This window comes from Ahaetulla prasina, chromosome 7, assembly GCF_028640845.1.
Source record: "Ahaetulla prasina isolate Xishuangbanna chromosome 7, ASM2864084v1, whole genome shotgun sequence".
Classification (NCBI taxonomy): Eukaryota; Metazoa; Chordata; class Lepidosauria; order Squamata; family Colubridae; genus Ahaetulla; species Ahaetulla prasina.
Window position 1 is genome coordinate 90069390 of NC_080545.1, and position 60783 is coordinate 90130172.

General features: G+C 42.5%; 1 protein-coding gene and 1 long non-coding RNA gene across 3 annotated transcripts; one reads left to right on the top strand and one right to left on the bottom strand.

Moving 5' to 3' along the window:
- Positions 1 to 3105: 3105 nt before the first annotated feature.
- LOC131202410 (solute carrier organic anion transporter family member 1A2-like) lies at positions 3106 to 42589 on the bottom strand. The gene is made up of 15 exons (XM_058191358.1): positions 42384 to 42589; positions 35816 to 35929; positions 27636 to 27777; positions 26801 to 26933; positions 24987 to 25096; positions 23129 to 23275; positions 21087 to 21185; positions 19092 to 19325; positions 17193 to 17357; positions 16868 to 17063; positions 15481 to 15646; positions 13256 to 13440; positions 11685 to 11749; positions 8188 to 8305; positions 3106 to 4547 (listed from the first exon to the last, which is right to left on the bottom strand). The coding sequence occupies exons 1-15, from the start codon at positions 42396 to 42398 to the stop codon at positions 4298 to 4300; spliced, it is 2139 nt and encodes a 712-aa protein (XP_058047341.1). The 5' UTR covers positions 42399 to 42589; the 3' UTR covers positions 3106 to 4297.
- Positions 10163 to 48419, top strand: LOC131202411 (uncharacterized). Of its 2 annotated transcripts, XR_009156146.1 has the most exons (4): positions 10163 to 10312; positions 11160 to 11248; positions 42229 to 42284; positions 47577 to 48419. It is a non-coding gene; the product is annotated as an uncharacterized LOC131202411 (long non-coding RNA). The 2 variants fall into 2 exon arrangements; XR_009156147.1 differs by lacking the exon at positions 11160 to 11248.
- Positions 48420 to 60783: the final 12364 nt, after the last annotated feature.

Below are 60783 nucleotides of genomic sequence, written 5' to 3' on the forward strand. Positions count from 1 at the left end.
ATTTTATTTTTAAATTAATATTTTTATTGCATTTTTGCAAATAAACAAATCTTACTCATCTTATGCAGAACTGCGACCATTTACATACCGTAACATTCCAATTCAAAATACACTCTATACATTTTCACTATACAGTTTAATTCTATTTTGTCAATTGCTTTTCTTTTTTTCTGTTCTCAATCCAATTACCGTATTTTTTGGAGTATAAGACGCACCTTTCCCTCCCAAAAAAGAGGGTGAAAATCGGGGTCCGTTTTATACTCCGAATGTAGCCCCACCCAGCTTCTCAAAAGGAGGTTTCGGAGGCTGAAAGAAGCTTCAGAAAAAAAGCCCCCAAATGGAGCTTCAGAGGCTTTTTTTCTGAAGTTCTGTTTTGGAGGCTTTCAGAGGCAGAAAAAACTTTTTTCTGAAACAGAGTTTCAGAGGCAGGAAAAAAAGCAAAAAAAAAAAAAAAAAGCAAGGCACAGAGCTCACAACCAAGGAACCTGTTGCTAAAATTCACCTCGGGGAACAGCTGATTGGGGATATTCCGGGAGGCCAATCCACCAGCCAATCAGCTTTTTTCTTATTTTCCTCCCCAAAAACTAAGGTGCGTCTTATACTCTGAAAAATACGGTATATCACTTCTCCCATGTTGCGTAGTATTCCAAATCTATTTGTCCTTTCAGTTTAATTGTTAATTTATACATTTCAGCACAGTCAAATATTTTTTTAATTACTAAACCTTCAGAAGGTATGTTTGTATTTCTCCAACATTGCGCGAAAGCTAACTTTGCTGCGGTTATTACATTTAAAATGAAATATATTATTCTTTTATCGTGTTTCCTTTTATCTATCCTTAGGAGAAATAGTTCCGGGATATATTCTATCTGATGTCCTGTTAGTTCCTGTAACCATCTATTTTCTTCCAGTACTTCTTCGTTTCAGGGCACAACCACCATGTATGATATAAGGTACCTTGTTTTTGACCACATTTCCAGCAGTTCGGGCTTAAATCTGGATATATCTTCGCTAGCCTAGAAGGTGCCAAATGCCAGCAATAGAACATTTTATATTGGTTCTCTTTCCATTTTGGCGATTTAGTTGTCTTATAATTTCTATTCCAAATTTTCTCCAATCCTCCAATTCAATACTATGCCCAACATTTTTTGCCCATGCTATCGTAAGTCCCTTCACTCTATCTTCAGCTCTCTCAAATTATAAATTTTTGTTATCAATTTTTCAGCTGGGTCAATCAATAATTTGTCCAAATGTTGCGGCACCATCTCAATTCCATATTCATATCTGCTGCGGGAAATTTTTTTATTTATTTTTTTTTGGATGGGAGAAATCAGAGTTTCTAGCAAAGAACCAAGTTTCAGTTCATGTTAATTCACAGGATTAAATTGCCATTCCACTACCAGATCTTGTGTTGCAGGAGAAGAATGAAATGTCTTGTAGTTGATTAGAATGTTCTCTTCCCAGCATGGCAGGCTTTGCCCACGTGGAGTATAAAAATAAGGTAAATTATCATTTAAAAATAAGACCTTGTTCTCTGCCCCCAAGTATTAATCAACTACTTCCATGAAACTTGCACCACAGGGTATTAAATTAATTGCACAATAATGCCACAATAAATCTATCCAAGTTATGAACTAGGTTCTAGATGCTGCATCAGAATAACAAAGTTGGAAGGGACCTTGGAGGCCGTCTAGTCCAACCCCCTGCTTAGGCAGGAAACCTTATACCTGTAGTAGTCAACCTGGTCCCTACTGCCCACTAGTGGGCATTCCAGCTGTCATGGTGGACGGTAGGGGTTTTGTCTGATACTGAAGCAGTTTCCTTTTTTTTAATTTAATTGACTTTTTAAAAAAAATTCATAGCATTATTTAAAAACATTTTCATTAGGTTTTCATAAAATTCCCCGTGTCAATTTAAATTTCTGAAAATACACTATTTGTATCGCCCATGCATAAGTTTAGTTCATGTTATGTAAGTGAAACGAAATGGCGCTATAGTGCGACCGCAAACAAAAGAGCCTCATCCCAGAATAGCTCGCGCATCTCCCCCCACACCACCCAGCTGTAACAGACAAGCAGAGCGGGTAGCCGGCGCCCCCCCCCCAGATCCAATCCATGATGTGCGAGAGGCATGCGCAGACGACGATACATGGCACATTACTGTGGAACTGGTGGGCAGTTAGAAAATTTTACTACTAACAGAGATACAAAAGTGGGCGGTAGGTATAAAAAGGTTGACTACCCCTGCCCTATACCATTTCAGACAAATGGTTGTCCAATCTCTTCTTAAAAACTTCCAGTGTTGTTTTTATTTTGCCTGTTCACCGCCCTGAGTCCTTCGGGAGAAGGGCGGTATAAAAATTTAAATATTATTATTATTATTATTATTATTATTATTATTATTATTATTATTATTATTATTATTATTATTATTATTATTATTATTATTATTATTATAGGATTATTATAGGATTATTATAGGATGAAACATGTAACAGTAACAGTGATAGATATCAAAATTTGATAAATAAATAAATAGCCACTGTCATTGGGGCACTTGGAACCATGTCCAAGAATTTTATAAGATACATCAACAAATTGCAGCTTCCTGCTATAACACCAGCAGAACTGCAAAAAACTGCGCTACTTAGAACATCGTACATCTTAAGAAGGTACTTGGTTGATACCTAGGATGCTGGCAGCAGCCCAAATCAACCATTAGCACCAGTCAATGGTATTTGGGATGCATTTTTTAATGTTCAGTTGACTGAGTTTCATTTTTAATGAATAAAGTAAATAATTTATTATAAAAAGTTATTATTACAAAAATAATAATAATAACTAATGCCATGGAAGCAAAGATACAAAAAGTCACTGACAATCCAAACTGCCGACTTTGCAATGAGAAAGTTGAAACAGTTTTACACTTAATATGTGAGTGCAGCAAAATCGTGCAAACTGATACAAAGCTAGACATGATTGAGTTGCTAAATTAGCCCACTGGCCATTATGTAAAAAATACACCCTACCTGAATCCAAAAAGTCATGGGGACATAAAGTGGAAAAGGTTGTTGAAACTGAGATGGTGAAGATCTTGTGGGACTTTCAAATACAGACAGATTGTTATTTGGAACACAACACACCAGATATCACGGTTGTTGAGGGCCGAAGTGTACAGTTTATTGACATCGCTGTATCAGGAGACGCCAGAGTCGAAGAAAAAGAACTGGAAAAAATCATGAAATATCGCGACTTGTCCATGGAAGCTACGCGGTTATGGATGAAACATGTGACAGTGATACCCATTGTCATCGGGGCACTTGGTACCATGTCCAAGAATTTTATAAAACACATCAAGAAATTGCAGCTTCCTGCAATAACACCAGAGGCACTGCAAAAAATTGTGCTACTCAGAACATCGTACATCTTAAGAAAGTACTTGGTTGATACCTAGGAGGCTGGCAGCAACCTGTATCAACCATTAGCACCAGTCAATGGTATTTGTGATACATTTTTAAATGTTCAGTTGAAAGAGTTTCATGTTTAATGAATAAAAGAATAATAATAATAATAATTGAATTGCACATATACACACAGAACACCAGCAGATCAGAACCTGGTATTAGAAGTTAAAAACAATTGCTACCAACCTGTCTTCCATTGAGGACCTGTATACTGCAGGAGTCAAAAAGAGGGCTGTGAAAATATCCTGGACATAAACTGTTTCAACTCCTAGCCTCAAAACGATGCTATAGAGCACTGCACACCAGAATAACTAGACACAAGAACAGTTTTTTCCTGAATGCCATCACTCTGCTGAACAAATAATTCCCTCAACACTGTCAAACTAGTTACTAAGTCTGCACTACTATTAATCTTCTCAGCGTTCCCATCACCCATTTCCTTCCACTTATGACTGTATGACTGTAACTTTGTTGCTTGTATTCTTACAATTTATATTGATATTGATTGTTTCCTGATTGCTTATTTGTACCCTATGACTATCATTAAGTATTGTACCTTATAATTCTTGATGAACGTATCTTTTCTTTTATATACACTGAGAGCCTATGCACCAAGACAAATTCCTTGTGTGTCCAATCGCACTTGACTAATAAAAAATTCTATTCTATTCTAATGTATTTCTTACAACCTTAACAGTAGAAATGTACCTATTTTAATTGCCCGCTATTTTCTGGAGTACTAAATGTGTGTATTCCTCAAATATTGTTATGAGGAACACAAAGGCATTAAGGCAGCCTACCCCTCATTGCTTTGGGATACAGTTTTTTTTCCCCTCATAAGTCTTTTGGGGGGTCTGAGTTTTCATTCGCTGTTGTTTCTGCTGTCTCTTGCTGAAAATCTGTACATTTCTGAAAAGCGGCCATATCCTTCTGCATGCTTTCTTCGCTTTCTTCTTCTTTGGCCTCCAATTCTAGGTCCTGCCTTTTCTGATCCTTGGCCTGTTTCCTTAAAATGAGGAGTATAAACACACATGGGATGTAGGACAACCCACGGAGAGCTGATGGCAATCCAAGGTATAACAATCTAGGAAGACAAATTGAACCGCATTAATACAAGGCAATCTCGAGTCACTAAATCCACAACACTATTTCACAGCCAACTGTTGTGGCTGGCCAGCAGCCCGCAGAACTGGCAGCAGATTTGGACAGTGAGGAGGTTAGGGAGGAACATCGGGCAGTCCTGGAGTCTGGGGAAGGCTCTGATGAGGGCTCTGCGTCAGAGGCAGAGATAGGGCCAGGGCTGTATGCCAGTTATCAGCTGCCTTCAGTCAGTGAGGCAGACAAACAGCTGGAGCCTGTTCCCAGTGTGCACATGCGCAGAATTGCCAGATGAAGGGAACAGCTAAAGAACAAGAGTCGACTTGGGAGTAAGGCCACGGGTGGACGATGAATCGCCCTTCCCAGAGGGAATAAAAGAGGACCAAAAGGGGAGTAGAGTTTGCAGGAGACAATTAGTTCACCTAATTGGTTTGTGACTCTCCGAGGCTCCTTGCAAAGTTTTGAAGATATCAGTCCGGCAGCTCTCCAAATCAGATAAGGTCTGTGACTATAAATTCTCCCTTGAAAGACTTTTCTGAAGGTGAATGAGAGGAATTCATTGTTTGTTTAATAAAAGGGGTTTTATCGGGACAAGGAGTCTGCTTCGTGGTTTTTGGGGAAGCCTAGGTCAGAACTCCAACAGATTCCACTTCATTTAAAGACTTTCAGTTTTACTGGCATTCTGTTTCTGTTTTTTCATAGGTGCTACCACTCATTTTTTTTACTTCAGAATTTTCTTTTTTTTTTATTAGTTCACAATATAAAATACAAAAATACGAAAGCAAATAATAGGAAAAATAGGGGAGGGAAAAGAGAAAAGTGTAGAAAAAATAGGGGAAAAAAGGCATTGACTTCCGACTCCGTCTGGTGCAGTAGAATAAAATAGTAACATCAAACCTCAACTTTTTATTTTTACATAATAGTGTAAACCAGCGGTTTCCTATAACAACAGAACTGTTTAATCATTGTGGGGATTGAAGCGTCTTTCCATTTCTGTGCATAAAGTAATCTTGCTGCCATCAACATACCATATTTCCCCAAAAATGAGACCCTGTCTTATAGTTTTTTTGATCCCTGAAATAAGCGCTTGGCCTTATTTTCAGGGAGGTCTTATTATTTTGGGGCGCATGGAGCAAGATGGGGCTCCTCTTGCCATCTTACCTGATTTCCAGCTCTGTCTCCTAACCCTAACCAGAGGAAGTGGGAATCAGCTGTGCATGAAGTTTAATATTTTCGGGGAGGTCTTATTTTCGGGGAGGGCTTATTTTCGGGGAGGGCTTATTTTAGCACATGCGTTCAAAAGCCCGATTAGGCTTATTATCTGGGGAGGTCTTATTTTATGATTCCTCCTAAAGTAGAATAAGGTACAAATTGTCCTTGACCTATGACCACAATTGAACCCAAAATTTCCATTGCTGACCTAGACAGTTGTTGAGTTTTTTCCCCAACAACTTGGGACCTTTCTTTCCACTGTTGTTAAGGAAATCACTGGAGTTGTTAAGTCGGTAACATGGTTGTTAAGTGAATCTGGCTTCCCCATTGATGTTGTTTGTCAGAGTATCACAAAAGACGATCATATGACCCCAGGACAGTGAAACCATCATAAATGCATGCTAGTTGCCAAGCATCTCAATTTTGATCATGTGAACATGGGCTGGCTGCAACGGTCGTAAGTTCAAAAACGGTCATAAATCACTTTTTTTTCAGTATCGTTCTAACTTTGGTCACTAAACAAGTGGTTGTAAGTTGAGGGCTACCTGTACTACAAAGTTCAATCCTGGGCCTTGAACTACTCAATGTATTTATGGATGATTTGTGTAAGAAAAGGTGGAGATACAGTAGTGGCCAAAATTGTGGAAACCTTTTGGGAAAAGTGTATTTTCTAAAACTAGCTAATAACACCACTTTTTTTTGGGGGGGGGGAGTAGTACCATAAAATTACATATCAATGGAAAGATAATTTAATCAAGAATGTAATGCAATAACTTTTATGAAGGATTTGCTATTAGAATAGCAGTTACAGGATAAAGAAGAAAAGTGAAACACATAGAAAAAATGAGATATGCAAAAATTATCACCATGTCAGTTAATCCTTAGTTGGGAAACCTTTAGCATGAATTATGGCCTTACAACGTCTTCCCATGGAGTGAGCCAACTCTTTTAGTTCTGCAGCTGTTCTATTGTGAAACCAAGATTGAATGATGGCTTCTATTGACTGGGTTTTATTGCTGGGTCATTTCTGACTAACAAGTTTCTTTAGTCGGCTCCATAGATTTTTAATTGAGTTAAGGTCTGGACTATTCCAAGGCCATTCTGGCAATGGAATAGGATTATCCTGAAACTCCAAAAAAAGTGGTGTTATTAGCCATTAAACCTCAAAAATACACTTTTCCCAAAATGTTGCCATAATTTTGGCCACTACTGTAATATATTTACCTAGTATTCAGATGATATAAAACTAGAATAATAGAATAGAATAGAATAGAATAGAATAGAATAGAATAGAATAGAATAGAATAGAATAGAATAGAATAGAATAGAATAGAATTCTTTATTGGTCAAGTGTGATTGGATACACAAGGAATTTGTTTTTGGTGCATATGCTCTCAGTGTATATAAAAAGACAAGATACATTCATCAAGAATCATAAGGTACTATATGGAATAACTACATAGAATGCAGTACTATGTAGTACATAGTATTTAGTAATTACATAGTAAAAGAATGTATCTTTTCTTTTATGTACACTGAGAGCTTATGTCCCAAGACAAATCCCTTATGTCCCAAGACAATCACACTTGGCCAATAAAGAATTCTTTCTTTCTGTCTGTCTGTCTGTCTGTCTGTCTGTCTGTCTGTCTGTCTGTCTGTCTGTCTGTCTGTCTGTCTATCTATCTATCTATCTATCTAGAAAAACTATCCAAGAAGACAGAAATAAAATTCAAAATTTTCCTCATGGGTTAGAGAGATGGGCTGAAAGGAGGGACTCATTGAGAGTGCTTTATACAGAAAAAGGAAATCAATAATTTCCTTTTGATATGATGTGGCATGTTGTGATATATGATATGATTACAATAGGAATAGTTTGCTTGGTAACAATATTTGGAAAAACATTCTAGAATAGTAGTTGACTGCAAGCTAAGTAATACGTTTGAGCAGGCCTTGAGGAACTGCTTTGTCTTCATATCACACGAAGAATTGAATGGAATTCTCTGAATTTGGAAAGGAAAAGGGATGTTTCCAAAATATTGTAGAATGGACATCTTTTTTGTTACATCAAATGAGCAACAGACATCTTGTTAAATTAATGTTTCACCTGAAAGAATAAAGACAGTAAGGAATGCTCACCTTAAAGCCTTCCCTAATATATTTGTTTGTCTGTTTTATTAAATTTACATAAATGAGAACCAAAGTACAAATTGGGCCTCTCTCCAAGATTCTGCAGTGTAATCCCTTACAGTGTGAATCTGCAAGAATCTTGCTTTCTAGGTAGCAAGCCTCTGTGGAGGGACTTGACAGAATGATTCAACCAGATTAGACTAGATTCAACAAAGAAAGGAAAGCTTAGATGCAGAAGTAGAGGTGGATTATATGAAAAAACAGTGACAATAATCCAATAGCTGTACCTGTATTTGTCAGTATCGTACATCCGACATGCCCCTATTCCACCACATGTCTTTGTTCCCCATTTCAAACATGCGCTGTCAATCATAGCTCCAAAATAAATTGGTGATGGGATTCCAGCTACAGGGGATATGACATAAAGACAAGAAAAGTCTTTTTCAATTACCAAAATATTTTGCTGTTTGTGATATAAAACTGCTTTCTTGTAGACTATTCTCCTTTTAGATAGGATCTATTAGCATTAGCATTAGGATGCGGTGGCTTAGTGGGTAAGACACTGAGCTTATCGATCAAAAGGTCGGCAGTTCAGCGGTTCGAATCCCTAGTGCCGCGTAATGGGGTGAGCTCCCGTTACTTGACCCAGCTTCTGCCAACCTAGCAGTTCGAAAGCACATAAAAAATGCAAGTAGAAAAATAGGGACCACCTTTGGTGGGAAGGTAACAGTGTTCCATGCGCCTTTGGCATTGAGTCATGCTGGCCACATGACCACAGAGATGTCTTCAGACAGCTCTTTGGCTTTGAAATGGAGATGAGCACCGCCCCCTAGAGTTGGAAATGACTAGCATGTATGTGCGAGGGGAACCTTTACCTTTATTAGTATTAAGAACTAGTTAAGCGTAGTACTTAAGGCACTAGGCTAAAAACCAGGATACTGTGAGTTCTAGTTTTGCCTCAGGCACAAAGCGAACTGGGTGACCTCAGGCCAGAAACTGACTTATTCCTTTCTGTCAAAAACTGACATGCAGACGCTCCAAATCAAGACATCGCAAATTCAGAGCAGATATGCCAAGCGTTATGAACGTAAATAAAACAGTTGGAATTTGGAAGAATTTGAATTTGGAAGAAAGAAGGTGCATTGTTTATTACATTGTTTTAAGTTTTCAGAGAACAATGAGTACTTAAAGCAAATCCTTGCTCTTTCGTTTTCATTCAGGGACAGAAAAAAGTAGATGAGGTGGTAATCTGTGCTGTATACTATCTACTGTCCAATCTTCAAAAAAATTAAAAAATTAAAAATTAAAGAGGATGCTTTTCATTGTATATTAATGAAAGCAGGGGTAGGATTCAGCTGGTTCAGACCGGTTTGGATGAACCGGTAGTTCTAATGATCAGTTGGCTCCATCCACCCGTCCACGCCCTATCCTGCCCTAAATTTCCTTCTTTCTGGCTTAGCTGATTCGTGCAGCACAGCTGATTTCCGCCCCTCCGCTGTTCTACTTACCGGGACTGCCTTAGAAGGTAAGCAACTGAGCGTCAAATTGCTGTAGGATGTTAAACTACAGCAATTTGTTGTTAAACCGGTTGCATCCTACCACTAAATGAAAGTAATACCTACTTTAAATCTCCTTGTCCAAAGGCCATGTATTTTGGAATCACAATCTACTATCATTTCAGAATGAAGCAAGCCTTACTGGATGAAAAGGCAGTAACATGGAAACATGGCTCCGAAATGACAGTAGCATGTAACAAATGCTATTGAATATAAGATTAGCAGTACTCTGAACGTTTCAGAGCATGTGGGACCTTTACAGCACCTGTTTGCAACTCCCCAAAACAGCTGCATCTTTTTTCAGATATCATATAACATAATCTGTTGTGCCTCATCCGCCCCCCTCTCCGCAGCCGGGCCCCTCCCATCTCCTGCTATCTCAGCCAGAGACTGATAGTGCAGACGAATGGCCTGGCATGCCTCCAGCCCCCAGTCCTGGCACCATGCCCGGACAGACTGAGCAAATAAACCTCCCCCACACAGCGTGTGAGCATGATGAGCATGAAGCCAGTCACGAGCTAGAATTGCCGGCAGCTGGGCAGGCAGACGAAGGGTGGAGAGATCCCCGCTTCCGGAGAATGGAGAGGCGACGTCAGCAAAAGGAAGGGAGGGGCAGGCCTGGATAAGTGCTGAGTCATGGAGCCACACCCCATGGCCTATATAAAGGATCTGCTTTCTGGCATTCCGTGAGGCAGGCAAAGTCTAATCTGGTTGCTGAAGTCACACCTTGGATTCCTGCCTGCCCTGAGAACTCTGACAGGACTTTGGCAAAGCTGCAGAGGCTTCGTGGCCACGCTTGATACAGACTTTACAGACCCAGCCGTCAGAGGAGGAGTGGGACACGACATAATCCCAGGTAAGGTACTGTATTTTTTGGAGTATAAGACACACCTTCTTCCCCCCAAAAAGAGGGGGGAAATCTGGGGGCATCTTATACTCCGAATGTAGCCCCACCCAGCTTCTCAAATAGAGGTTTCAGAGGCTGAAAGATGATTCAGAAAAGAAGCTCCAAAACAGAGCTTCAGAAAAGAAGCTCCAAACAGAGCTTCAGTGGCTTTTTTTCTGAAGTTCTGTTTTGGAGGCTTTCAGAGGCAGAAAAAAACTTTTTTCTGAAACAGAGTTTCAGAGGCAGAAAAAAAAAAAAGCAAGGCACAGAGCTCACAACCAAGGAACCTGTTGCTAAAATTCACCTCTGGGAACAGCTGATTGGGGGTATTCCGGGAGGCCAATCTACCTGCCAATCAGCTTTTTTCTTATTTTCCTCCCCAAAAACTAAGGTGTGTCTTATACTCCGAAAAATACGGTATGTTTTTGGTTTGCCCATAATACTATTTAAATGCTTTCATGTGCTCCAAAAAAAACCCTTCTTTCCTTTGAATCCAAAGTTCTACCCAGTCCTTTTGGGTAGCATAATTCAATCCTCACATTTCTGGAAGACCAGAAGCTTTGTCCATCTTACCTTTTCTAATGGACAATTTAGGTTAGCTAAACTGTGAGATGTGATTTGGCTTGTTCGGTTAAATGACACTGAGCCTGTCAGCTGAAGTGTTGACAGTCTGGGTTTGAGACCCGAGCTCGGATGAGCTCCCATTATTTGCTCCAGCTCCTGTCCACATAGTAGTTTGAAAGCATGCAATTGCAAGTAGATTAATAGGTACCACTTTGTTGGGAAGGTAACAGTGTTCTGTGTGCCTTTGATGTAGAGTCATGCAGGCCACATGACCATGGAAATTGTCTTCAGACAACGAGCAATCGTGAACACGACTGACAGGAAAACCTTTACCTTTTAATAGTAAGTACAGAGTACAGAAAAAAAAGAGATGGAAGGGACCATGGAGGTCTTCTAGTCCTTTCCCTCCTCCAGACTGCTGATCCACTGTCCCTATTGAAGCATGATCTCAAAAGACATTTTCGTAGGGTTGCTTCACAAGTTAGTCCCAAGGGTTATGATTTCCTCTTACCTACTCCCTCTGTGGAGTGCCAGCTTAGCACTTAGACTTATATACCACTTCACAGTGCTTTTACAGCCCCCTCTAAGCAGTTTACAGAGCCAGCCTATTGCCCCCAACAATCTGGCTCCTCATTTTACCCAACTCGAAAGGCTGGAAGGCTGAGTCAACCTTAAGTCTGGTGAGATTCGAACTGCCAAATTGCAGGCAGCTGGCAGTCAGCAGAAGTAGCCTGCAGTACTGCACTCTAACCACTGCGCCACTGTGGCTCTCTCTTACCAAAAAGTCTTTCTGTCAGGGAGTGGAGACCAACACCAAATGACTTCTCCTCAGGTTTTAGGGATCTGGAGAACAAGAGCAGTTTTGAGAAATGAATCAGAATATCAATAGCAATAGCACATAGACATATATACCACTTCACAATGCTTTGCAGCCAGGGATGAAATGCTTCCAGTTCGGACCGGATCGTCCAGTTCGGACCGGATCGTCCAATCCGGTAGTGATGCAGTGGGTGATTTGGAGAACCGGTAGCAAAAATCCCTGCTCCCCCTACCCCAGCTGAGCCGCGTGATCATCAGAGGGTTTGTTTTTTTTTACTTTTAAAAGCATTTTTTCTTCCGCCGAAAAAATGCTTTTAAAAGAAAAAAGAAACCTCTGATGATCATGCGGATCAGCTGGGATCACCAGAACTCTTTAAAAGCTTTTTTCCCACTAGTGATCCTAGCTGAGTTGCCTGATCATCAGAACCCTTTAAAAGCATGTTTTGTACAAGCTCTTTGGCCGAAGAGGTTGTAGAAAAAATGCTTTTAAAAGTTTGGAAAAAAAAAAGTTGGCCACGCCCACCCAGTCACATTACCCCTCTCACCAAGCCACGCCCACAGAACCGGTAGTAACAAATTTTACATTTCACCCCTGTTTAAAGCCCTCTCTAAGCTGTTTACAGAGTCAGCCTATTGCCCTCCCAACAATCTGGGTCCTCATTTTTTACTGGCCTCGGAAGGATGGAAGGCTGAGACAATCTTGAGCCAGTCAGGATCGAACGCCTCGCTCTGTGGGCAGAGTTAGCCTGCAACACTGCGCCACCACTGCTCATATATTGGTTGGAAAAAACCAGAGTTGCCTGCACAATTAAGCTCCACTTTTTGTGGATAAGCCACAATAGAGATTGGAAGAATGAACAACACACATCCTTGAGCTTGCATAGTTTTTTTTTTTCTCCCTGTGCCCCATTTTTCTACTGCTGGCCAGAAAAGCCCACTGACCAACCAGGAACATGCAAAATCTCCACTGCTTGCATAAACCATTTTTTCTCCTAAACTGGCAGATTCTTTCACTGACCTGCCAAAAGATGCCCTAAACCAGGGGTCTCCAACCTTGGCAACTTTAAGCCTGGTGGACTTCAACTCGCAGAATTCCCCAGCCAGCAAAACTGGCTGGGGAATTCTGGGAGTTGAAGTCCGCCAGGCTTAAAGTTGCCAAGGTTGGAGACCCCTGCCCTAAACTGTACCTTTCATCCATGGGCTAAAACGTTAGATTCATTTTTCTAACCCAAACACAGAGCAGAATACAGAATAAACACTGAATACAGCATACAAAATAAAGAATATCTGAGTTGGAAAGGACCCTGGAGGTCTTCTAGTCCAACCCTCTGCTCAAGCAGAAAACCCTACACCCTTCCGGACAAAGGGTTGTCCAATCTCTTCTTAGAAATCGCCCGTGTTGGAGCACCCACAGCTTCTGGAGGCAAGCTGTTCCACTGATTGATTGCTCTCACTCAGAGAAAATATTCCCCTTAATTCTAGCAATTTGAGACTAGATTTTTAAACAGGCTTTGCCCTTCCTCTTCTTACCTTATGAGAACCATGTAACCTGGCATGGCTCCAAATGAATAAATCAAACAGCAGATTAAGGATAAAATTAAGAAATAATGCAGCATTGTGTCACATGTCTTCCCTCTGTTGCATTGTCCTGGCAGCGCCGAACCATTTCCCAATAGAAATCCTGGTGCTGAAATGCAGGAACAGTTTGTAAGGACCTGTCAAAATATCAGCAGAAACAATTTAAGGTTGCTTTGTGAGTAGCTTGCTCTTAATCCCCAGTGGAGATTGTTGCTGGCATTATAGTCTCAACTATACCAACACTCTCCAATTTTTTTTACTACCGGTTCTGTGGGTTTGGCTTGGTGGGCGTGGCAGGGGAAGGATACTGCAAAATCCCCATTCCATCCCCACTCCTGGGGGAAGGATATTGCAAAATCTTCATTCCCACCCCACTCTGGGGCCAGCCAGAGGTGGCATTTGCCGGTTCTCCGAACTACTGAAAATTTCCGCTACCGGTTCTCCAGAACCTGTCAGAACCTGCTGGGTTTCACCCCTGCTCTCACATCACTGGCAGGGCAGAGCCCCACATTCCTGTTGCTAAGCAAGACAGTTGTTAAGTGAGTGTCGCCCCATTTTACAGCCATCCTTGACAGTTGTTAAGTGAATCTGACTTCCCCATTGACTTGGTTGTAAGAATGTCATAAAAAGTGATCGCATGATCCCAGGACATTGCAACTGTCATAAACATGAGTCAGTTGCCGAGTGCCTGAATTTTAATCGTGTGACCATGAGGATGCTGCAACAGTCGTGTGAAAAATGGTCGTAAGTCACTATTTTCAATGCTCTTGTAACTTCAAATGGTCACTAAATGAATACCCTGTTCCCCCCAAAATAAGACATCCCCTGATAATAAGCCCCATCGGGCTTTTGAGTGCATGGCAAAAAGACCAAGCGCTTATTTCAGGGTTCAAAAAAATATAAGTCAGGATCTTATTTTTGGGAAAACATGGTAGTTGTAAGTCGGGGACTACTTCAAATGGTCACTAAATGAATAACAAAATGATAACAAAAAAGAAGGAAAAATGGGAAGAATGCAAGGAAGGAAAAAGAAGGAAAGAGGGGAAGGAGAAAGAAAGGAGAATGAAGAGGGAAGGAAAAAGAAGGAAAGAAGGAAGGAAGGAAGGAAGGAAGGAAGGAAGGAAGGAAGGAAGGAAGGAAGGAAGGAAGGAGTGAGGGAGGGTCTAAGGGAAGTCCTGCCTTAGCGCTTGGCCACCAAAGGTGGCCCCAACACGAGTGATTTGAGCTGGCCATGCCCACCCTGGCCACACCCTGGATGGCCATGCCTACCCCCACACCAGCACCCCGAGGTCAAACACAACCCTGATGCGGCCCTTAAGGAAATTGAGTTTGACACCCCTACTATAGGAGAAGAGCAGATCATCCCAAAGATAGCAAGGGTTCAATCCATACAGAACTTTGGAGGTCACTATCAACATCTTGAATTGGGTCTGGATGTCTACCAGCAACCAGTACTGCTTCTTCAGCACAAGTGTTATTCTATTCAGCTGGCACTTTCTTAATTTCTCACAGAATACGTCCACTCTCTTTGAGAATCCCCTGTTACTGCTCTTCATCAGACCTTTGCCCCAGGGAATCTTAAGAATATTCTAAAGGCTGCTCACCCAAGCTCTCACTAACAGAAACTGCGCCAAACACCTTGTATGCAGGGATGGGCTGCTGGGGGTTCTCAGGGGTTTGGGAGAACCTCTAACTAAGATTCTGTGCAGTTTGGAGAACTCCCAAATCCCACTCCTGACCGGCCTCGCCCACCCCGCCCTGCCCATTCCAGGAGCCCCCATGCTGCCTATTTTGGATGCAGGTAAGTGCAGGACGTATGCGGAGGCTCGGGGAGGGCAAAAAACAGGCCTACCGGAAGTTCAGGAAGGCTGGAAATGGGCCCATTTCTGGCCTCCAGAGGGCCTCCGGAGCCTGGGGAGGCCATTTCCTCCCTCCCAGAGGCTCGAGAAAAGCCTCTGGAGCCTGGGGAGGGCAAAAATGCCCCCTTCCCCCACCGTGGTGCAGGAGGCCCACTAGGCCACGCCCACCATGGCCACACCCACCCAGCAACCAGGTAGAGGACCCCTTGCTAAAAAATTTTGCGTTGTATACATATTGTATCCAAAGTAAGGGCATTACTGGTAAGCTACAGCCATTTGTGTTGGTTGAGGCTGCCTGAAATCCATTGTATGCCTTACTGTGTTTTTCCCAGTTCCATTGTATACGCCACACCCAGCAAGGCATGATGAAACATAAGTAATGCCGTTCTCCCCGCAAACAGGGTCCCAAGTCTTTGTAGAGCAATTGCAGTGACGGTTACAGTCAGCATACAAGTATGCATCTGTGTAGGACAGTTCTTCTATCCTGAAAAACATGCACAAAGTTGAACCGGAACGCAACGTGCAATCAAAGAGAAGAACCTCTTGGCAATGACAAGCTTGGTGGCTTTGCTCAGTGCCAGCTTCACAGATCTGTTTTGATGACGATTTAACGAATTGTAATATGAAATTAAGCAAATCCATATCAGATTGGATGATCCACTTTGTGGAAGACTTATCTTTCAACTTGAATAGGGTAATTCAGCCGACTGGTCGACATTCAATAATTCATCTTGATTGTTTGAATTAGAACGTCAAATCAGTCAGAGGTGGTATTCACTTATTTTCCCTACTGGTTTGCAAATGGACCTTGGAGTACTCATTTCTAAAGATCTAAGCGCCAGAGCCCTCTGTAACAACATTGCCAAAAAGGCACTAAGAGTTATTAATCTAATCTTGCGTAGCTTCTTCTCTGGTAATATTGTACTACTAACTAGAGCATACAAAACATTTGCTAGACCAATCCTTGAATACAGCTCATCTGTCTGGAACCCACACTGTATATCGGACATAAATACAATTGAGAGAGTCCAGAGATATTTCACAAGAAGAGTCCTCCATTCGTCTGCTCACAATAAAATGCCTTATGCCACCAGACTCCAAATTTTGGGTTTAGACAACTTAGAACTATGCAGACCTCAATCTGACTTAAGCATAGTACATAAAATTATCTACCACAATGTCCTACCTGTAAATGACTACTTCAGCTTCAACCACAAGAATACACGAGCAAATAAAAGATATAAACTCAAGGTAAACTGCTCCAAACTCGATTGCAGAAAATATGACTTCAGTAATAGAGTGGTCAATGCCTGGAATGCACTACCTGACTCTGTAGTTTCTTCCCCAAACCCCCAAAACTTTAAGCTTAAACTGTCTACTGTTGACCTCACCCCGTTCCTAAGGGGTCTGTAAGGGGCGTGCATAAGCGCACCAGCATGCCTACCATCCCTGTCCTAATATTCCTTTTTACTTACTCTTTTCATGTATCCAGATTATGTTTATACTTTCACTTGTTATTTTATATACGATTGACAAATAAAAAATAATTTTTTTTAAAAAAATCCTCTAGTGCTTGAAGAAGACACGGTTTGTTCCTTTTCAAATTCACGAATGAAACAAATTGTTATTGACCAATAACTCCAAATTCTCAACATTATTGGCTCCTGTGAAGCAACCTTGAATAAAAGTTGGATTAGCTACGTACCCTTCATAAGAGACACTTAAACCAGCAACAGAACTGTTCTTGCAGAACATAGCAAAAGCGGAGAAATAGATGAGATATTCAATCAAGGAACTCCAAAACCCTATGTGGGCAGCTTGATATGTGTTTATCTTGAACTTCTTCATCATCAGGCCTCCAAAAAAATATCCAGCACATATGATTGGTAAATTGTAGACACCTAGAATAAGAGACAGCGGAAACCAGGTTTTTGGATTCCCTCAAGACCTTCTCGCCCGTTTTTTTTGACTCCCTTGTTGACATTCACACTCAGCCACCCGCATTGCCACACACATCTATTCGGTTTTACCTATGTAGAAAATGGCGTCCGATGCAGAGATTCCATACTGCTGTTCCAAGTATTTGGGCATAAAAGTAATCATCCCGATCCAAGCGCTGAATTGAAATACGGTAATGCAAAGGAAAAGCATGTAAACCCGATTGTGAGCTAGACTCTTCAGGTAAGGAACAAAATCTGGAAACCAAACCAAAGAAAAGGATCTCAGCTTCTTTGCGGTCTTTGGTTCCAATGGAATTTTTGCTTCCTACACCTTCTATATATATATATATATAGGAATCAGTTTGGTCTAGTGCAGTGGTGGGATTCAAGTAATTTAACAACCGGTTCTCTGCCCTAATGATTTTTTCCAACAACCAGTTTCCCCAACTGCTCAGAAAGTTAACAACCGGTTCTCCCGAAGTGATGTGAACAGGCTGAATCCCACCACTGGTCTAGTGGTTAAAGCAACAGGCTAGAAACCAGGAGACCATTAGTTCACATCAGAGGTGAAATCTAAATTTTGTTTGCTACCGGTTCTATGGGCGTGGCTTGGTGGTGGGGTCATGTGACTGAGTGGGCATGGCTACGTAACCATGTGACTGGGAGAATCAAAAGACAGAAACTCACTAACCATGTCCTGCTGGAGCAGGGTTGGACTAGACGACCTCCAGGTTCCTTCCAGCCCTGGATTATCCTCTGAAGCTGTGTCTAGTGCCAGGTTAGTTGTCCTTCCTTCCTCTCCTTTTTCTTTCTTTCCTTCCTTCCTTCCTTCCTTCCTTCCCTCCCTCCCTCTTTTTCCTTCTTTCTCTTTCTTTCTTTCTTTCTTTCTTTCTTTCTTTCTTTCTTTCTTTCTTTCTTTCTTTCTCTTTCTCACTCTCTCAAAAACGAAAAAAACCCCACACCCTCTTTTTGCCTAGCATGCTTCAGGGAAGCCTGCTGGGAGCAAAAACAGACTCCCCCACCCCCGTAAAAAATAGGCTCCAACGAACGAGTGCCACAGCTGTGATCCTTGGAGCCTTTTTTTACCTTTTAAAAGCATTTTTTTAACAACCTATTCAGGCAATAGGTTGTAAAAAATGCTTTTAAAAGGTAAAAAAAGGCTCCAAGGATCACAGCTGTGGTGCGCGGTTGTCAAAACCTTTTTTTTAACCTTTTAAAAACAGGAAGTAATGACACCCAGGTGGGTGGGCGGAGCCTCACGCTACCATTGCTATCGGTTCTCCAAACCACCTGCCATAATCGCTACCGGATCGCCCAAACTGGTCCGAACCGGGAGGATTTCACCCCTGGTTCACATCAATTTATTATTAAATTATTTAAAGTGTTTCGGTCAAGAAAAGCCCATCATCCATGTGGAAATAAAAGTATTTATGTTTCTCCCCGCCCACACACACTTAATTCCACTTCTGAATTTCGTGCTTGATATGGAAAAGAATATAACTTTAACTTTGGGTTTCCTAAATTAAATTGCTAGAACTTCATAAGAATGACTTGTTCTTATTATTATTATGGGAAAGCAAAAAGCTGTGATTTGATATTAATGCCCTATTCTACTACAACAGAGAGAGTCGGAAGTCAGTGCTTTTTCTTTTCTTTTCTTTTCTTTTCTTTTCTTTTCTTTTCTTTTCTTTTTTTTTCTTTACTTTACTTTACTTTTCTTTTCCCTACATTTCTTCATTTCTCTATCGCCCTTCCCCTCCCCTTTGACTGCTCTTTTATTTACTTTTGTATTTTGCATTTTATAATATTTCATAATCTAATAAAAATGTTTGGGGGAAAAAGAAAAGGAAAGGCCATCATCTTCAGTTGTTTTTTTTAAAAACCAAAAACTTTGATCCACTGTTGTATATTTGTTATTGACTGGGATTTGAAGGATTATGTGTTTGGGGGGTTTGTTTGTTTGTTTGTTTGTTTGTTTGTTTTGCTCACCCTTGGAAAGTTCGCGTAGTTTTATTTTAGCCTGGCTGGTGTTTTCTGCTTGTAGGAGGGATTTGTTTCTCTTGGCTGTTACATCCGCATTGTTTTCTTCCCCTTCTTTGATCAGAGTCTTGGGCAAGAAGCAGAAAGGGATTGCAACAAGGAAATTTGCAAAGGCACATACTAGAACTCCCAGCCACCAAGCACCAACCCAACGGGCATCCATGAGGTTTATCATCACCTCCTCTGGTGAAAAAGAAAGATTAAGAGTCATTTGTTAGGCTTAGGGGTTGTGTGGGGTACATTTATAGGGAGAGGGAAGGTAGAGGCAATGGAGAGAGAGCGGTTACCAATGTCTTCATTCTTTATGAATTTTTATCTTCAGCAAAGAGCTCCCACTTTTTAAATATTTACTCAGCTTTCTTTTTGCTTTTAAGCCATTTTTGTGAGTACTGCTTCTCTGCAAATGTGTTAGAGCAGGGATGTCCAAACTTGGCCCCTTGAAGAGTGGTGGACTTCAACTCCCAGAATTCTCCAGCCAGCAACTTGCTCATATTTATAGCTCATGCTGGCTGGGGAATTCTGGGAGTTGAAGTCCACCACTCTTCAAGCAGCCAAGTTTGGACACCCCTGTGTTAGAGGAAAGGTGGCCCCTGGAATATGGGAAAGCTAGCACCAGGCTGGGAAACTTCCAGTTGTGTGAACTTCAGCTTCCAGAATTCTCAGCAAAGGCCAAACTGGTTGGGGAGTTCTGGGAGTTGAAGTCCATCCATCTGGAAGTTGCTAAGAATGAGAAACTTGGCTCTGTGTTTCCCAGTTCTGTGTTTGGCTCTATACTTAACTTGGTTAACGTGATCATGGCATCAGAGGAAATAAATTGTTTCTTGCAGAAATTTATGCCGTTCAATAAAATCTGGTCAGAAAAAGTGCTACTGGCATTGACTAATACTGATTCCCTTCTGCAATAGCTCTGTACTATGAGAGACACAGAGAGACAGACAGAGAGAGAGACAGAGAGAGACATGGACAGATGACTGGACAAATGGATCGATAGATAGATAGATAATAGATAGATGATTAGATAGATAGATAGATAGATAGATAGATAGATAGATAGATAGATAGATAGATAGATAGATAGAAAGATAGATAGATAATAGATAGATAGATAGATAGATAGATAGATAGATAGATAGATAGATAGATAGATAGATAATAGATAGATAGATAGAAAGATAGATAATAGATAGATAGATAGATAGATAGATAGATAGATAGATAATAGATGATTAGATGGATAGATAGATAGATAGATAGATAGATAGATAGATAGATAGATAGATAATAGATAGATAGATAGATAGATAGATAGATAGATAGATAGAAAGATAGATAATAGATAGATAGATAGATAGATAGATAGATAGATAGATAGATAGATAGATAGATAGATAGATAGATAGATAGATAGATAGATAGATAGATGATTAGATAGATAGATAGATAGATAGATAGATAGATAGATAGGTAGGTAGGTAGGTAGGTAGGTAGGTAGGTAGGTAGGTAGGTAGGTAGATAGACAGACAGACAGACAGACAGACAGACAGACACAATATATGTAGTTATGTAGCTTTTTCATATATCAGAGTGATGCTGCTCTCCAGATGTTTAGGAGAACATCAACTCTTATCATTTCTAGCCAACATGGAATAAATTAGGTTTGGGGTTCAAAATATCAGTAAAGCCAATGTGGAAGGTCAAAATCAACCATTTACAGTATCATGACATCACTGTCCAAGGTCAGTGATGGATCCAGGATGACTCATGTTGACCCTAATAATCAGGCCGCTACATTTCCATTCACGACAAAGCAAAGTGAAAATAGTCACTGTTAACAACTGGTTTTAAAGACACTAACCCTCCCAAATTGGACATGTCAGAATGGCATGCATGGAATTCGTTTTTCTGGGATTGACGCTTACAGATTTTGCTGACCAATTGTCTTACCCAGGTTTATGAATCCAATATCCACGTACAACTGGGCACAATAGGAGCCAATCATTAAACCAAGTAAAGGCCCTAAGACAGTTGCTATTTGTAGACAGCCTAAAGGAGTGGAAAAGATTCAGACATGTTAAAAGAGTTAATTGCATTCATCTACATAAGCAGCCAAGCTGGCACTGCAATGTCAGAACACATTTTTCTGCGTTCTAACAAAGTATCTCGGTGGCGCAGTGGTTAGAGTGCAGTACTGCAGGCCACTTCTGCTGACTGCTGGTTGCCTGCAATTTGGCAGTTCAAATCCCATCAGGCTCAAGGCTGACTCAGCCTTCCATCCTTCTGAGGTCGGTAAAATGAGGACCCAGATTGTTGGAGGCAATAGGCTGACTCTGTAAAACCGCTTAGAGAGGGCTCTAAAAGCACTATAAAGCGGTATATAAGTCTAAGTGCTATTGCTATCTAGATACCACAGCTACTCAGATAATGTTGTGACTCGTCCTCCCTCCTCTCCTCAGCGGGGCTCCTCCCGTCTCCAACCGGGCCTTTTATCAGACTCCGAGTCTGATAATGAAGATGAACGGCCTGTCATGCCTCCAGCCCCCGGCCCTGGCCCCATGCCCGGAGAGGATTCCAGGAGTGGGAGGACAAACCCAATAAACCTCACTCGTACAGCGTGTGTTCCTTTGGCTCAGCCGTCAGAGCAGGAAGGCAGCCAGGTGCTGGAATTACTCGGCCTTACTCCCTCTGACCCCTCCCTTTCCCAGAAGCTGCCAGCAGATCCAGCTGAAGACAATTCAGATTGGGAGGACCCTTGCTTCTGGAGATCTGAGAGGCGACGCCAGCAGAAGGAGGGGTGGGGCAGGCCTGGATAAATGCTGAGTCATGGAGCTACACCCCACAGCCTATATAAAGGACCTGCTTTTGGCATTCCAACCTTGAGTCAAGCAAAGTCTTATCGAGTTTGCTGATACCGGACCCTATCGCTGAAGTCACAACTTGGACTCCTGCCTGCCCTGATTAACCTCAAAGGAACTTGGCAAGCTGCAGAGGCTTCATTGGCAAGTTTGTCACGGACTTCCTTGACTCGTTCGTCGGAGTGTGGGGGGTGGGTGGGACATGACAGGTAATTGTGTGCTGCTCGAAGGAACAGCAGACATTTAACTAGGTTAGTGGCTGACTGGATTATATATGATACTGAATTCTGTAAATTCATTAATGTAATTGCACATAGTCCTTGAGTTATGTCCATTCATTTAGTGACTGTACAGATAGCCCTTCTACTTAAAACAGTTCCTTTACTGATAGTTCAAAGTTACAGTGGCACTGAAAAAAAGTGACTTATGACCATTTTTCACACTTATGACTTTTGCAGCCTCCCTATGGTCACATGATTTACATTCGGATGTTTGACAACTGGTTCATATTTATGATGGCTGCAATGTCCCGGGGTCACGTGATCCCCTCTTGCGATCTTCTGACAAGCAAAGTCAGCTCCATTCACTCTTCTCCCTTGGAGCTCTCAGGTTGCCTTAATGGTGACACTGACTCCCATGCTTCCCCCTCTGATTCAGCTGCTGGAGGAGACGGCGGCTAACAGGCTACAACAGTGTTGCCATGACTGAGACTTACAATTTCCTTCCAGCTTCCCCATTTGACGTTGCTTATTGGGAGCGGCAGGAAGTCAAATTCAGAATCCCGTGAGGTCCTGCTTAATGACCCACAATTATTGCTTAACAACGGCAATGGGGATTATTGGGGTTGTTGTCGCTAAGACGTCGTGGGTTATGACTGCATCACTTAACAATGGAAATTCCAACTCCAACTGCCATCATAACTCAAGGGCTATCTGTATAAATAAATTGTATTTCCTTCTGAGCACTGTGATGGCACTGGAAATCTACTACTTAGCTAAAGTGAAAAATCCCAGCATCCTTTGTTGGCTGAGACAGCTGGGAGTTATGATACATTTCTTCCTCCTCGGTTATAAAAGCCTTTTTTTTAAAAAAAGGTTTTTAAAAAATATGATATGTGGACACTTGCAGGCTTACCTATGTAGAATGGAGAATTTTCTGATCTTGCAAAATCTTCTACGTAGGAGATGCCTAAAGGCGTGATGGGAGTTTCACCTATTCCTCGTATTATGTTTCCTATCAGCACAGATACCCACATCAAAGATCCTTCTTGTTCCTCACATTCTAAAAAGGGCAAGAATAAGCGGAAACAATAAATCGAAAACTCCGTGAGGAGGATGTTCATAGAAGTAAAGCTGTTGATGCTTTTCATTGATCAGTGAGGAAATAGATATGCATCAGCCACAAAAATTATCTGTGAATATTGTTTGCACAGTATATTCTACTTTCCTTCTTCGGTGTACAAGGGAACAGAGATAGTCCTTGATTTACAACAATTTGTTTACCGGCTGTTCAAAATTACCACAGCAATGAAAAAAGCAATGCATGATTGTTTTTCACACTTATGACTGTTGTGGCATCCCCATGATCAAAATTCAGATACTTAGCAACTGATCCATCTTTATGACGGTTCTAGTATCCCGACATCATGCCGTTGTCTTTTGTGACCTTCTGACAAGCAAAATCAATGGGGAAACCATATTCATTTAAAAACCGCGTTACTAACTTAACAACTGCAGTGATTCACTTTACAACGGTGACAAGAAAGGTCATAAAATGGGGCAAAATTCACTTAACATATGCCTCACTTAGCAACAGAAATTTTGGGCTCCATTGTGGTCGTAAGTTGAAGACTACCTGCTACTATTGGCTTCCTTGCTAACGATGGCATGAATGGCCATTCTGGCTACTATTGTCAGGCACAAAGAATGAGGACCATATGTTAAGTTTCAGTTAAGAAGATTTATTGATCAAGCCTACACACAAGAATCTAGTCAACTAACGGTCAGCACTAAAATGGCACTAGTGTTAACTAAGTTCAAGAGGGGCTGGACTTGGAACATTTGTGGACACGCAATGATTTTAGGCTGAGCTCTCTCTTGACTCTGCCCCCGGGCTCTGCTTTACTTCTCCTACAGTTATTGGCTGACTTGCTATGATGTCACAAAGGATCCAAGAAACCTAATGATAACAACTGTCAAACTCAACTGGACTAATGTTAATTAATGCTATAAAGCATTAAACACTATCTGAACATTATATAAAACACTATAAAAAAGATGTTGAGACTCTAGAAAGAGTGCAGAGAAGAGCAACCAAGACGATTAGGGGACTGGAGGCTAAAATATACAATGAACGGTTGCAGGAACTGGGCATGGCTAGTCTAGTGAAGAGAAGGACCAGGGGAGACATGATAGCAGTCTTCCAATATTTGAGGGGCTGCCACAGAGAGGAGAGGGTCAAGCTATCTTACAAAGCACCTGAAGGCCAGACAAGGAATAACGGATGGAAAGTGAATAAGGAGAGATTCAACCTGGAAATAAGGAGAAATTTTCTGACAGGGAGAGCAATCCACCCATGGAATAGAAGTTTCCTTCAGAAGTTGTGGGAGCTTCATCACTGGAAGCTTTCAAAAAGAGACTGGGCTGCCATCTGTCAGAAATGGCGTAGGGTCTGCTTGGGCAGTAGGTTTTTTTTTTAATTTGCATTTATATCCCACCCTTCTCAGAAGATTCAGGGTGGCTTACACTATGTTAGCAATAGTCTTCATCCTATTTGTATATTTATATACAAAGTCAACTTATTGCCCCCAACAATCTGGGTCCTCAACAATCTGGGTTGGACTAGATCATCTACAAGGTCTCTTCCAACTCTCTTAATCTGTAATTATCAGTCAAAGAGGCTTGTTTACGCTTTAGTTGCTCTGATCTCCTTCTACCACTGAGACAGGGAAGTAATGTCGAGGAAGCTAAACGGACCAAAAGGGGAACTTTACCTTTTGAAGGTAACAAGGGAGATTGGGACACGTCACTTTGATTTGCAAGGCAAACTGCCATACTTGAAGAAGCATTTTCAGAAGAGGAAGCAGTGGTTTCATACTGGTACCTGTCAATCAAAATAAATTGTTTTAAAAAATAGCACTAGGGTATGTTCATTTTTCTGCGTGGGTAGGGGAGTCCATGGGCAAGTTTTAGTAGTGAAATTCAGGGTATCATCTATTCATCCATCTATTCAACAGAATCACACTTAAAATCCATGAAGATTGATTTAGCGGTGGTCCTGCAAGAGACTTAAGATTTTTTAAGGGAGCACAGATGTCCACAGAGAACAAATACGAAGTACTCAACATATATCATTCTGCATTTTTTGCATACAGTGATATTAAGTTGAGTTATAACATCATCACTTGCATTGGATACTTTTGGGTGAATGTGTTATCAGTCTGTAAAAGGAAATATTGATACTTAACTGCTTGGATATATTTGACTTTCTGATCCTATCTCCTGTGAAATATTTACTGAATTATTTATTCCTCCAAAGGTTTTATTTACAAAATTAGCAACCCAGAACAAGAATGAATGGAGATCATCAGTTTTGGGGATGTGAGAGAAAGAGGAGGAGACGAGAAACAATGCATTTCAATGACATGACACAGACCACATAGCTGACATACATGCAACTCAGTGGTAGGTTTCAAATTTTTTTACTACCGGTTCTGTGGGTGTGGCTTGGTGGGTGTGGCATGGCTTGGTGGGCGTGGCTTGGTGGGCGTGGCAGAGGAAGGATACCGTAAAATCTTCATTCCCTCCCCACTCCAGGGGAAGGATACTAGAAAATCTCCATTCCCAACCCATTCCAGGGAAAAGATATTGTAAAATCTCCATTCCGTCCCCAATCCAGGGGAAGGATACTGGAAAATCCCCATTTCCTCCTGATCAGCTGGGATTTAGGAGGCAGAGAATAGATGTGGTGCGGGGCCAGTCAGAATTTTTACTACGGGTTCTCCGAACGACTCAAAATTTCCGCTACTGGTTTTCCAGAACTGGTCAGAACCTGCTGAAACCCACCTCTGATGCAACAGATATCTACTGTTAAATATAGCTAAATAGCTAAATATAATAATATGCAAGTATGAAAGGCAAGTATGAGGGTCGTGGTGGCTCAGTGGCTAAGACGTGTCAATTGAAAGATCAGCAGTTTGAATCCCTAGTGCTGCGTAACAGGGTGAGTTCCCGTTACTTGTCCCAGTTTCTGCCAACCTAGCAGTTCGAAAGCAGGTAAAAAATGCAAGTAGAAAAATAGGGACCACCTTTGGTGGGAAGGTAACAGCATTCCGTGCACCTTTGTTGTTTAGTCATGCCATCCACATGACCATGGAGGCGTCTTCAGACAGCGCTGGCTCTTCAGCTTTGAAACGGAGATGAGCACCACCTCCTAGAGTCAGGAATGACTAGCACATATGTGCAAGGGGAACCTTTACCTTTACCTAATAAAGCCTACATTTGGTGATGTGACAACACCATACACATTTTGTCATTGTCACATTGTATTTACAACATATTTGCAGCATCCCAGGGTCATGTGACCTTCCCAACCAAGTCAATGGGGCAAGATGGGTTTACTTAATGACTGTGTGATTCACTTAACAACCACGGGGATTCACTTACCAACCATGGCCAAAAAAAAGTTCATAAAATCAGACACAGGTCCCTTAACACCCACTTGGTTAGCAATGGAAATTCTCCTCCCAACTGTGGTTGTATGTCGAGGACTTATCCATGTGAGAATTAGATAAGATTAGGAACTTACCTCCCCATTAGAAAATGAGGCAGTGCTATCAAAACACATCCCAAACCCATGGCTGCACATCCAAGCCCAATCATGCGTGGCCTGTGAAGTTTTGATCCCAAGTAACTCACAAAAACGATCACCAGTAGGTCACCTGTAGAAATAAACTAGGTGAGGTACAAATAGATTTGTAAAAAAGATGTTGAGACTCTAGTCTAGAAAAAATACAGAGAAGAGCAACGAAGATAATTAGGGCAGGGGTGGGTTTCACTTACCTTTGCTACTGGTTTGCTCATGTGCCACTTCTGTGCATGCACAGAGTATATTTGATGACATCCGGGTGGGTGGGCGGAGCCTCCCGCCACTTCTGCTACCAGTTCACCCAAACCGGGGCGAACCAATAGCAACCCACCACTGGATTAGGGGACTGGAGGCTAAAACATATGAAGAACGGTTGCAGGAACTGGGTATGTCTAGTTTATAGAAAAGAAGGACTGGGGGAGACATGATAACAGTGTTCCAATATCTCAGGGGCTGCCACAAAGAAGAGGGAGTCAACTATTCTCCAAAGGCAGGACAAGAAGCAATGGATGGAAACTAAACAAGGAGAGAAGCAACCGAAAACTAAGGAGAAATTTCCTAACAATGAGAATAATTAACCAGTGGAACAACTTGTCTCCAGAAGTTGTGAATGCTCCAACACTAGTTTTTAAGAAAAGATTGGATAACCATTTGTCTGAAGCAGTGAAGGGTTTCCTGCCTGGGCAGGGGTTGGACTAGAAGACCTCCAAGGTCCCTTCCACCTCTGTTGTTCTATTCTATTCAAACCATTCGACAGGTCCATCTATTTGCCTACCCATTTCGAAGGCTCCATTGATAACTCCAACCAGATAGGCAGGGATGTTGAAACGCCTCTCGATCTGAGTCAGCATGCTGTTTATGTACGCTCCACTCATAGTCTTGGTCAGATAGGCTAAATACAATAATATTAAAAATACCTAGAAGGAAAAGAGGAAAATCAACCGGGAATTAATCACACCAAATTTACTGGAATGCAAAGTGTGGGTTTTTTCCCCATTCAATGGATTTGGGCTGGGAACAATCTCTCTCTCTCTCTCATTCACTTTTTTTTTAAAAATCTATTTTGTAAAGTTTCAAGGAGAGATAAAATACAAAATAATAGAAAGAAGGAAAAATAGGCGGAAAGGGCATGAAAAGGGAGGAAAAAAATAACAGTACAAATAAATAATAAAGTAGCTTCTTACTCTAGATTAAACAAAAGTACAAAAACAACATATAAAATAAACTAATTAGACAATCAAAATAACATTAAAAGTATACAACAAAATAATCTCTTACTCTTCAGTGTAAGCAATAACATAAAAGAATATACAGCATGCATGTCTAATAGTGGCAATAAAAATACACAATACCTCTATAACCATAACAAACCTAATCATCAAATCCTAAAGTCTAAATTTCATTTTTATCTTTCTCAAGCAAGAAGTCCAAAAGTCTTCCAGTACTTGAGGGGCTTTCAGAGAGAAGAACGGGTCAACTTGTTCTCCAAAGCACCTGAGGACAGGACAAGAAGTAACGAATAGAAAATTATCAGGAAGAGAGCCAGGGGTGAAATTTAGCAATTTCTGTCAGGTTGGAGAACTGGTAGCAGAAATTTTGAGTAGTTTGGAGAACCGGCAAATACCCCCTCTGGCTGGCCCCAGAGTGGGGTGGGAATGGGGATTTTGCGGTATCCTTACCCTGGAGTGGAGTGGGAATGGGGATTTTGCAGGATCCTTCCCCTGCCACACCCACCAAGCCACATCACACCCACCAAGCAACGCCCACAGAACTGGTAGTAAAAAAAATTTGAATTCCACCACTGGAGAGATCTAGTCTAGAATAAAGGAGAAATTTCCTGATAGTGAGATCAATTAACCAATTGAACAGATTTCTTCCCATAGTTGAGGGTGTTCCATTACTGGAGGTTTTCAAGAAAAGATTGGACAATATTTGTCAAGGATGGTATAAGGTTTCCTGCCTCGGGCAGGGGATTAGACTAGAGGACTTCCAAGGTCCCATCAAACCATATGATTCTATGGGCTCCAAGTAGACACAAAGCAGGCCGGGCACGCTCTCCTATAGTTGCTGTGAACCTTAAATGAGGAACAACCCCATCAGGGGTGAAATGCTGCTACCGGTTCGCTTTGCTACTGGTTCGCTTCATGTGAACATGTGCTACCGCACAGCACTGAAAAAGGAGGATTAAGAAGCCTTTTCTGGTAAGTAGAACAGCGAGGTGGGGGGAACAGCTGTGCCGCACAATTTAGATTCGCTCAAAAGCAGGAAATCCTACTTTCTAGCAAATCTAAATTGTGCAACACAGCTGATCATCGGAAATACCTGTTTGCCCGAACCGGCAACATTTATCACTACCGATTCAGGCGAACCGATCTGAACTGGTAGCATTTCACCCCTGAACCTCATCCATGCTCTGGCCTTGGGGATCCGAAGGAAAGATGAGTTAGAGCAGGGGTGTCAAACTCAAGGCCCGGGGGGGGGGGGGCAGATCAGGGAGCTTAGATTTGCTCGCAGAGCCGCTCTGGAAACAGGGAAGGACCAGCCCATGATGGCTCTGCCAGTGAAAACACAACTTGGGAGGAACCCATTTGGCCTTTCTGAGCAGTATTTCCCCTGGCAGAGGGTTTCAGGAGGCTGTCGGAGCCAAAAACGGAACTCAGGAGCTCGTTTATATAACATAAAAAATGCAAGTAGCAATTGTTAATTGTTTATAATTATATTAATAATTAATATATTAATTATTAATATGTTTATATATTAATATTTATTTAATATATATTTGTTTTTAATATTTATTTAATATATATTTATTTTTAATATTTATTGAAGAAATATATTAATGTATTTAATTAATATATAATTAATTATTGATAAAAAAACTTTTAAAAAAATAGAAAAATAGGGACCACCTTTAGTGGGAAGGTAACAGCATTCTGTGCGCCTTTGGCGTTGAGTCATGCCGGCCACATGACCATGGAGGCGTTTTCAGACAGCGCTGGCTCTTCGGCTTTGAAATGGAGATGAGCTCCCCTAGAGTCAGGAATGACTAGCCCGTATGTGCGAGGGGAACCTTTGCCTTTACCTTTATGAATGCAATTGCTCCCTTTTTCTGGCTTTTCCAAGTGGTATTCCTGCTCCCTTATGTAACCGTAAGAACAAGCCTGGCTCTATCTGCTGCAAAGGGAGTCACAAAAGTATCAGATTCAATCTGAAATGGTTAGCTTTTAAAAGGCCTGAGTAATTTAAAACAGTTTAGCTTTAATCTCATTTGTTCTGTTTGTAGACTATGGAAACCATCCAGGTTAGCAGGGCATTTTTTCTTCTTCTTCCCTGAGAAATGTTTTTCCAGTGAGACCGATCTATCAGGGCAACCTGGTCTACCCAAATATGGGACAGTGGAGCATACCGTCTCCGCTTTCGCCTTTCAGCCCCAATCCGGGAACCTTCGCAGGCAGTCGCTTCCACAACAAACTATTATTGTGTTAAATTTAAATTTACTGAGAAAGAAATGACAGGAGACTAGTAGAGCTATTCTGTTGTGCCTCGCCCGCCCTCCTCTCCTCAGCCGGGCCCCTCTCATCTCCTGCTATCTGAGTCAGAGTCTGATAATGAAGAGGAGACGGCCTGGCATGCCTCCAGCCCCCAGCCCTGGCACCATGCCCGGACAGAATGTCAGGAATGAGCAAACAAACCTCCCTTCTACAGCATGTGAGCACGAAGCCAGCCACGTGCTAGAATTGCCGGCAGCAGATCAGGAGGACAGAAAGTCACAGTGGACGGACCCTGCTTCTGGAGAATGGAGAGGCGACGTCAGCAAAAGGAAGGGAGGGGCAGGCCTGGATAAGTGCTGAGTCATGGAGCCACACCCCATGGCCTATATAAAAGACCAGCTTGAGTTAAGCAATTTGAGTCAAGCAAAGTCTCATTTGGTTTGCTGAAGTCACACCTTGGATTCCTGCCTGCCCTGAGAACTCTGAAAGAAATTTGGGAAAGCTGCAGAGGCTTCGTGGCCACGCTTGATACAGACTTCCCAGACCCGGCCATCGGAGGGGGAGGGGGACACGACATATTCTTCCCTAAGAGTTATCATGGCTGCCTGGCACCCCAACAATTCTTAACAATTTTGACAATGGACTTTTTGGATAGGCGAAAAGTTGAGCCAAAAAAAATTACATTTTGTTGCGATAGACACACGTGCAAAGATTTCCACACCCTGAACTCCACCTCTTTCACATTGCACCCTCCCCCTGTTCTGTAATGATCTGTGGGGAAGACCTTGGGGGGAAGACAAAGAGATGCTGCCTAAGGAACAGTTAGGTAAGAGACAGCACAGTTTGCAGATGGATAATGGTGAGGAACAAGAAGCCCAGAAGACACCCTCTCTAGTTTCTCAGGGTTTAAAGAAGAGCCTCAGGGGCGCAGTGGTTAGAGTGCAGTACTGCAGGCTACTTCCGCTGATCACCGGCTGCCAGCAGTTTGGCAGATCGAATCTCACCAGGCTTAAGGTTGACTCAGCCTTCCATCCTTCCGAGGTGGGTAAAATGAGGAGCCAGATTATTGGGGGCGATAGGCTGACTCTGTAAACTGCTTAGAGAAGGCTGTAAAGCACTGTAAAGCACTGTGTATATAAGTCTAAGTGCTATTGCTAGAGAAGGAAGAAAGGAAGGAAGGAAGGGAGGGAGGGAGGGAGGGAGGGAGGGAGGAAGGAAGGAAGGAAGGAAGGAAGGAAGGAAGGAAGGAAGGAAGGAAGGAAGGAAGGAAGGAAGGAAGGAAGGAAGAGCCGTGGTGGCACAGAGGTTAGAGTGCAGTACTGTAGGCTACTTCTCCTGCCTGCCGGCTGCCTACAATTTAGCAGTTCAAATCTCACCAGGCTCAAGGTTAACTCAGCCTTCCATCCTCCCAATGTGGGTAAAATGAGGACCCTGATTGTTGGGGGCAATAGGCTGACTCTGTAAACCACTTAAAGAGGGTTGTAAAAGTGCTGTGAAGCGGTATATAAGTCTAAGTGCTATTGCTATTGCTAAAGGAGATGGTGGGTGAATTGTACTTCCACACTTGCAAGGTTGATGTCATCCTCACCATAACGTCATCCTCATCAGGTAGACCAGGCAGGAAATATGACCAGATGAACTACTTTAACTCTACTTTATTGTAACTAAGACTACATTAAATGACTCTTGCAAATCTGAAAGTCTGAAAGCATCAATTTAACTTCTCACGTGGGACTTTTGGCATAAAACCGACCCTTGTATATATTTTAACAGATGTTCAGATTCTCCCAGGAAAGGAATCGGGAGGTTAGTCAAGCCTATAAAGTATTATTCATTTATTGTCAATGGGTTAACCTTGTTTGCCCTTTTGTTCTCATGTTTTTCCTTTTGTTATGCTTCTCTCTTTCTCTTTTTAATTGTTATGTTGATGTTTTAAAAGACGCTTCCTCCTGGGGAGGAAAGCTATGGCAAATCTAGACAGCGTACTAAAAAGCAGAGACATCACCCTGCCAAGAAAAGTGCGTATAGTCAAGGCTACGGTGTTCCCAGTTGCAATGTATGGCTGTGAAAGTTGGACCATAAGAAAGGCTGAGCGCCAAAGAATTGAGGCCTTTGAACTCTGGTGCTGGAGAAGACTCCTGCGAGTCCCTTGGACTGCAAGGCGAACAAACAAGGCAGTCCTAGAGGAGATCAACCCTGACTGCTCTTTAGAAGGCCAGATCCTGAAGATGAAACTGAAATACTTTGGCCACCTAATGAGAAGGAAGGACTCACTGGAGAAGAGCCTAATGCTGGAAAAGATTGAGGGCAAAAGAAGAAGGGGACGACAGAGAACGAGGTGGCTGGATGGAGTCACTGAAGCAGTCGGCGTGAGCTTAAATGGACTCCAGAGGATGGTAGAGGACAGGAAGGCCTGGAGGAACGTTGTCCATGGGGTCGCGATGGGTCGGACATGACCCTACAACTAACAACAACAACAACAATTGATGTTTTTAACCATATTCACTACCCAGAGTGGCCTTGATAAGATGGGCAACCATATATATTGAAATAAACGAATAATACATTTTGTACTGCATCTTGGACAATCATTCTCTGAAAGACTTCCATTGACGTTAATCTAACGTAGTCCTGAATGACATGTATAGAATTCTATGTGTATATGTGTGTGTTTATTTGTAGGGCAAGAAAGTATAAACTCAGCATAATTCAGGACAGTTTATTCCTAAAATCTGTTTCTTCTTTGTGCTATTATTTTCCAGAACAGCCTAGTTTTGTTTTTGTTTTTTTAAAAAAGTTTTTCTATCCACTCTTCCATGTCAACTCAGCTTTTATACACACAGCTTCCTAAAGTCAATCTCAGATAAGACCTGAGCAAATTAAAAAAAAAAAAAATCTGATTAAAACTCTGCAGCCTGCATTTACTACTAACCTTTCAATAGCGGAATTATCTACTCTAGGGTTGGAATCTCCTCTTTGCTGCATAGGTCTAGACCAGGGGTGTCAAACTGAAGTCCCGCGGGGTGCTTAGATCTGGCCCGCAGAGAAACAGCAAAGGACCGGCCCATGGTGCCTCTGCCAGCGAAAATTGCCTCCTGCCGGCCTCTGTCAGTGCCCACCCCCGGCCCCATTTTCGCTGGCAGAGGGCTAGCAAAACAAACTAAAAATAAAACAAAAGGAGAAATGTTTCCCCTTTTGCATTTGAGCATCCAAGAAGGGACACGAAAAGAAAAAGGGAAAAAGGAAAGGCAAGCAAAAAGAAGGGAAGATGGGAAAAGAGCAAGGAATGAAAAAGAAGGAAAGGTGAAGAAGAAATGAAGAGGAAGAGGAAGGAAAAAGAAGAAAAGAAAGGAAGGAAGGAAGGAAGGAAGGAAGGAAGGAAGGAAGGAAGGAAGGAAGGAAGGAAGGAAGGAAGGAAGGAAGGAAGGAAGGAAGGAAGGAAGGACATTATAATAAGAGGGAGGGAGGGTCTGAGGGAAGTCCCGCCTTAGCACTTGGCCACCACAGGTGCCCCCAAACACGAATGATGTTGAGCTGGCCACGCCTCCACAGCCACGGCCCTCCCCCGAGGTCAAACACAACCCTGATGCGGCCTTCAATGAAATCGAGTTCGAGACTTGTGGACTTCAACTCCCAGAATCCCTCAGCCAACAAAGCTGGCTGAGGAACTCTGGGAGTTGAAGTCCGCAAGTCTTAAAGGGACCAAGGTTGGAGATCCCTGGTCTAGACCAATGTTTTTCAACCGTGTCAACTTTTAGATGTGTGTGGACTTCAACTCCCAGAATCCCTCAGCTGCCTACTTAATTCAGGCACACATTAACGTAGCTTCCAGAGTAAAGGTCCAGTTTAAAGTCCATTGGCACTAGCAAAAACTTGTTAGTTCACAAACCCTGTGCTTATATAATGGATAAAGCAAAGAGGGCAACTGACTTTTTCAACCCTTCGCTTTTTATCCAATTGGAACAATTACAACTGGTGGTAAAAGTATTTGGGCGAAGCAACAGATTAGACTCAACATACTGTATGAAACACTCTCTTCCAACTTTACATCTGGGTTCGGTCAAAGTATCAAACCAAACTTAGGGCAAGAGTCCCCCGTTATGATATTTACCTTACGTGGGATGCTCAAACTAATAAACCATATTATTTCTTCACCTGCTGGCCACATCACCAAAGGCAGCTAACTACTCTGAACTACAAATTATTTAAACCAGGAGTGTCAAACTCAAGGCCTGGGGGCCAGATCCGGCCCACAGGGTGCTTAGATCTAGCCAGTGGTAGGATTCAAATAATTTAACAACCGGTTCTCTGCCCTAATAATTTCTTCCAACAACCAGTTTACCAAACTGCTCAGAAAGTTAACAACCGGTTCTCCCAAAGTGGTGCGAACTGGCTGAATCCCACCACTGGATCTAGCCCTTGGGACTGCACTGGAAACAGTGAAGGACTGGCCCATGGTGCCTTTGCCAGCTAAAATAGAGCTTGGGAGGGCTGATGTGGCCCTTTGAGGCTCCATTTTCACTGGCAGTGGATTGGAGGAGGCCATTGTAGCCGAAAATGTAGCTCAGGAGCCCCTTTTCACTGGCAGAGAGCTCAGACCACCACAGACGCTCCCCGACACGAGTGATGTCATGCTGGCCACGCGTACCCTGGCCACACACACCCTGCCCCCCCCCCCAGATCAAACACAACCCTGATGTGGCCCTCAATGAAATCGAGTTTGACATCCCTGCTGTAGAATAACAATTTTTGCCAAATGGATTTTCCCAAGCAATCTATGTACAAGCCAGGGGTGAAATCCAGCAGGTTCTGACAGGTTCTGGAGAACGGGCAGCGGAAATTTTGAGCAGTTCAGAGAACCAGCAAATACCACTTCTAGCTGGCCACAGAGAGGGGTGGGAATGGAGATATTGCAATATCCTTCCCCCAGGAGTGGGGACGGAATGGGGATTTTGCAGTATCCTTCCTCTGGAGTGGGGTGGGAATGGAGATTTTGCAATATCCTTCTCCCAGGAGTGGGGAGGGAATGGGGATTGTGCAGTATCCTTCCCCTGGAATGGGGTGGGAATGGAGATTTTGCAATATCCTTCCCCCAGGAGTGGGGAGGGAATGGGGATTGTGCAGTATCCTTCCCCTGGAATGGGGTGGGAATGGAGATTTTGCAATATCCTTCCCCCAGGAGTGGGGACGGAATGGGGATTTGGCAGTATCCTTCCTCTGGAGTGGGGTGGGAATGGAGATTTTGCAATATCCTTCCCCCAGGAGTGGGGAGGGAATGGGGATTTTGCAGTATCCTTCTCCTGGAGTGGGGTGGTAATGGAGATTTTGCAATATCCTTCCCCTGCCACGCCCACCAAGCCTCACCCACAGAGCCAGTAGTAAAAGAATTTGGATTTCACCACTGGTACAAGCATATGTATGAAATAAGTTTTATATTGATATGGGAATAATAAGATGCTGATACCTTCAGTTTGGACAGGGAACAAGCAGACATTAACTTCTTAGAGCCCGTCATGTCGCTTTTCTGATCAGGTGGGATGTCGTCTTTGTAGTTATTTGCCTCAGTCTTGCTGACCGTCTTGAAGAAGGGAGACAGAGAAACAAGCATGGATGACATAATCAAACAAGTGTTCAAAACTAGTGAGAGAGAGGTAGATATTTGGGAGAGAGAAGCTGAAGACACCATTAGACTCAAATGGAAGTGTTAAGATACAGAGGTTAAATTTCCAGTTTTCTACAGGAGGTTTCTACTGAAACTGCTGACTCTAAGTATCAGAATAGAGTTAGAAATAGATCTTAAGCCCCTTTGAAAAGTTTCAAATATGGAGAGACGGTTGATTTAAATGCAAGCATTCTAAATACAGATAGGGATAGATATTTTATTTATTGAATCTTAGGTCCTGACTCAAACTCTATATAGTCCTTGGAAACCAAACTTCAACCTTAGATACAATCCCTTAAGGTCTGCAGCATTTTTTTCCCTACTCCAATGTAGTACAGGATAGCTTTATTGATTAGGCAATTGATCGTATCAAAAAAACAGTACATTTCAGCAGCAATAAAATACCATAAAATAAGGTAGGGTGAAGTAAGATGAGATAAAATAGAGGACGATAAAAATAGAATGAAAGATAAAAGAGTGAGATAAAATAAAATAAATAATAAAATAAAATAAAATAAAATAATAAAATAATAAAATAAAATAAAATGCAAAAGCATCAGACAATTACCGAAATACAAATCAGTGCATGTTTAATTGAATGCATTCTTTTTCCGTGGTGGCACAGTGGTCACAAGGCAGTATTGCAGGCTAATTCTATTCACTGCCAGGAGTTTGATCCTCACTGGCTCAAACCTTTCATTCTTCTGAGATCAGTAAATTGAGGACTCAGATTTGTGGGGGTGGGGGCAATATACTGACTGTGGGAGTGGTGTTGTGGCCTAGAGGTGAAGCTCTCGCCTCATAATCAGGAGGCTGTGAGTTCGATCCTAGGTAGAGGAAGATATTTCTCCCTCTGGGCGCTCTGAGAATATATCAGCTGAACAAAACTCCGCATTGGTGACAAGAAGGGCATCCGGCCATTAAAACATTCCTCGACTTACAACCACAACTGAGCCCAAAATTTCTGTTGCTACGTCAGACAGTTAAGTGAGTTTTGCAACCTTTTCCACCACCGTTGTTAAGTGAATCACTGCAGTTGTTAAGTTAGTAACATGGTTGTTAAGTGAACTGGGGCTTCCCCACTGACTTTGCTTGTCAGAAGGTCGCAAAAGGGGATTTTTTATTTATTTATTTATTTATTTAATCATATTTATATACCGCCCTATCTCCCGAAGGACTCAGGGCGGTTCACAGGCACTTAAAAAACACATAAATACAATATAAAAACAGTTTAAAAACTTATTCTAAAAGCCCGTTAATTAAAATATAAGAATAAAACCCAATTAAAACCATAAATTTAAAATCTAGCTCAGTCCTGCACAATTAAATAAGTATGTTTTAAGCCCGCGGCGGAAGGTCCGAAGGTCCGGAAGCTGACGAAGTCCGGGGGGTAGATTGTTCCAGAGGGTGGGAGCCCCCACAGAGAAGGCCCTTCCCCTGGGCGTCGCCAGACGACATTGCCTCGCTGACGGCACCCTGAGGAGACCCTCTCTATGAGAGCGCACGGGTCGGTGAGAGGTATTCGGTAGCAGTAGGCGGTCCCGTAAATAACTCCAATGCCATGGAGCCCTTTAAAGGTGGTCACCAAAACCTTGAAGCGCACCCGGAAGGCCACAGGTAGCCAGTGCAGTCTGCGCAGGATGGGTGTTATGCGGGAGCCACGAGGGGCTCCATCTATCACCCATGCAGCCGCATTCTGGACTAACTGTAGCCTCCGGATGCCCTTCAAGGGGAGCCCCATGTAGAGAGCATTGCAGTAATCCAGGCGAGACGTCACGAGTGCGTGAGTGACCGTGCATAGGGCATCTCGGTCCAGAAAGGGGCGCAACTGGCGTACCAGGCGAACCTGGTAGAACGCTCTCCTGGAGACGGCCGTCAAATGATCTTCTAAAGACAGCCGTTCATCCAGGAGGACGCCTAAGTTGCGGACCCTCTCCATCGGGGCCAATGACTCGCCACCGATGGTCAGCCGCGGATTTAGCTGACTGTACCGGGATGCCGGCATCCACAGCCACTCTGTCTTGGCGGGATTGAGCTTGAGCCTGTTTCTCCCCATCCAGACCCGTACGGCCTCCAGACACCGGGACAGCACTTCGATAGCTTCGTTGGGGTGGTCCGGTGTAGAAAAGTACAGCTGGGTGTCATCCGCATACAGCTGGTACTTCACACCGAAACCACTGATGATCTCACCAGGCGGCTTCATGTAGATGTTAAACAGTAGGGGCGAGAGGATCGACCCCTGCGGCACCCCACAAGTGAGGCGCCTCGGGGCCGACCTCTGCCCCCCTGTCAACACCGACTGCGACCAGTCAGAGAGATAGGAGGAGAACCACCGATAAACGGTGCCTCCCACTCCCAATCCCTCCAACCGGCGCAGCAGGATACCATGGTCGATGGTATCGAAAGCCGCTGAGAGGTCTAATAGGACCAGGGCAGAGGAACAACCCCTATCCCTGGCCCTCCAGAGATCATCCACCAACGCGACCAAAGCCGTCTCCGTGCTGTAACCGGGCCGGAAACCGGACTGGAACGGGTCTAGATAGACAGTTTCATCCAGGTGCAAGGGAAACTGATATGCCACCATACTCTCTACAACCTTCGCCGCGAAGCGAAGGTTGGAGACCGGACGATAATTACCTAAAACAGCTGGGTCCAGGGAAGGCTTCTTAAGGAGGGGCCTCACCACCGCCTCTTTCAAGGCGGCCGGGAAGACGCCCTCCACCAAAGAAGCGGTTGTAATCGCCTGGAGCCAGCCTCGTGTCACCTCCTGAGTGGCCAGCACCAGCCAGGATAATAACTTGACCTCAATAGACTGCAACCGTCATAAGTATGAATCAGTTCTGCGTTTTGATCACGTGACTGCGGGAATGCTGCAATGGTCATAACTGTGAAAAACGATCATAAGTCACTTTTTCAGCACCGTTGTAACTTCAAATGGTTACTAAACAAACTGTTATAAGTCAAGGACTAACAGTGTCTATAGCAGGGGTCTCCAACCTTGGCCACTTTAAGACTTGTGGACTTCAACTCCCAGAATTCCTCAGCTTTGCTGGCTGAAGAATTCTGGGAGTTGAAGTCCACAAGTCTTAAAGTGGCCAAGGTTGGAGACCCCTGGTCGATAGAATGAGAGACTCAGCTGGTGGCAATAAAGGCCATTATGGGAAGCTAAGCAAGGTTAGGCCTGGTTAATATGAGGATGGGAAAACATGTGGAAATCCCATGTCTGCAAGATACAGCCTAGAACAGGTTGCATCAGGGTTGTGTTTGACCTTGGGGGGCTGGGGTGAGCGTGGCCATGGTGGGTGTGAGCTTGAGGTCACTTCTGTCGGAGAGCCCTGTGGTGGCCCGAGTGCTCTGCCAGCAAAAACAGGCTCCCGAGCTCCGTTTTCAGCTGCAACGGCCCCCTGCAGCCCTCTGCCAGTGAAGATGGCGCTCAGGGTGGGGCACATGAGGCCTTCACAAGCTCCGTTTTTGCTGGCAGAGGGGCCATCACAGCCATCACAGCTGAAAAGGGAGCCTGGGAGGGTCGCACACAGCCCTCTCGAGCTCCATTATTGCTGGCAGAAGCACCGCGGGCTGGTCCTTCATTGTTTCCAGGGCAGGCCTATGAGCCAGATTTAAACACTCTGTGGGCCAGTTCCAGCCCCCGGGCCTTGAGTTTGACACCCCTGGCCTAGAAGAAAAATCTCCAATTGTTGGGGATTGGAGTGATCCCAAGCAGCTTATATGTAGTCCTCAATTTATGACCTCAGTTGGGACCAAGACTTGTCTGAAGCCAGCTGGGGAGTTAACTGTTGTAAATATACCTGCTGGTTGCCAGTGTCCAAATTTTGATCATGTGACTGTGGGGATGCTGCAATAGTCATAAAGGTGACAATGGTTCTTAAGTCAATTTTTTTGAGTTACATTGTAACTTTGGTTACACACATGGTTGTAAGTCGAGGGTTAAACTCCACCATCACATTAAGGTGACAGTATCCTGGAGAATTCTTAAAGTGCAAAAGAACCGAAAACAGTAAGTCAGAATAAAATGGAATATCTTGGACATATCATATCCCGCACTGCAAAATGTTGTTGTAGATCAGGGGTGTCAAATTCTATTTCATTGAAGGGCCGTATCAGGGTTGTGTTTGACCTCAGGGGGCCAGGGGGCATGTAGCCAGCTCGATGTCACTTATTAAGGCTCTGTTTTCAGCCGCAATGGCCTCCTGCAGCCCTCTGCCAGTGAAAATGGAGCTTTGGGAGGCCGCACGCAGCCCACCCGGGCTCCGTTTTCAGATGGATGGCCTCCTGCAGCCCTCTGCCAGTGAAAACGAAGCTAGGGATGGCCTCCTCAAGCTCTCTTTTGCTGGCAGAGGCACCATGGGCCAGTCCTTCACTCTTTCCAGGGTGGACCGACAGGCCAGATCTAAGCACCCGTGGGCTAGTTTTGTGATCTGCCAGCAGCCTGTGGAGCTGGCAACGGAGTTGGACAGCGATGAGGCTGAGGAAGAGCATGGGCTAGTCCTGGAGGCTGGGGAAGGCCCGGATGAGGGCTCTGCGTCAGAGGCTGAGGTGGGGCCAGTGCCATCGGGGAGTGAGGTGTGGACTCCAGAGCTTCCAGAGACTGACAGTAGTGAGGCAGAGGAACAGGAGGAGCCTGTTCCTAATGCATGCATGAGAAGAGCTGCCAGGAGGCAAGAGCAGCTCAAGCAAAGAGGACAACTCGGGAGTAGGGCCAAAAGATGATTGGCCCCTTCCATAAGGCTTAAAAGACCAGCAACGGCATTTGGGTTTTGCCGGAAAACAACGTTGATAGCTTCGTCTTCTTGCATTTATTTTGTACCGGTGTCTACTGAACTTTTGCCAAGAAAGGCCTTTGGCAGTTTGCCTAATTGGACCAAGGTTGATGATAGGACTGGGGAATTGTGTTGGGAGGAATTTGCTTTAATTTAGTTGAACTACGCTGAGAATGAAGTAATTCTCAGCTGTTCGAATAAAGTTTGTTTGTTTTACACTGACTGAGTTTCCTACTACCTACTGGGGCCTGGGTCACAACAGCTGGATCCGGCCCCCAGGCCTTAAGTGTGACACCCCTGTTGTAGATCCTCCTTGTAGGAACCTAATTCAAATACTTGATCACATTTGGGCAAGATCAGAGTTATAATAGCGCGATCAGACAAAGACAGAAGTGGGATTGAACGGATAAATTTATTGGCAAAACACTAGGTAAATGTTCCCATCTGGAGTAGCAGCGTCTTATTTCTTTCTAATATACAAGAAGTAACCATTTACTCCTACGGAGGAAACCTCGGGTGCTGCACTTGGTTCATAACATTGGAAAAATGAACCTATCCCCCATCTCTGTTTGTCAATGAAATTTCCCAGTAGTGTACGTTCTGTCTCCCGCCTTCTCCACTGCTTGAATACCTGGGTTCAAATCCACCCTGCCCACTGAATTCCCTTTAAGCTTGTTATGTTTTTCTCAGCCCAGCCTACCTCCCGGGACAGCTATTGTAGGAAAGTAGCTATGAACATCTCTTGAGTGAAAGAAAGGATAGACGAGCCAATGTACAAATCCAGGCATCAAATCAGTGAATCAACTTGTGCATTTATTTAGGATTTATCTAGCCTCTCCCTAGCACCAGGGCTCAGGGCAGCATGAAAACAAGCAAACATCGAGCAGTTAATTCCCACCACCGCTGAATAAAAACAACCCTTGCAAAACAAGACAAAGGAGCCTTTTGTAAAATTTATAGAATGCTTTTCGAATTGGACATCGTCTAAATTTGACCCACAGGGATGCTATCATTCATCTTGATGTCAGTTCCCATTTCAAACCAGGATTAGATATTATAAATCCTCTTTATCTGAAATGTCAGAAACAAGGAAGGCAGTCCCACCTTTGGGTCAAGGGGTATCAGACCTGCAATTGAGTCCATGCTCATCTCTGTACCTAAACCTTCCTTATCCACTAAACATTTATAAAAAGCAACAGGTTTTTTTTCCTCCCTCCTAAATTTCTGCGGCAGTTCAAATCAAGGTTCCTTTCTGACAGCCTTTGCAGCCTACTATTGTTTTAAATACTTGACCCATTCATTCAAAAAAGCCCATGAACTATGAATATACTACACTCTGAGTTTTGACAGCATATATTTTCCTGCTTGTAAATTACCCTAAGATCAAGGGTATTAACTTTTTGCCTCTTCTTTTTTTTTTAATTAAACAAATTTCAGCTTCCAGGCTTTGTGGTTGGTAAACTTCACTTCTCCTCCTCCTGCAAAATGCCTGAGTAAGTATTCACTTTCAATATTTTTACCGTATGGATTTAGCACCCTCAAAATAATAAAAAGGCCTGCTTCCAGCTTTCCTCTCTTGAATTTCTACCTACCTCTGTCGTAGCCATACCCCTGGCGATCCTGTTTGAGGCAAATCACAGGCTCTCTTATCCCAACTTTTATGCACTTTGGAATTTCTTCTGGAAAAAAAGGAGGACTGGAGTAGCGAACAAAAACTTTTCGGCAGTAAGTAAACCGAGAGTCAAAAGAACAGCCTTGGAAAGTACATTTTTGTTTGTAGACGTCTGTGAAACTTTTGTTTTGCTCTACAGTAGGTATTTGACTTGAGCCAAAAAGAATAACCCAGAAAACAAAAGGATCTAAGACGTGGACATACTGCACAACTGTGTTGGAATTTCCTTTTGGCACATTCATACAACAAACCGGGCTTAGTCAATTAGCTGGAATATCACCCACCTTGGTGCTATCATTTGCCTTGATCTCCGTTTCCATTTCAGACCAAAATTAGATGATATGTAGATTATACGGTATATAATCTGTATGCTTCCTTCTCTTTCTCCTTCTCCTCTTTCCTTGTCTCCTTCTCTTCCTCTTCTCCTTCTCCTTCTTTTCCTCCTCCTCCTCCTCCTCTTCTTCTTCTCTTCCTTCTTCTTCTCCTTCTCCTTCTCTGTTAAGGACTGTGTCTCTAATCCCCAAACAATTTTAATCCACCCAGGTCTTTTATTACCTTCAGGTCTGGCAAGAACATTGCCATTAACCCCTGAAGAGATATTCTTCTGTTCACTAAGGGTAAAAGAAAGGACCCGGAAAAATATGTGTTGCTCATAGGGGCTTCTGAGGTACAGCTCTCAGGTGTTCGCTGTCTCTTAGGATGCATCCCCAACTACATTAAAAGCAAAGTTCTCCATTGAATTGAGCTCCGTTCGTGGTGATTTCATGTACGCAGCCGAGTAGTTTTCCTGACAACATGGAAATGGTTTGCCAGTTTTCTGACTTCCGAAATGTTCGTCCAACTTCCCAGTCTAGCTTACAACCTCGGAATTCCACAGATTGTTTCATATCTAAGGCCAAGGCTACTAAGCTTCCAAGATCAGCTCTGATCACCTACAGTAGGTGCTATGGATGTAAGACTGCAGTCTTTATTTGTATATTTGGCGGACATCTGAAGGTACCTTTTCATCCAATTATGGATAGGATTTCATTTAGAGTCAAATGTAAGCAACTTAAAAAATACAACAGAACTTTGAAATTTAGGGCATTGGCACACGTCTTTGGAATTGGCTTTTGGGTGGTTTTGTTCTTTGTCAGAGTTATTTGTTGCTAGAACTGGCTGCCCTGTTCTGTTTTTAATCTACCAGATAAAGAAATAGCAGTTGATTCATTAGAGGCCAGAATAATCGCCAATATCAGCTCTCATCTTCCTTTTGGAATTTAATTAGGGCTTCCCCTTGATTCCAAAGACATAAGAAACACTGAAGAGTAATAGTTTGGAATCTTTTGGAAGAAAGAAAGTCCCGCCTTAGCCATGAAAGCTAATTGGGCAATCTTAACATAACATAACATAACATAACATAACATAACATAACATAACATAACATAACATAACATAACATAACATAACATAACATAACATAACATAACATAACATAACATAACAACAGAGTTGGAAGGGACCTTGGAGGCCTTCTAGTCCAACCCCCTGCCTAGGCAGGAAACCCTACACCATCTCAGTCAGATGGTTATCCAACATTTTCTTAAAAATTTCCAGTGTTGGAGCATTCACAACTTCTGCAGGCAAGTCGTTCCACTTATTAATTGTTCTAACTGTCAGGAAATTTCTCCTTAGTACTAAGTTGCTTCTTTCTTTGATCAGTTTCCACCCATTGCTTCTTGTTCTACCCTCAGGTGCTTTGGAGAACAGCCCGACTCCCTCTTCTTTGTGGCAACCCCTGAGATATTGGAACACAGCTATCATGTCTCCCCTAGTCCTTCTTTTTATTAAACTAGACATACCCAGTTCCTGCAACCGTTCTTCATATGTTTTAGCCTCCAGTCCCCTAATCATCTTTGTTGCTCTTCTCTGCACTCTTTCTAGAGTCTCAACATCTTTTTTACATCGTGGCGACCAAAACTGGATGCAATATTCCAAGTGTGGCCTTACCAAGGCATTATAAAGTGGTATTAATACTTCACGTGATCTTGATTCTATCCCTCTGTTTATGCAGCCCAGAACTGTGTTGGCTTTTTTAACAGCTGCTGCACACTGCTGGCTCATATCTAAATGGTTATCCACTAGGACTCCAAGATCCCTCTCACAGGTACTACTATTGAGCAAGGTACCACATATACGGTACTGGTGCATTTTGTTTTTTTATCCTAAATGTAGAACCTTACTTTTTTCACTGTTGAATTTCATTTTGTTAGATAGCGCCCAATGTTCAAGTCTGTCAAGATCTTTCTGTAACTTGAGCCTATCTTCTGGAGTGTTGGCTATTCCTGCCAGCTTGGTGTCATCTGCAAATTTGATGAGTTCCCCATCTATCCCCTCGTCCAAGTCATTGATGAAGATGTTGAAGAGTATTGGGCCTAAAACTGAGCCTTGGGGTACTCCACTGCATACTTCCCTCCATGTGGATGTAGTTCCGTTGAGGACTACACGTTGAGTGCGGTTGGTCAGCCAGTTACGAATCCATCTGGTGGTGGTGCTGTCTAACCCACATTTTTCTACTTTATCTAGTAGTAGATTATGGTCTACTTTATCAAATGCTTTACTGAAGTCCAAGTAAATTATATCGACAGCATTCCTCTGGTCTACTAATTTTGTCATTTTGTCAAATATTTGAATGCGATAAGATTAGTCTGGCATGATCTGTTTTTGACAAACCCATGTTGGCTTTTGGTTATTACTTTGTTTGCTTCTAGGTGTTCGGTGATTCATTGCTTGATTATCTTTTCCAGAATCTTCCCCGGTATTGAGGTCAGGCTGATAGGTCTGTAGTTTCCTGGATCTGTTTTTTTTCCTTTTTTGAAGATGGGAACTACATCAGCTCTTTTCCAGTCCTCTGGCAGCTCCCTTGTGCTCCAGGATCTTTGAAAGATATAGTTCAGTGGTTCTGAGATCACGTCTGCCAGTTCCTTCAGAACCTTGGGGTATAATCCATCTGGTCCTGGTGATTTGAACTCGTCTAGGGTAGACAGGTGTTCACTTACCATTTTCTTCCCTATTTTAACTTGAGTTTCTAATCTGTTTTTTGTAGTGCTGTTTTTGATAGGTTAGATTGTTTTTTCCTTTTGTGTAAAGACAGATGCAAAATATGAGTTAAGTAGATCTGCTTTCTCCCTGTTGCTTGTCATCTTCTTGCCACTTTCTCCCAGCAATGGGCCAATTGTTTCCTTGACTTTTTTCTTGTTTTTAACATGTTGGAAGAAGCTTTTTTTTATTTTTACTTTTGTCGCTAGCCTTTGTTCATTGTGAGCCTTAGCTTTCCTCACTTCATCTTTACAGGCTCGGGCTATTTGCTGATATTCTGCCTTAGTTATTTGCCCCTCTTTCCACTTTTTATATTTGTCCTTTTTGTCTTTCAATTTGTCAGATAGTTCTTTATGCATCCATGCTGGTTTCTTTTGAGATCTATTATTTTTCTTCTTCATTGGTATTGTGTTAGACTGTGCTTTTATAATCTCACTTTTCAAAATTTCCCAAGCTTCTTGAGTTGTTTTCCCCCTGAGGATTCTCATCCATTGAATCCTTCTCAAGCTCTCTCTAAGTTTATTGAAATTAGCTCTCTTAAAGTCCAAGACTCTAGTTTGACTTTGTTCTACTACTTGTATTTGCTTAATGTCGAATTCCAATATTGCGTGGTCACTTGCCCCCAAGGTTCCTGTAGCTTCAACACCTTCTATCATTTCATCTCTGTTAGTGAGAATTAAGTCCAGTATGGCTGATCCCCTTGTCGCCTTCTCTATTTTTTGGGAAACAAAGTTGTCTGCTAGGTTTGTTAGGAACCTGTTGGATCTTCCACTAGTTTGTTTCCCAGTTGATGTCAGGGTAGTTAAAATCCCCCATTACTACTGTGATGTGCTTCCTACATACCTTAGTTAGCTGACTAGCAAAAAGTTCATCTACTTCCTCTGTTTGGTTGGGTGGCCTATAGTATAGACCTATGGCAATATCGTTTATCTTGGGCCAATCAGCAGAAGACTGTGAATTCTAGTCCTGCCTTTGGCATGAAAACTGGTGAGGTGACTTTGGGCCAATCAGCAGGAGACTGTGAGCTCTAATCCCACTTTAGGCATGAAAGCCAACTGGATGACCTTGAGCCAATCACAAAGAGACTGTGAGTTCTAGCCCTGCTTTAGGCATGAAAGCCAGCTGGATGGCTTTGGGCCAGTCCTTCTCTCTTAGCCCAGCCCACCTCACAGGGTTGTTGTTCTGGGGAAAAAAGGAGGAGGAAGATGTGTTGGATATGTTTGCCATCTTGAGCTCTTTGTGAAAAGGACAAAGGCAGGAAATAGATAGGTAGGTAGGTAGATAGATAGAAAGAGAGAGAGAGAGAGAGATGATGGATGGATGGATGGATGGATGGATGGATGGATGGATGGATGGATGGTAGATAGATAGATAGATAGACAGACAGACAGACCGACCCACTGACCTACCTACAAGGATAGTAAAATCCTAGAAACATGAAAGTGTATTTCCAAGGATCAAGTGCTCAAGATCCAGGGGCAAAAGAAATCCACGCAGAATATTTGAAGTCATCCTGGCAAGAATTGGAATCCACAGCCTCTGTTTTATCGCAGAGGGAGTGATCACCCTTTCTCTGCAAATACTAGTATTATTTGTTTTTCTTCATGAAAGAAAAAACCTCTTCAGTAGATTAACCCAGATAATTACAGCTCCCATAGCATCCAGCCAAAATGCCCAACCAGCACTGAAATAGAACACCAAATACAAGTTGGGTGGAAACGACCTCGTAGATGACCCTCATTCTGCCAAGGACCTATGAGTACTCATCTGAAACGATCTAAGCCCCAGAGCTCACTGTAAAAGCATTGCCAAAAAGGCATTAAGAATTGTTAACCACATTTTGCGAAGCTTCTTCTTCGGTAACATTGCTAACTAGGGTATACAAAACCTTTGCCAGACCAATTCTCGAATACAGCTCATCTGCCTGGAATCCACACTGTATATCGGACATTAATACGATTGAGCGGGTCCAGAGGTATTTCGCGAGAAGAGTCCTCCACTTCTCTACTCACAATAGAATCCCTTATGCCACCAGGCTTGAAATCTTGGGCTTGGACAATCTGGAACTGCGCCACCTGTGGTCTGATCTAAGAATAGTACACAAAATTGTCTGCTACAACATCTTACCTGTCAACGGCTTCTTCAGCTTCAACCTCAATAATACACGGGCAAATAATCGATGCAAACTCAAGGTAAACCACTCCAAACTCGATTGCAGAAAATACGACTTCAGCAACAGATAGAATGGTCAATGCCCACAATGCTGTATCCGACTCCATTGTTACATCCTCAAACCCTCACAGCTTCAGTCTTAAACTGCCTACCGTGGACCTCACCCCATTCCTAAGAGGTCTGTAAAAGGGGGCGTGCATAAGTGCACCAGTGTGCCTACCGTCCCTGTCCTACTGTCCCCAATTATTACATGTTTGACAAACAAACAAATAAATAAATAAATAAAGCCAATTCAGTAAAATTTTACAAGAAGAGTTCTCCACTCCTCTGAATACAACAAAATACCTTATGCCACCAGACTTGAAATCCTGGGTTTAGAAAATTTAGAACTACGCCGTCTTCGACATGTCCTGAGTTTAACTCATAGAATCATCTGTTACAATGTCCTTCCTGTCGAAGACTACTTCAGCTTCAATTGCAACAATAGATTTAAGCACACAATAGATTTATGCTTAATGTTAACCGCTCCAATCTTGATTGCAGAAAATATGACTTCAGTAACAGAGTTGTTAATGCTTGGAATACACTACCTGACTCTGTGGTCTCTTCCCAAAATCCCAAAAGCTTCAACCAAAAACTGTCTACTATTGACCTCACCCCATTCCTAAGAGGTCTGTAAGGGGCGTGCATAAGAGCACAAGCATGCCTACCGTTCCTGTCCTATTGTTTCCTTTCGATATATCCAATTAATATATATATGCTTATATATTGTATAGTTATTTCATGCTTATGCTTATATATTCTGTGTGACAAAATAAATAAATAAAATAAAAAAATAAAAATAAAATAAAGTAACTGTTTTGCTAAATTTAATAAGAGTATGCTAGACATAAAAGGGAATTCACCTTTGAAGATCTGTTCCATTCTAAAAATGCAAATCATTTTCCAAAACTGTTGAGCTTAATGGCATTCCAATCACAGGTAAAAGAAGGATCTAACCTGCTCATGATACACCCAGCAACAGTTTGAAAATGAACTTCGCCAATCAAAACACAAATGATATACCCAGGATACAACATCTTATACAAATGAGGACCCAGATTGTTTGGGGCCATAGGCTGACTCTGTAGTCTTAGAGAGGGCTGTAAAGCTTTGTGAAGCGGTATGTAAGTCTAATTGCTATTTGCTATGAAGCTTCTTGGAAAATGTTGGGCAGCCTTGAGACGCTTCAAAGTAAAGGAAAGATATATAATAAGAATAGCAGGAATTGTCTCAAAGGTGCTTTTCTAAAAGGCAACTGGACTTCCTTGTTGTTGTTGTTTTCTTGAAAACAATTCGCTTCTCCTCCAAAAAGAATAGAGGTTCTGAAGAAACTTTCTTGGATGAGAAGCGAAATTTTTTCAAAAGGAAAAAACCAAGGAAGACCACTTGTGTTTTGAAAAAGCACCTTTGGGACAACCATGATCTGGAAGATTGAAAATTTCCACAGACAGCAGCTGGAGTTGCACTTCTACCAGTAAATGAAATTCAAAATAGAATAGAATAGAATAGAATAGAATTTTTATTGGCCAAGTGTGATTGGACACACAAGGAATTTGTCTTGGTGCATATGCTCTCAGTGTACATAAAAGAAAAGATACGTTCATCAAGGTACGACATTTACAACACAATTGATGGTCAATACATTAACATTAACAAGAGAAATTTGAAAGAAATTTTCACACCCATTGGGGTAGAAAACCAGAAATCTTTTTTTTTTTGCAGCAGAAGAGAATTTTTGGAGAAGTTGGAAGACAAAATACGAACATCAGCTTAAAATAATAGTCTTCTATTAATCCTTATTCTGAAGCCCGCTTTCAAAAAGTATTTATTGAAGGTATTTTTTGAAAAGATGTTGCTTATGAATTTGCAGTATTATATAAAATACACCTACATATAAGTCAGGGGTGAAATCTACTTACCTTCCCTACTGGTTCAGAAGTGAGTGCGCACACGCGTCACATGTGATTTTGGACCTCTGCGCATGTGCAAATTCTTCTGCGCACGCGCAGAGGGTAAAAAGCAAGTTACTTCCTGGTTAAAACCAGGAAGTAATGACATCTGGCCAGGTGGGCGGAGCCTCATACTGCCACCGCTACCGGTTCACCCAAACCAGTGCGAACCCGTAGCATTTCACCCCTAATATGTCTAGCTTTTTAGAGTGAAAGCAAAAAGTCCCCCATGAATCTATCTAAGGAGAAAAAGAAACCAAAGTTTTTAAAACTCTTGAGAATAAAATACAATTAAAAACAAATTACAATTTAGTTACTAAGTAACTTTTTAAAAACTATAAAGGAATGCCTACAAGAAAGAGTGAGTGTGTGTATGTGTGTGTGTGTGTGTGTGTGTGAGAGAGAGAGAGAGAGAGAGAGAGAGAGAGAGAGATGATAGAGAAAGGAAGGGAGGGAGGGAGGGAGGAAGGATTATTGAAATTACATAACTTCCTTTAATTTCATAGTTATTCAATTTTTAGATTATATTGTCCAGTTGTGCATCAGGAGAAATAAGACATTTTAAATCACTACCTTCAGCATTTTGGATGATTTTTAATTTGTTTTTTGTTTTATAAAAAAATATTAAACAAGCAAAAACGTTCAGGAAAAGTAATAGAAAGCACTGCCAAATTTGCTGTTGTAGTTTACTTACTGAGATGGTGATGATGATTACAAAAGTGTGAAATAATATATTTTGCCTTTGAAGTTTTTATTTCACGAGGGGTTGAAAAGTAAATGCCATGCAGCCTTCATGCTTCTGTCACGGATCTGCGATCTTGCGTTTTAATTCCCATTGCTCCAACCTAGAAAAATATGACTGTCTTGTCAGGAGGTGACTTCCATCTGCAAATGATTGATTAAATCTTGTTAAAGTATGCGTGAACAAACATTTGTGTTGAACTTCCCCAACCTTTGAATGTGACTCTATTTGTTCATTCATTTGATTTCGTCTGTATCTTATCCTTTGTTCAAGAGTCAAAGCTGGCCATCTATAGCAGAGGTCTCCAACCTTGGCAACTTTAAGACTTGTGGACTTCAACTCCCAGAACTGTGAGTTGAAGTCCACAAGTCTTAAAGTTGCCAAGGTTGGAGACCCCTGATCTATAGTCTTGTTCTCTCCCCACAACAACCACCCTCAGTTGTGCTGAAAGAGAGTACAGGTAGTTCTCAATTTGCAATCATTCGTTTAGCAACCGGCGTTATAACAGCACTGCAAAAAGTGACTTATGACCGGTTCTCACACATACGATCGTTGTAAGTCGAGGACTACTTGGAGGGCCCTGATTAGGTTGAGAAGTGAAAGGCCTGAGTGTAAAACCAATATGCTGAAGTGGAATAATGGATGGAAATGGATCAAGGAGAGATTCAACCTAGAAATAAGGAGACATATTCTGACACTGAGAGCAATCCACCCATGGAACAGAAGTTGCCTTCAGAAGTTGTGGGAGCTTCATCACTGGAAGCTTTCAAGAAGAGACTGGACTGCCATCTATCAGAAGTGATGTAGCGTCTCCTGCTTGGGTGGGGGGTTGGACTAGATCAGGGGTCACCAACTTTTTGGACCTCAGGGACCACTAAATTCATAATTTTGAAACCCGTGGATCACTAATATGATCTGCCTAATGACCGGCTGGGTAGGTGTGGCTAGGTGGTCATATGACTGCGGGGGTGTGGCCAATTTGATGTCACTCACATCAAGGGGGGACCTCACCAGACTGTACTCACCCCTCCCCTCCCAGCCACTCCTCACCTGCCCACTCAGGCTCCTTTGGGCCCCAACAGGAAACATTTGTTGGAGCTAAGCAGCCACCATGAGAAAGAATTGGCAAAAGAGCTAGCTTATTTCAAATTGGATCTGACTGAGAAGGAGGCTCAGCAAAAGCACCTCACTGAGGACTATAAGCGTAGGCTTTCCAAGCAGAGGGAAGACCTGCGGGAGTGCAAGGCCAGGTACCAGTGCCTGGAGGCTCAGCGGGCTGAGATGGTCAGCCAGTTCCAGGCCATGATGCAGTTTCACTGGAACGAGGCCCTCTGGCTCTTTGTCACCAGCGGCGCTTCCCTCCATCCTTTGCCCAAAGCCCCACACCAGGAGGCTGAAGCAGACCCCAAATCAGAATTTCTGTCCCCCTCTGACCCATACAAAAAGACCCCGAAGGGGGAGACTCTCTGCAGCAACACAAACATTTATTGCACATATCCGGCCCAGGGGCCATAGTCTGAGGACCCCTGATTGAGTGCAATATAAAAAATGCAAATAATTTTTCTGCAGACCACCAAAATTTTCTTGCGGACCACCAGTGGTCCAAGGACCACCAGTTGGTGATTGCTGGTCTAGATGACCTATAAAGTCCATTCCAACTCTGTTATTCTATTCTATTCTATTCTATTCTACCCTACCCTACCCTACCCTACCCTACCCTACCCTACCCTATTCATTTCTATTCTATTCTATTCTATTCTATTCTATTCTATTCTATTCTATTCTATTCTATTCTATTCTATTCTATTCTACTCTACTCTACCCTACCCTACCCTACCCTACCCTACCCTACTCTATTCTATTCTATTCTATTCTATTCTATTCTATTCTATTCTACCCTACCCTACCCTACCCTACCCTACCTACCCTATTCATTTCTATTTGTTTCTCTTTTAATTCTATTCTATTCTATTCTACTCTACTCTACTCTACTCTATTCTATTCTAATTTGGAGGCTCTTAGAATTTAAGAGCCCAGGTGGTGCAGTGGTTAGAAGAATGCAGTACTGCAGGCTACTTCTGCTGATAACTGGCTGCCAGCAGTTTAGCAAATCAAATCTCACCAGGCTCAAGGTTGACTCAGCCTTCCATCCTTCTGAGGTCGGTAAAATGAGGACCCAGATTGTTGGGAGCCATAGCTGACTCTGTAAACCTCTTAGAGAGGGCTGTAAAGCAGTGTGAAGCAGTATATAAATCTAGTGCTATTGCTGTTGCTCTTAGCAGATGACACATGCTGTGTGAATGCAGAGAGACACAAATCCCAATCCATCTGCTGGTATATTGGCTACTACCAGAAATATGTAAAGATAGTCCTCAACTTACGACCCCAGTTGAGCCCCAAATTTCTGTTGTTAAATGATCCATTTGTTAAATGAGTTTTGACCCATTTTACGACCTTTCTTGCCAGTGTTGTTAAATGAATCAGTCCAGTTGATCAGTTAGTAACCCAGGGAAACCGCTTCTGAACTTTGTGCTTGATGTGGAAAAGAATGAAACTTTGATTTTGGGTTTTACAAATTAGATTGATAGATCTTTATAGAAATGACTGGGTCATAAGGTAAAGGTAAAGGTTCCCCTTGCACATATATGCTAGTCGTTCCTGACTCTAGGGGGCAGTGGTCATCTCGGTTTCAAAGCCGAAGAGTCAGCGCTGTCTGAAGACGTCTCTGTGGTCATGTGACCGGCATGACTAAACACCAAAGACACATGGAACGCTGTTACCTTCCCACCAAAGGTGGTCCCTATTTTTCTACTTGCATTTTTTTATGTGCTTTCAAACTGCTAGGTTGGCAGAAGCTGGAACAAGTAACGGGAGCTCGTCCTGTTACGTGGCACTGGGGCTTCGAACCGCTGAACTGCGGTTCATAGTAGCATGACTGGGTCATATTACTATGGTAAAACAAAAAATTGTGATTTGATGCTAATGCTTTATTCTACTGCAACAGAAAGAGTTAGAAGTCAAAGGACCGTGGTGGCTTAGGCTGTAAGATAGCCTGTTATTAAAACACAGCTGCTTGCAATTACTGCAGGCTCGAGTCCCACCAGGCCCAAGGTTGACTCAGCCTTCCATCCTTTATAAGGTAGGTAAAATGAGGACCCAGATTGTTGGGGGGGGGCAATAAGTTGACTTTGTAAATATACAAATAGAATGAGACTATTGCCTTACACACTGTAAGCCGCGCTGAGTCTTCGGAGAAGGGCGGGATATAAATGTAAAAAAATTTTTTAAAAAAAAATCTTTCTTTTTCTTTCCTATCCTTCCTCACTTTTCTTTCCCTTTTTCCTTTCCCCCTCACTGTCCTCTTATTTGCTTTTGTATTTTATAATACCTTATCGCTTAATAAAAAATGTATTGATGATAAGTTAGTAACCCAGTTGTTCAATGAATCTGGCTTCCCCATTGACTTTGCTTGTGAGGTCACAAAAGGGGAAGGTCATATGACCTTGGGACACAGCAACCGTCATAAGTATGAACCAGGTGCCAAACGTCTGAATTTGGATCACGTGATGATGGGAATTCTGCAAAGGTCGTAACTGTGAAAAACAGTCATAAGTTCATATTTTTCAGTGCCCTTGTAACTTTCAATGGTCACTAAACCAACTGCTGTAAATCAAAGATTACCTGTTCCAGAATAATAATAATAATAATTATTATTATTATTATTATTTAGATTTATATACCGCCCTTCTCCCGAAGGACTCAGGGCAGTTTACAGCTGAATAAAAAACAAAAATACAAAAATTAAAACATTATAAAAAAACTGATTCAATTTGGCTAGAAATAATTAAAACTCTAATAAAACTCTAATAAAAGCCCCCATTAAAACTATTAGGCCAGCCCTGCGCGATGAAACAGAAATGTCTTGAGCTCGCAACGAAAGGTCCGGAGGTCAGGGAGTCGACGTATCCCTGGAGGTAGCTCGTTCCAGAGGGCAGGAGCCCCCACAGAGAAGGCCCTCCCCCTGGGGGTCGCCAGTCGACATTGTCTGACCGACAATGATTTTGGGCCAACAACAAAGCCAGGAAGATGGTTTCATTCAGGCAGCTTAAGTTTGATCTGGACACAGACGAAGAAGACAAAGTCTACTGTTTAGCTTACCTTTGCCCAGTATGCAAAACAAAGTTCAAACATGGTAAGTAGGGTGTCGCCATTTTCTTAACATGTTGTTAAGCCATAACATGGTTTGTTCAGTGGAGCACAGCCTGATAGGTGAACAGTGCAATTAAGTCTTGTTCACTTGGGTTTAATGGGTCCAGTTTTTGTGTGAGGACTGCCTGGAATGATCAACTTTTTTCCTGGGTCGCAAAGGGGCAGGAAATTAGGATTTCAGTCAAAACCAGGCACCTAAAATCAACAACTAGCAACATCCTTGCTACTTGTTTTCATTGGGTTGAATCCAGAGAAATCGGATGTTTTAATGTGGTTGGATTCCTTTGGGCAAAACCTGGGTTAAATTTTAAAAGACCCACAGATACAAGTGCACTTGCTTTTCACTTCAGTGTCGATATTTCTTTATTATTATTTTTTTAAAATAACTATTACAGGTCAGAAACCATATTTCACAATCTGGAAGTAATTATGTTGCAAAATTGGTTTTTGTACTTCCATCAGGATCCTTCTTGAGTGCGTTGGGCAGCCAAATAAATAATTCTTCTTCTTCTTCTTCTTCTTCTTCTTCTTCTTCTTCTTCTTCTTCTTCTTCTTCTTCTTCTTCTTCTTCTTCTTCTTCTTCTTCTTCTTCTTCTTCTTCTTCTTCCTCCTCCTCTTCCCCTTCCCCTTCTTCTCCTCCTCCTCCTCCTCCTTCTTCATCATCATCGTTTTTCACTAGTGCCAGACTATCAATCAAATTGAAGTTTTAATAACAACAGCAACAATGTTCTACTATAAAAACTTCAATTATTGATTGTCACAAGAGACCAAATATTTCTGTCATGGAAGCAGTTCTCCTGATATGCTTGCTACCCATCCAAAACAGGTGTGCAACCATTTTTACCACAACATCTTAGTTTATTAAATTTGAAATTTGTTAGCATCTATAAAGTATTTATATTATGTATTATGTATTTTTTTTTATTCTGAGTTTTATTATATGTTTTTGTATGTTTCTGTGTGTTTTAAGGGTGCAAGAATAAAGGCTGATTGACAGTTCAGAGCCATCAATGCATTTTCCCCTCCTGTTTCCAAAAATGCAATTATCTATGATTCATCAATCAGTACTTTATATAATTGCTAACCTTTTGCGTCCCATTCTCCTGGAAGTGGGGCAACAGTGCCCTCTATGGACAGGAATCATCAATTGCATCTGGTTAGAGCTAAGGTGTCGAACGGAGTCTGAGTGTTATGAGAATTCAAGTGCATTTCTTCCTTAGCCACTCCTAAATTCTTCCCCCAAGTAGACAAACATTCACTTGGATACCAGTAATGGGTAACAGAGTCTTCCTGTGATGTCAAGAACAGCATATTGAACCTCTCCTTTCTGTAAACTAGACTTCCCTCCAGAGGTGGTATTTAGCTGGTTCGTACCGGTTTGGGAGAACCGGTAGTGGCGACCTGCGGGCCCACCCACTCGCCTGGGCACAATCCCGTCCTATATTGCTGTGTTTTTGATGCTGCACGCATGTGCGGATGGCACGGGTGAGCAAATTTCCATGTTGTTTGACGTCGCACGCACGTGTGAACAGCGTGAACGAATTGCTGTGTTTTTTGATGCCACATGCGCATGCACTCAAATTTTCAGTGCCGGGCAAACCAGTTGAAATAGTATGTGAAGCCCACCTCCGCTTCCCTCCCTTGGTGTCATCCAAATTATTTGGATTATGCCTCTGTTATCCAGCAATTAGTTATGCTAGGTAGGGATGAAAGTCAGTGTCATCGGGAATTCCAAGATCCGGAAATGTTTTTCATAGGGGGGGAAAACAAGAGGTCTGTTCAGCCTTTCCCATCTTTGAATGAGAGATTGATTGAGAAAACTAGGGATGTCTAGTCTAACAAAGAGAAGGACGAGGGATGATATGATAGCAGTCTTCCAGTACTTTGGTGGGGGGGGCGCTGTCAAGCCCCGGCCGGGACTCGACATTCGGTTGGGGGGGGCATGGGGAGATGAAGCCACCAAAACTACCTGTAGTTTTGTACCTCTGGTGGCAGAAGGTGGCATTTGCAATGGACGGGGAAGCAGCTGCAACAAAAGGACAGAGGCTGGCTCTGATGATGTCATCCATCGTGCGCTGGGGAGGACAGAGACGCTCCATAGAAGCAGGAATCTTAAAACTGACCAATAGCTGATGTGGGGAGGTGGCTTAAGATGAACAACATGCATAAATTGTGCTGAGAGGCAGCTACTTTCAGCGCTAACTTCGACCTTGTAACTTGACTTGTTCTGCATTCTGGCTGTGGAGTTAAAGAACTCTGCTTCCATCTTTTTGCTGCTGGTCTTTTATAGATTCACAGGCCTGGATTGACAAGCCGAGACGGGCTGTCCCAGAGAAGAGTGGATGGACGTATTCTCCAAAGCACCTGGGGGCAGGAAAGTAACACAGATCAGTGGTGAGATTCAGCCGGTTCGGGCTGATTTGGGCCAGTTCAGGCGAACCGGTATTAACTTTGTAGCTGACTCCACCCCTTCTGACCACGCCCCTTCCAGGAGTCCCCACATGCCGCATTTTGGCTCCCAGGTAAATGCAGGGAGGCCTCCTAGGCCTAAAATGGGGTGTGTGGGAACGGCACATCCCCTGTGGCCCATTTTTGATCCCAGGAGGCTTCAGGGAGGCCTCCTAGGCCCAAAACAGGGCACTTGGGGTGGGTGGCATGCCCCCCATGGCCCGTTTTCTCTCCCAGGGGGGTGCAGGAGGCCATGTGCTGCCTATCACACCCACTGGCCACACGCATCCTGGCCACGCCCACCCAGCTGATCATTAGGGCAGAGAACCAGTTGTTAAAACTGCGCTGCTCAAAAAAATAAAAGGAACATGAAAATACTGTAAGACACCCTAGATCTGAAGGAATGAAATATTCTTATTAAATACAGTACATTGTGTTGTTTAGGTGTTCCCTTTATTTTTTTGAGCAGTATATTTGAATCCTACCACTGTAGAAGATCTTTAAATAGACATCAAACCTAGACCTGAAGAGAAATTTCCTGACAGTGAAAAAAATTCATCAATGGAACGGTTTGCCTTCAGAAGTTGTGGGTGCTCCGTCACTGGAGGTTTTCCAAAAGAGATTCAACATATAGAGATTCAAGATTCAAAACAAAATTATATATATATATATATATAGTGTATCATCCTATAGATCAAGTGCAAAAAATGTAGCTTAATTTGGAGAAGCGTGGATGCTAAACAAATACCATAAGCATGGTTTTCCCTGCTGTCATAAATCCATCCAAGTGAGCAACCAGCTCATTCCTTCCTCCATCCATCCATCCATCCATCCATTCTGCTTGCTCATCTTCACTGCTGACTGAAATCTTTCATGTGTATCTCTTGACTCTTATTTTTGCTGTTTTGTTTTGCCCTTTCTTACCCAGAAAATACCACCCTAATTTATTAGCAGGACTGTTATTTTTTTTAAAAAAAAAACTCACCACAAAACAGTTTATAGAATAGCCATGCCCTTTTTTTTTCTTATTCTTTGCAGTTTTTAGAACTATACATGGGTGGTGAAGAAGAGCAATAACTGAGAAATGAATTCTGACTGTGGACAGAGATACTTTGACCAAACCCTTTGACCAAACCCTTTCAAAAAAGGAGACCCCAGTTTAGTCGAAAATTACAGACCGATCTCTCTTTGCTGCGTCACCTGCAAAGTCATGGAATCAATCATCAACCAATCCATTACCTCATACTTAGAAACTAACAACCTACTCTCCAATAAACAATTTGGTTTCAGGAAAAAATTATCATGTAACTTACAACTTCTCCACTGTAAAAACATATGGACTACAAATCTTGATCAAGGCAAATCAATTGATGCAATCTACATAGACTTCTGCAAAGCTTTTGACTCAGTAGTACACGATAAACTTCTCCTAAAACTATTATCCTACGGCATCTCAGGACCCCTTCACAAATGGATATCTGCTTTTCTGTCTAACAGACAACAAGTGGTCAAAATTGGCAATGCTTTATCAAATCCTGTTCCTGTCAAGAGTGGCGTTCCTCAAGGCAGCGTCCTTGGACCAACACTCTTTATACTATACATTAATGATCTTTGTGACCATATCTCAAGTAATTGTGTTCTCTTTGCTGACGATGTCAAACTATTTAACACCACAGACAATACATCTATCATTCAAAACGACCTTGATCATCTAACCGCTTGGTCTAAAAATTGGCGGCTCCAAATTTCAACCAGCAAATGCTCAGTCTTACATATAGGAAAAAAGAACCCAAACACTAAGTACATACTTGATGGACATTACCTTACAGATGACCCCCATCCCGTTAAAGACCTCGGAGTTTTCATGTCAAATGATCTAAGTGCCAAAGCCCACTGCAACTACATAGCAAAAAAGGCTCTAAGAGTTGTAAACCTAATCTTGCGTAGCTTCTTTTCCAAAAACACTACACTACTAGCCAGAGCATATAAAACATTCGCTAGACCAATTCTAGAATACAGCTCGCCTGTTTGGAACCCTCACCACATCTCTGACATCAATACAATTGAACGTGTCCAGATCTTAGGGGAAAATGACAAAATGCATGCATGTTCCCAGACATTTGTTTGTTAAAAAAGCAAAGCAGTGTTCCAGCGGTGGGTTTCCATTTTTTTTACTACCGGTTCTGTGGGTGTGGCTTTGTGGCCGTGGCTTTGTGGCCGTGGCAGGGGAAGGATATTGTAAAATATCCATTCCCACCCCACTCCGGGGGAAGCTTCCTGCAAAATCCCCATTTCCTCCCGATCAGCTGGGACTTGGGAGGCAGAGAATAGATGGGGGTGGGGCCAATCAGAATTTTTTCCTACCGATTCTCCGAACTACTCAAAATTTCCACTACCGGTTCTCCAGAACTGGTCAGAATCTGCTGAAACCCACCTCTGCAGTGTTCATTTACAAAGAGGCTGCAGTAAGAGGGATTAGATTCCCAAGGCTGTTTAAGGTTTGCTTCCTATTTTTTAGATGCCAAGTTTGAAGAACACTGCTTTAAATTTTCTCCCTCCAATCATGCAGAATTAAGTGTACAGTTTTATATTATGTTCTAATGTAAAATCCACTTGAAAAGAACTAAAAAGACACTGGAGATGCAGCTGAGCTAACTGGCATCACATCATAGATGCCCATAGCATCTAACCCACTCACTATCATCTTCTTTTAATATAATAATCCCTTGCGGGGTGGAGTCTCGGCTACTGAATGGAGCTGAGTTTTTACTGGCCGGGTGCTGTTCCTGTCACCAATGTGGAGCTTTGTTCCACAGATATATTCTCATTGTGCCCAGAGAGAGAAATATCTGCCTCTACCTAGGATCAAACTCACAGCCTCTTGAGTGTGAGGCGAGAGCTCCACCTCTAGGCCACTGCACCACTCAATCTAACCCACCCATCGCGTTCTCTGCAAAATTCCGACCTTTATTTCTCTATCTTCTATTTGTGCTCCTCTCCTATCCATAGCATGATGATAAGCAGGCAAGTGGATGATATGAGCATGAGTAAATTGTTTCTGCCTTACTACTTTACGCTGCTACTTAATCAAGTCCTTTAATATCTATGCATTTTTGAAAAGTTTCTGCTATTTTAGAAAGAGAAACACACACATTTATTGCAATGATGATGGTGGCCACAAAGTGATGCCAGTTCTGATGTCTTCTAGGATATGTTTGTTCATTTATTCATTCATTCACTTTCAAGAGCACCCATCTCACTCTCAGAGCGGCTTTGGGTGGTGTTATTCTATCTATAGAGGTCTGTGGGAATGACTTTGGAAGACAGGAGGAGATGCTACAGGGGAAAGATATCTCAGCCCACAAAAATAGAAGAGCAGGGAAACAGTTTCAGAAGGACTCTCCCTAGTTTTCTGGAAAGGAAAGAAGGAAAGGAAAGGAAAGGAAAGGAAAGGAAAGGAAAGGAAAGGAAAGGAAAGGAAAGGAAAGGAAAGGAAAGGAAAGGAAAGGAAAGGAATGGAAATGGAGAAGAGGGAAGGAAAGGAAAGGAAAGGAAAGGAAAGGAAAGGAAAGGAAAGGAAAGGAAAGGAAAGGAAAGGAAAGGAAAGGAAAGGAAAGGAAAGGAAAGGAAAGAAGACATAGTTTCAGACTTGCAGGGTTCTGTTGATGTAAAGTTAAAAG

Coding starts and splice junctions, on each gene's coding strand:
- LOC131202410 (XM_058191358.1), bottom strand. Junction 23,276..24,986: donor TCCCTTGTTACCTTCAAAAG/GTAAAGTTCCCC, acceptor TGCCCTTTTTAG/AATGTGAGGAACAAGAAGGA. Junction 17,358..19,091: donor ACTACGCGAACTTTCCAAGG/GTGAGCAAAACA, acceptor TTTGGTTTCCAG/ATTTTGTTCCTTACCTGAAG.